Raw genomic sequence first — 72,089 nt, 5'->3', positions numbered from 1 at the left:
TCTTTTTCCAGTACAGAATCCACTAATATTACCCCATTTCGTATGTAGCTATTATTTTTGTTCTTGCTACAACAGTGGATTAACTTACACTTGTCTGTATTGAAGCTCATTCTCCATTTAGCTGCCCATGCTTCTAGTTTAACTAAGTAATTCTGAAAAGCCTCGGCATCCCCCTCCATATTTATAACCTTACACAATTTGGTATCATCTGCAAAAATTGACACCATGCTCGCTAGACCTACTGTTAGGTCATTAATGAAAATGTTGAACAATAGTGGTCCAAGTACAGACCCTTGTGGCACACCACTTAGCACTTCAGTCTAATTTAAAAATTATCCATTAACCACAACGCGCTGCTCCCTATTATCTAACCAATTTCTGACCCAAGTGCATATTGTGCTCCCTAGCCCTATTTATTGTAGCTTATAGATGAGTCGCATGTGTGGTACAGTGTCGAAAGCTTAGGCAAAATCTAAAAAGATTACATCCACATCCTTACCCTGATCAAGGTTCATACTTACTGTTTCATAAAAGCTAAGTAAGTTGGTTTGACATAATCTGTCCTTGACAAATCCATGTTAATTCCTTTTAATGATCTTATTGGCTTCAAGGAACTTCTGAAAACTGTCCCTTAGAATACCTTCCAATACTTTCCCCACTATAGATGTAAGACTAACTGGTCTATAATTACCCGGATCAGCTCTACTTCCCTTTTTGAATATTGGCACTACTTCTGCTATACGCCAGTCTTTTATACCTGATATAACTGAATCTTTGAAGATCAAATATAGCGGTCTTGCTAGTTCAGAGTGAAGCTCCATATGAACCCTTGAGTGAATTCCATCAGGACCAGGTGACTTATTAATCTTTAAATTTTGTAATCAGTCACAGACTACATCCTCACTTAAATACTGTAAGTTCTTAGCAGTGGGACATTATCCGATGAAAAAAAAAATCATTTAGTTTGCCCACTATGTCATTATCATTTTCGATTAAGACTACCAACTTGTCATTTAAAGGGCCTACACTCTCTTTCTTTAATCTCTTGCTGTTGATATATTTAAAAAAATATATTTTGGGATTCGCTTTGCTTTCCTTTGTTACTAGTTTTTCAGTTTCTACTTTAACCACTCTTATTTATTTTTTGCATATTTTGTTGCAATCCTTATAGTGCTGAAATGACTCCGGATTCCCGTCAGATTTGTATTTTTGGAATGCTCACCTTTTTTGCCAATTAGTTCCTTTATCTTTTTGTTAAGGCACATTGGTTTGGGATTTTTAATCCCTTTTTTGCTGCTCATGGGAATAGATTTGCGAGTGTTTTTAACTAGCAGTGATTTAAATACATCCCATTTCTCTGTAGTATTTTTTTTCCTTGAAGCAAAATGTCCCATTCAATGTCCCTTAAAGCTTCCCTCATCATGTCAAAATTGGCTTTGCTAAAGTTTAGTCCTAGTTGAGCCGGTATAGGACTGCTTATGAAAACGGATATTGAATGTGACCATATTGTGGTCACTATTTCCTATAGGCTTTCCTACTATAATATTTGATACCAATTCCCCATTGTTTGTTAATACCAGGTCTAAGATTGCATTGTACCTAGTTGGTTCCTCGATTAATTGAAAAAAGTAGTTATCATTTAGTGTTTTTAGAAACCTATTACCCCTAGCAGTATCACATGAATTGTTTTTCCAATTTATCTCTGAATAGTTAAAATCTCCCATCACTACTATATCTCCTACTCCTGCTGCTCTTTCAATTTGCTTCAGTAACAAATCCTCATCAGACACATTAATACCAGATGGCCTGTAGCATAACCCCAATACTATTTTTTTTATTCCTTAACCCCCTCATGCAATTTCTACCCATAACGTCTCAACAGTTTTTACAGTCCCCTCTTGAATATCATCCCATATATCAGGTTTTAAAAATGGCTTTATGTAAAGACATACACCTCCACCCCATTTATTTAATCTGTCTCTCCAGCATATAACCCTCTAGATTGACTGTCTAATCATGAGATTCTTCCCACCAAGATTCAGTAATGCCTATAATATACTGTTTGCTTGTTGCAAGGATTTCTAGTTCACCTTTTTACCTGTAAGGCTTCTAGTATTTACATACATACAATTAAGATAAGCATTTCCCCTTGTGCTAGGGACATCATTCTCTTTATGCAGCAATGATGACCCGTAATCATCGTTAGTTAGTGTTTTGGTAAAACCTTTTTAATACCCATGTTGATACCCTTGCTGGCTGCTCTTTCCATCCCACCTACTCCTACTCCTCTGACTGTGTACACACCTGTGATCTATCGAATTCACACATGGGCATGTCTAGTCATAATCACTATGCAGCCAAACTTGTGACCCATTCATGGGATGGATAAGCAAGGACACATCTGTAAGTACAAATGACTATGTCATCTAGAAACAATGTAGCATATGGCTTATGTGGTTTTCTGTACTTAACCATAACCCTATTGAATATGGCAGGTGCATCATGCAGTCCAAAAGGCAATTTCTTATATTTGAAAAAGCCATTGGGTGTAAACGGTATAGGATATTTATCGAACTGGGAGAATTTATTCAAATATCTAAAGTCCTTGGAAAAGCATATTGTCCCATTGTTTTTTGGGACTATTACAATAGGGCTATTCCATTCACTGGTGGATTATTCCACAATACTTAGTTGAATAATGTTTTCAACTTCTTGCTTTTCCACAACCTCGGGTATACAGTATAGCAATTGCTTAACTACTTCCCCAGGAGGTGTAACTATATCATGTCCTATAAGAGTGGTACACCCAGAATTAGGAGAAAATATGTCCATGTTTTCAGCCACCATTTCTACCACCTTAGAGCCAGTGCTAAGGATGACTCAATAGGTACCTCAGAGTCCTCTGTTTTAATGGTTAGCATTGAAGGTACAGGAACTTTCTCATGCCAAGTCTTTAGTAAGTTAACATGATAAATTTGTTTTTCACACTTTTTACCCAGCTGGGTTACTTGCCCCACCTCTACTTTGACCTCATATGGTACCTACCAGTGTGCATAGAGTTTACTTCCATGGTAGGTACAAGGACCAACACATTGTCCCCTGTGTTGAAAGAATGGGCTATTGTCAGTAACAATGCAAGTAAATGTGATTGGATGCTTTTTCAGCATCCAAGAATAAAAGATCTGATGGGATCTTAGCAGAGCTAATATGATGGCTTAAGTCAATGTTGTGTCTCATTTTGTCTGTGTTCTGTTGGTAGGGAATAAATCCCACCTAGTCAGGGACAATCACAGTACTCAGTTATCCAGTCAATTTGTTAAAAGTTTGCAAACTGAATGAGGTCAATATTCAGCAGTGAAATTAGCATGAAATTGGTACAAAGGAAAGGGTCTTTGCCTGATTTTGGCAGGGCTATTAATTGGAAGGTGGCCAAATCAGAATGAAACTGCTCACCATGCAAAATTTGTTAAAGAGCTGAACCAAATAAGGAGACAACTGTTTATTTAGCATTTTGTACTAGGCCATTAGTAACCTGTCTGAGCCCTGTGCCTTAGAGGGTTTCTGAGATTTACAGTAAGTGCCATTTTTAGTTTCTCCTCCAAAATATCAACATTCAAATAACAGAGAGTAGCTGAATCTACCAGCAGAGCACAGAACTTCAAATAATGTTGACTCTCCCTAATATGGGCGGCAGGATCAGAAGGAGATTCCAAATGATATAATGCATTATAATAGTGATAAAACACATTATTCATTTGTTTACAGTCATAGTTCATGTGTCTTTTAGCATCAGTAAGGGAATAAATGGCCTTGGAAGGTCATTTGGCTCGAAGTTGGTTAATCAAGAGTGTGTGAGCTTTATTACTTTAAAAAAAAAAGTTTTGTTCAATAAATTCAGTCATGAGGTACTGCAACTCAGCCCATTTCTGGGATAATTGGGCAATCACTTTCTTGGAGAGCATTTGTTTGTGTTCTTTGCCTAAGTTCCTTATTCAGTATGGATTGTATCAGTGATGCGATCACATACTGAACTTTTTATGTCCAGTGTGCACGTGTAGGAGCCGTAATGCGCGTGTGCACAGAGTGAGAAGTGATTGCATGTCACTTATGCAAACGCATCTGCCTGAGTGAAAGGCAGATGCATTTGAGGGGTGGTTGGGGGCAGCATTGTGGGGGTGTCGACTTGGCATTGCGGTGGCATGCCAACAGAAATGGGCAGGTTCAAGGCAGAAGTTTGAAATCACACTCAGCCACTTCAACCCAATAAATGGCCGCTCTGCCCCTGCCTTTGAAGCCATGCTGCGGAGGCATCCACAATTCAAGGATGAAATTGAATTGTGATTGCATCACTACCGGGCATTTGCATGCTGGGCAGCCTTGCACTGCGCTGGGTGGCCCCCAGCATGCGATCGAAAGCAGTTGCAGTTTTTCTAAAATAGCAAAACTGCAACTGAAGCTGAATAAGGTCCCAAACTAACAACACTTGCAATCAGAGAGGCAATGTGATAATCTAGTTCCTTCATATGGCAAGAATCCTACTGAATGATAAGCCCTTGGATATCCACCTTATGGGCCTCCCAGAGCATAGACATACAGTACTACACTACCCTTAGGATTTAATAATAAAATAATACAAAAGTTTACACTTAACCAAATCATGGAATTTGGGAAACTTAAGTCTTATTCAGTTGCCAAGAAGACCAACCCACATTCACCTCTAACAGCCCAAAGGCAATCTCTAGAATGCAATGGTTGGACAAGGTGTCTGGGAGGATAGAGGAGTGGCACTCAGTCTGTAACAGGGATGCACAACATAAAATCAAACATATTACAGAAAACAGACTAGCCTTAGCCAAATGTTTATGAAGGGCAGAAAACCCCATTACAGGTCCTATGTATGAATCCTGCACCAATTGGTCCAAATGTGGTAAGAGGATGGTATTAAAGATTTTATCTACCAAAGTCTTCTCCTGGCAAATGTGATAAAGCTCATGAAAGCAGTTGTGGAAGATTGGCTAACATCTGGGGGCACATATTTTAGCCATGGTGATCTCATCATAACGCTTCAACATGAGATATATGCTTTTATCATCACAATTGGCATTCAAAATCTGGAATGGAAGGCAACCCTAAATGAGATTGGCCACCCCATTATGCTTGTAAGAGTGGTATGAATAACATACAGTAGCTAAGCTTAGATGACATAAATGGGTGAGAACCATATTTTAAAGGAATTTTCCACAAACATGTCATGTCCTTACCTAGTATTTTAAGGGCCAAGAAAAAATGGGAGCATTTCCGGGCAGTATTTAAGTCCTTGTTTTAAATTGAGACACACATTTAAAGAGCATAATGGCTACTGACAGACAGCTAATTAAAAAAATGAAACCATGGACTCTTCTGTAATGGAAGGGAAGAGTGTTGGTTAATAGGAGGCAGAGATTGTAATGAGGAACAGAAAGTGACTGAGGATGCACTGAGTGACTGAGAGCTCAAACTTGGTATTAAAAACAAGAAGCCATGTTTTAAAGTTAAAAGCAAATAATTCCAAAATTGGAGGTAATGTGTCTTGGAGATTATCAACATACTGTACCCTGAGCAAATAGAAAAAACACATACTGGATAGGAAATGTAGAAAAAAATTACATAGAGTAGTGGGGAAGTACAAAAGAGAAAAAGAAAAACATCAGTTAAGCATTATATAGACTTAATGGGTAACAATAACCCTAAATGGAATATCTTCAGATCAAACATTGAGTAAATACAAAGGGTTGCCATAAACAAAGGTACAGTAGAATAGCTATGAACACTAATAGTATGTCTAAAAATGACATATTGAGAAATAAGCAACAGGCAAAAAGAATTCATGAATCACAGCCTTCAGAAGATGGTATATCTAAGTACAGTATATATTAATATAATACATCAAAAACATCAATTGCAAGGAGAATATTGAACAACATTAAAACAGAACCAGGCACCCATCAGGGAGGAGAGAAGGTACCAGGTCCACCATGGTGTATAGACAATGACGATGAAAGCAGATGAAGCTTGCAAGACATAAAATCATCAACAGAACTGACCCTTTGAAAGTATCCATTAACATCCACAGACAGTTAAAATGGAAACCCCATCTGTACTTGCAGCCATTCTTCTGTAGTAATGAATTGATTTCACACAGATCGCAACATTTGATTATGGTGGAAGATCAAGCTCCTGAAAAAGCTGAATCAGAGAAACATAGATCTTCCAGCCATAGAGATTAAGTTTTCAGCCTTAAATGATAAGAGTTTAAGATATAATGCCACTGAGGGTCTGTATCACAATCTCAGTCAATGAGAGGACCAAGAAATGAAGAGTGTCTTAAGATTTGGCTCTATGGACTCCCTATTCAATATGAGTTGCAGATTTTGCTAAAAAGCCAAATCAGGAACTGCTTCTATAGCATGCTGGAGGCCGCCCAGCATGCTAATTGGTGGTCAGCTATGCAATCGCAAAAAATTGCAATCACACCCTTGAGGCAAGAATTAATGATGACCCCCTGCATTCACAGCTATGATGTGTATGCAGGCAGCCCTCTGACATTTTCGTCATTGGAGCAGCTGCATGTGATGTCATGAAGCTGCCCTGAAAATGATCCAGCCATGCTTGCATTGGCCATACCACTCCCCCACAATGCTGCCCCCTGATGCTCGCAACTGTCAATCATCAAAAATCATTTGCCAAAAATCAAATCCTCTGTTTTGTCCCCGAGAAATTCCAACACACTGTTAAGAGTACAGATGGAGCCTCCGTAATCTTTGCCTGCCTAGTCGCAGGCATGCAGTCCCGGCGTGACTTGGCAATCCGTCCGCCTAGTCACGCCGGGAGAGCACAGATATGCTCCCATTCAGAGTGTCTTTGTATGGGCGCGCGGACAGAGACGCTCTCCATTCAAGTGTATGGGACGTGTCTCCATCCAGGCGTGCACGCCAGTCCAGATGGAGACGCTCACTGTGACTAGATGCACCCAGGCCTAGTCACAGAAGAAGCAAAGACAACAGAGGCTACATCTGTACATGTAACATGTGGTACCCATCCGAAAGTCATGATATTTATCCATGCAATATTCAAGGGCTGAAGTACATGCATGTAGTGCAACAATTTAAAATTTTAGTTCTTCAATGGTCTTCTAGAGTAAAGTAGTGAAGGGATTCTTAAGATCTATTTTTATGACCTTAGGATATTATCCTTAATGCAAGGAGTGGTATATTTATCCATCTCTAGTAGAGACGTGAGAGGGAAGGGGGAGAGATGGGTGACTACTTATCCAGGCAACTGAAGTGTTAAGCAATTTGTTGCATCACATTTTGGTTTAGTCTCTAAGCCTAATTCACTGTGTATCGCTATTGAGCCTGAGATAGCAATTTTTACAAATCTGCTCTTGCTAAATATTTGAAGCACCTCCTAGAAAGGATAAAAGACGCCCACTGATGCATTCGCAACTCTGCATATGCATTAGCAGAAAATGGTCAGTTGCCACCCACAAATGGCCTCTTCCTGCCAATCTCCTTGTGATCGCCCATGAGAATGGATATTCACACAATCCCATTGCTGACCTGCGAACTCCTTTGCAGCCTTCCCTCCCACCTGTGCATTGTGGTGCGTATGCATGCGCAGTTTGGATGTGATCGCCCGCTGTGTGAAAACACAGCAGTGATCAGGTTTGAATTACCCCACAGGTACACAATCCTGTCCCTAATGAGTTCATTTGCTAATGCATCAGAATCACATTTCTTTGTTAGTAGATATAATCTGGCAGCCTATGACTGGATACTTTCAGAGGAGCTCTGCACAGTGTTAAAAGCATGTCTATCTATTATAAAAATTTTCACTGGTATGCATATCTAATCAATATTTTTTAGAAGTGTGTCTGGAACCTCTTGAGTCTGCTTCCAAATATACAAATGTATCTGCTAAATCAACAGCTTTAGCACCAGCTACAGTAGGTTGAGTAGTGTATATGTGGCCTATACCTCTTTTTATTTGTCTGAGAGCTCGTCACAGCAGTATGCATACCATTACTTATTCAACTTAAGCCATGCATATTCAAAAATCAGCAGATCTACTCTAAAGTACAGTATGTGTCAGAAATCTTCTGACCTCACAGCAGACTTCTGACATCAAATAAAGTGGTCTGTGTGCAAATCACCACAGGATTCTGGGGAGCTGCAGAAGTTTGTCTTTTCTAGCTGCTGTCAAGCTGAACAAAGGGCCTGATTCAGACCTGATCGCTGTTATGCGATTATCAAATGACTGCGCATGCATATGCACTGCAATGCACATGTGCATCGGCAAAGAGTGACAGGATGGTGCGAAACTTTTGATCACACGGGCGTCCGCAAGGTGATTGACAGGAAGTGGATGTTTGTGGGTGGTAACTGATCATTTTATGAGAGTGTCCAGAAAAATGCAGGCGTGCCCAAGCATTTTCAGGGTGGGTGTGTGACATAGAGTTCCAGACCCAAACAGGCTGTTTGTATCATACTGTAGGAGTAAGTCTTGGGCTATGCACAGACTGGAATAATCATTCGATGGTGAGTGAACTGCGATCGGATTTGCAGCTGTCTGGTGGCAACTATCTGATCATAGACCTCTGCAAATTTGCAGGACAGTGATTAAGTCTGAGTTAGGCCCAATAGCTGCAGAGGCATTTCCTGTATTATGAACACTTCCTGTATAGCTAGTGAACAACAATGATGCAAGTTCCACCAATGCCTCCAGCATTTCCTCATGAGAAAATTACCCAGATTGAAAACCATAGGCCTTTAGGGTGCAGTAAGTAAAGATTGAAAATCCACTTAATTTCTTTAGAAAATATTGAGATATAGTCCTCTCCTCTTCAGGATATGGACACATGCTTGATATGTATGAATTTAAACATTTTAAGTGTTGGAAATGTGTGTGCATCTTTGTCAGTGAGAAGAGAACTGTCCGCACAAGATGTTATTTAATATTAAAAGGCAAAACTTGCTTCGTGGTTTATTGGAGCAAGTGAATGTACAACCATACTCACTGTTACACGGATTAGATCAGTGCTGGAGTGGATCCTGTAGTGGTGCAGAAGTGTAGAGCTGTCAGTCACACTAACCAATTACTTTCTTCTCACAAGGCATTTGTGCAGTGCTATGGAACAGCAGTTAAATCAGTTATGGGTCTGCTTAGCTAAAAGGATCTATCTATCCTCCTTCATGAATCTTATACATAGCAGCAAGATAGAACCACACATGCACAGTTACACTATCACTGGCCATCTTTGTTAGGGAATAAAGTTTTAGAGGAGCCATTTTGTTGGAGACTTTGCAATAATGCACTTCACTTCTAACATTAAGAAGATATTTTCAACCTTTTAAAAATATTTGTTTTAGTGAATACAACTTATAATAAACAGAACATTCGAAGGTACATATACCAAGAATATAAACAATAGAATAAAATCTTACTTTTGTTTGAATAAAATATCTAATCTTAAAAAAACACAGTCAAATGTACAAAGCATATGTACAATTTCACAGAGACATGTTATAGGATTTCTCCGGTTTACATTCCATTTTTAGTGTGTTTCTTTGGAAAAGGGCATCCTTATAAAATATGTAGAGTGTATTTATTTTCTTCAGACGCTTGCATGAAACAGAGAGTATTCTCCAGTGTGTTGGAGTAAAGTACATCCCCCTCCTCTCCCTATGTCATAGCTTCTTATGTACTGTAGGTTTGATACTTTTGCATGTTGCTTTTCCTCCATTTGCTGAAGCATATAAAGGGAGCAATTCCATATGGTCACTACCTCTTGCTTCAGTTGGAGGCATGTAAAATGGAACTGTTCCTGCAGCCACTGCAATGTTCTATGTGTGGTTGCTGAATGAATGCTGAAAATGTCCAGGCATTTTTTGGACCACAGACAGCATCTCCTGTACGCCCCTGTCTTTTAAAAAAAATATCTGAACCACCAAGTTTATCATGTGGACAAAACAATGGACATGTTCATATTAACCAGTTGTAATGCTCTTACAATGTAAAATGCATTTTTTAAAATGACAAATCATGAGGAGAGTATTAGCGGGATAAGCCATCTTGCTATGACATCCCCAAGATTTTCTAACAGATTGATACTGGTATGCTAATCTACTAGGGCATTATAGATGCTGTAATTTTTTAGCATTACTGCCTCACAGCTCTGGGGTCATGGGTTTGATTCCCACCATGGCCCTAACTGTGTGGGATTGGAAAATGGGCCAAGTGGTTCTTATCTATAGATTGTAAGCTTGCAAGCAGGACTTTCCTACCTCTATGTCTGTTTGTTTTTACCCAGTTTTGATCTATTACTGTTGTACTAATTGTAAAGCGCAACGGAATATGCAGCGCTATATAAGAAACTGTTAATAAATAATAAATAAAGAAATAAATTATCTACCATAAAATTCTAAGCTAATCCTTCTTTCTTTCTTTTACAGCAACTCAGAAGAGAAATGGAGATGAAAGAAGACTGTTCGATCATTACTGTCCCCAATGCCTCCCTTGATTAACATTTTCAGTATTAAAGAATAAGATTAAATTAATTTATGAATCAATCCTTCCTTCCTTCTGATCTAGTTCATAATTAATGTAAACATTCTTGATTACTTTCTGTGGAATTGTACAGTTTATTAAAATTCCATCCTGTCTGCCACTGTAGTACCACTCTGTTTCTTAAATGTGCCATGTTTGAATTCGAACTGCTATGTGCTTGTGCTGCTCTCTGCTGTATCCTAGCTTAGTCAGGCAGCTAGCTCGGTGCAACCTTTTGGCCTAAACTGGATGAAACCAATATTGTGAGCTGTGAGGTGTCCAAAAGTGAGTGGAAATGACTGGAAATAAATGGTATTGAGGCTAATAATGCTGTAGGAACAAAATAGACCTGAGATATGTAATTTTAAGTTTTTATCATTTTTTAAAAAAAATCCAAAACCTGTGGGAGTGGTTTTGGCAAAACCAAAACACAAAGCCAATACAGATCCAAAACCAGAACACGGGGGTTGGCGCACTTCTCTAGAAATAATATTACTCAGGGGAGACCACTAAGATTGACAGTGGTTGAACAATTGAAAACACCTAAAATCACACAGTGAAGTTCATTGTGGTCAACCATACCAGGTTTCTACTTGGCAGACACATTTACTATAGATGCTTATGAGGGTGTAGTACGGCTGACCGACGGTCTCCTGACTGCCGGTCAGCTTACCGACGCTGGGATCCCGGCAGCATACCGATGCCGGGATCCCGGCGGGGAGGGGTAAGTGCAGCAATCCCCTTGCGGGCTCGCTGCGCTCGCCACGCTGCGGGCTCGGTGGCGACCTGCGGTCGCCACGGGTTCTATTCCCACTCTGTGGGTGTCGTGGACACCCACGAGTGGAAATAGTCCCTGTTGGTCGGCATGCCGACCATCGGGACAGTGACCCGTCGGGCTGGTGGTGGAGGTCATGTTACTGTCGGTCAGCTGACCGGCGGTCACATGAATACCACCCGCTTATGAGTGTCTGGCCATGTACTTTTAGTGCTATCATATGATCACTCTGCAGTTATATCAGATCAGCTGCTATGGATTATTTTAATAATAGGTGTATTTACAGTTATTTAAATACTGCCACAGTGTGTATAATTGCTATTTGAAAAAATTGTTTTGAGCTATCAAAGTGTATTATTTTATGTGCAGCTTGGCCTTTAGTGAATCTTCTAGTTTTCAAATCTCATATAAGATTAGCAAAAAAACATGATTTTTTCCACTCAAATCTTTGACTTTTTTTATTATTTGTGAAACCTCTCAGATACTTTATTGTATATTTTCAGAATTATGATGATTCATAATTCAAAAAAGATATCTTAGTCACCCAACCCATTGTGTTGTGTATTACATGACTAAGATATGAATTATTCAAAAATAGTGGACTGAATATTTATTAACATTAAATCATGTGGTCAAGACACTAAAGATTATTAAGTTAACTTGTGACAAATATATTAACATCAGTTATTTAATTAAATTAAAACACTGTCAGTGGTTTGTTGCCATTGCATATGACAATATTGAATTAGAATCATCCATAGTAATATTAAGTTTAAATGCCAAGATACTGTTCCCACATGTTTTCACATGCTAAATGAAAGGCATGTTAGACCAGCTGATGTATATTTTGTGCCAAAAATTCGTTGTCTAGCTTGTAGGGTAAATGTTGCCAAGAAATTATAACATACTCCTGCATTAATAATTTGTAGAAGAGACAGAAGAATCCAAAATATGTTACACTTGTATTAGCATCCAACAAAATGTGGCCTCATATATTTCTTCTTGCCATATGTCAACACTACATTACATAATTTTTGTTTTTCTGGTAAATGTAGTTATTATGAAGATTTCAAGAAAGCTTTAATTGGTGGTCCATGACCAATTCAAATTATTTATGGTCAATGTGATAGGCAAAACCAGTGCTGGTGGCGGGCAATCATAATATGGCTGATGTGTCACAGGCCCTAGGGTGGTACAATCTTCCTTGAATGTTATTTGTGTAGTTTTTATTTAGATATTTTGTATTAATGCAGCAATCCAATTGCTTCATTTTATATTTTTTTAACGTTTTTATAATGTCATATCCTGTTACTATTTAGGTCTTATACTTGGTAAGGATTGCATGTTTTATATTTTGCAGCATCTCTTCATAGCCTCTTAAATACTGGGCTGGATATACCATGGCCTTGAGGTTAATTTTGAATACTTGCCCCCAAGTTAATACATATATACTGTATATACACTGCTCAAAAAAATAAAGGGAACACTTAAACAACACAATGTAACTCCAAGTCAATCACACTTCTGAGAAATCAAACTGTCCACTTAGGAAGCAACATTGATTGACAATCAATTTCCCATGCTGTTGTGCAAATGGAATAGACAACAGGTGGAAATTATAGGTAATTAGCAAGACACCCCCAATAAAGGAGTTGTTCTGCAGGTGGTGACCACAGACCACTTCTCAGCTCCTATGCTTTCTGGCTGATGTTTTGCTCACTTTTGAAAGCTGGCAGTGCTTTCACTCAAGTGGTAGCATGAGACGGAGTCTACAACCCACACAAGTGGCTCAGGTAGTGTAGCTCATCCAGGATGGCACATCAATGCGAGCTGTGGCAAGAAGGTTTGCTGTGTCTGTCAGCGTAGTGTCCAGAGCATGGAGGCACTACCAGGAGACAGGCCAGTACATCAGGAGACATGGAGGAGGCCATATGAGGGCAACAACCCAGCAGCAGGACCAGTACCTCCGCCTTTGTGCAAGGAGGAAAAGGAGGAGCACTGCCAGAGCCCTGCAAAATGACCTCCAGCAAGCCACAAATGTGCATGTGTCTACTCAAATGATCATAAACAGACTCCATGAGGGTGGTATGAGGGCCCGACGTCCACAGGTGGGGATTGTGCTTACAGCCCAACACCGTGCAGGATGTTTGGCATTTGCCAGAGAACATCAAGATTGGCAAATTCGCCACTGGCGCCCTGTGCTCTTCACAGATGAAAGCAGGTTCTCACTGAGCACATGTGACAGACGTGACAGAGTCTGGAGACGTCAAGGAGAACGTTCTGCTGCCTGCAACATCCTCCAGCATGACTGGTTTGGCAGTGGGTCAGTAATGGTGTGGGGTGGCATTTCTTTGGGAGGCCGTACAGCCCTCCATGTGCTTGCCAGAGGTAGCCTGACTGCCATTAGGTACCGAGATGAGATCCTCAGACCCCTTGGGAGACCATATGCTGGTGCGGTTGGTCCTGGGTTCCTCCTAATGCAAGACAATGCTAGACCTCATGTGGCTGGAGTGTGCCAGCAATTCCTGAAAGACGAAGGCATTGATGCTATGGACTGGCCCGCCCATTCCCCAGACCTGAATCCAATTGAGCACATCTGGGACATCATGTCTCGCTCCATCCACCAATGCCATGTTGCACCACAGACTGTCCAGGAGTTGGCGGATGCTTTAGTCCAGGTCTGGGAGGAGATCCCTCAGGAGACCATCCGCCACCTCATCAGGAGCATGCCCAGGCATTGTAGGGAGGTCATACAGGCACGTGGAAGCCACACACACTACTGAGCCTCATTTTGACTTGTTTTAAGGACATTACATCAAAGTTGGATCAGCCTGTAGTGTGTTTTTCCACTTTAATTTTGAGTGTGACTCCAAATCCAGACCTCCATGGGTTAATAAATTTGATTTCCATTGATAATTTTTGTGTGATTTTGTTGTCAGCACATTCAACTATGCAAAGAACAAAGTATTTAATAAGAATATTTCATTCAGTCAGATCTAGGATGTGTTGTTTAAGTGTTCCCTTTATTTTTTTGAGCAGTGTATATATATATATATATATATATATATATTTATTTATTTTTTTCAATATAATTTTTATTATTGTTTAAAGATAAAGGTGTATACAATACAAAGGATGTATCGTCAAATAAACATAATGCAAGAGTCCAAATGTATAGAGATAATCCATATGTTGATACATTCAGTATACAGTGTAAAAAGTCAGTAGGAAACAACAAGTACAATGCGAATTAGGCTACAACTAAGGATTCAAACATGTTAGTGCTTCCAAAACAATAACGATATCCAATAGAAAAGCAGTAAAAGAGAAAAAAAAAAAAGGTGACAGGGGAGGGAAGGGAAGGGGAAGGGGAATATCTGATCCTAAATATCAAAAAGAAATCTGATATGAAGTATAACAACATATACTTAATTATATAGTGAACCAATGTTAATGTGGTATTAGGAAATAGCAATGATGCGTAATAAATGCCATTCCGTATTTTCATACACCTTCATAATCCGATCTTGAGTAGGCAAATCTAGAGATTGTATAAAAGGAGACCATTTAGCATAAAATTTTTCAACATGTTTACCCATATCGGGAAAAGTATTGTTTCTATCAAAATAAAGGAGTTGTAGTAGCTTTAGTTTAAGTTCTTGTAAAGAAGGAGAAGAAGAGGAAATCCAATGTATAAGAATGATTTTCTTTGCAAGTGTCACAATGGTCACCAACAACGGTATATGGGGGAAAGTTCTCTATTCGGGAGCCAATTTTTGAAATTTGCACATAAGCAGGCTAAAGGATCAGGGAAAACATGTGTAGAAAATAAGGAGTTTAGATAGACAATTACTTTATTCCAGAAGCGCTTTATTTTACCGCATTCCCAAAAACAATGGAAAAAATTAGCGTGTGAGCAATGACATTTAAAACAGGCATCTAGTGTGTTTGGTATCATATGTTGTCTTTGTGCAGGAGAAATGTAAGCTCTATTTATAGTTCTCCAGTGCACTTCCTGGAGATAGGAGGATTTCAAAAATTTTAGAGTCTTATAGCAATGTTCGGTGAGTATCAAGGAGGAATCAATGTCAGGGACATCACTTTGCCAGGTTAACGCCAGTGATTGCCATGGTTTCGTATTAGAGATAGGCAAAAGAATAGTATAGAGAAGTTTAATACAATAGGGGATAGTATTTAGCAGGCGTAAAAGGGAATTAATAGGATCAGTAGAGTTTAGATGCCTAGTATTAGAGTCTAAAGAAAGAACAACGTGTCGTGTTTGTAAGTACATGAAAAAATTATAAGTGTGTAAAGAGAATTGTTTCTGGAGAGCGGAGAAAGTCAGTATTTGTCCTCCAGGATCAAAGACATGTGAGGTGAGAGATAGACCTTTGTCTTTCCACGTGAGGAAAATTGGATTAGAAAGTGAAGGATAAAATGAGGGATTGCCCCAAAGTGTATTGTATGGAGAAGAAGACGGATTTCTCGCCAATTTTTTATTAATAGTTAGCCAAGCTGAATAAGTGTCATGAAATAATATATGATGTAAAATAGTCGTGGGAATGTCGGATTTCTTAGAGTGAAGAAGAGCGCTGGGAGAGTAAGGACTAAAGAGAGCTGTGTCTAAAGAAATTGAAGTGTAAGAGGATTTAGTGAGTAACCAATCTGAAATATATCTAAAATGAGTAGCTAAAGTATATAATTTTAGATTTGGGAGGGACATACCTCCATGAGATCGATGAGTCTGCAGTTTGTGGAAAGCAATTCTAGGGCGTTTATTTTGCCATAAAAATTTTGAGGTAAGCTGGTCAAAGCGTTTCAAGTCAGAGATAGAAAGACTGATTGGAAACATTTGTAGTAAATAAAAGATTTTAGGAAAGATAATGCATTTAACTACCGCTATCCTTCCAAGAATAGATAGTGGTAAGTTTAGCCAAGAATCATAAAGTGAGGATATTTTAGCAAGAGTCGGTGTATAGTTGAGTTTATATAAAGAGGAAAGATCAGAAGGAATGCGTAGGCCTAAGTATTTAATATCTGTTTTGATTAAGGATAAGGAGAGAGGGTTAGAGGGAAGCTGCGTGACAATACCGGGGTCTTTAATTGTTAAGATTTCTGACTTAGAAGTGTTTATCTTAAATCCTGCTTGGGCACCAAAATTAGATATCAAAGAAAATAGAGAGGGTAGCGAGGTAGAAGGGTTAGACAAGAAGAGTAATAGGTCGTCTGCATAAAGGGCAAGTTTTAATGGGATATTTCCGACTAGAATACCTTGAATGCTAGGGGAGTTCCTGATAGAGATTGCTAAAGGCTCGATAGCTATAGCGAAAAGTAAAGGAGAAAGGGGGCAACCCTGACGGGTACCCCGAGAAACCGTAAAAGGAGCAGATAAATGACCGTTACAGTAGAGCTGAGAGACCGGATAGGAATATAAGGTTTGTATAATAGAGATAAAGGATGAGGGATAACCAAAAAGTTGCATAGATTTAAAAAGATGGGACCAAGTCAAAAGATCAAACGCCTTTTCTGCATCTAAGGCTAGTATGATATTGTGTGTCAGTGTGGGGAATGTTTTCAAATGTTGAATTACAGAAAGTACTTTACATACGTTTGTCACAGAATGACGGCCCCAAATAAAACCAGATTGGTCTGGGTGAATTATGTGAGGAAGGGAAATTTTAGACGGTCAGCTATGATTTTTGTAAAAATTTTATAATCTAAATTTAATAGAGAGATTGGGTGGTAGGAACTTGGGAGAGAGGAATCCCATCCCGGTTTTAAGAGAACTTTTATTATAGCACTGTTAAAGTATAAGGGAAGAGACTTGGAAAGAATTATTGAGTTATACAATGCCAAAAGGTGCTTGTCAATTTTGTCTAGTAATAATTTATAAAATTCACTAGAAAAACCATCAGGTCCAGGAGCTTTATTAGGTTTCAGGTGATTAATAGTGGAGCGAACTTCTTCTAATGTAATGGGGGTATCTAGAGAGTCAAGAAAATCGGGAGGTATTTGAGGCAGCTGAGGAAAAGACCAGGGTTGAAGAGTCTCGTCAGGGGGGGACAAACAGTCAGAATACAAAGTTTCATAAAATGACTTCATGATAGTTGCAATGTTTTGAGGGTCATTAGTTAAGGAACCGTCAGGGAGTTTTAAAGGATGTACTATCATAGGAGGAGAGGTACCTTTCAGAATATTAGTAAGAACCTTACCTACTTTATTTCCAAATTCATGAAAACGAAAGTCAACTCTGAATTTATATTTATCCCCCATCAAGGAGAGAAATTCATTAAACTGAAGTTTTAACGTTAAATATGTAGATTTAGTGGACGGTGAGGGGCGGGTTTTGAAAGCTTGAAAAGCTGCAGAGAGAGCATGTTGTATCTCTAAATAAGATTGAGCATATTTTTTCTTCAAAGCCGTGGAATATGAAATAATGTTACCACGAAGTACTGATTTAGCTGTTTGCCAAGATAGAGGGGGGTCTATTTCCGAATGTTGTTCATTTGAAAAATAAAAGGAGTCCCATGCCGCCTGTAGGGAGTCACAAAATTTCGTAGAGTTAGAAAGATGAGAGGGAAATCTCCATTGAGGGGTCGAAGTGTGATTAGGTTGTAAAATGAAAGAAAACCAAATCAATGCGTGATCAGAGATAAAAATGGGTTCGATGGCTGCATCCGTTACTGTTGGGAAGAGATGTTGAGAAATAAACACATAATCAATTCTAGAGAATGTATCGTGAGCAGAGGAGTGGCAAGAAAATTCTCTTTCTATTGGGTGAAGTGCACGCCATATATCAATTAACTGCAAATTTTCAGAGAAATTAGGTATTCCAAGTTTAGGAAGGTGTTGAGGTGTCCTAGAAGTATAGGAGCGGTCTAAGTAAGTAGAGGAGATTAAATTAAAATCACCACAAACAATAAGATTATCATTGGAATATGGAGTCAGTTTAACTAGTAACATCTGAAAGAAAGATTTTTTATAAATGTTAGGGGCGTAAATATTGCAAAGGATAAAGACACGTGAATTAATGGAAAGTTTAGCGAGTAAAAAACAGCCATTAGGCTCTATATCAGAAAATAGCACATTAATGTTGAGGTTATGTTTTGCTAATAGGACAACCCCCCTAGACTAAGAATTGTATGGAGCTGCCGCTATAAGGGACCACTGTGACATCTGCAATTTTATGGATTCTTGTTGTGTCAGATGAGTTTCCTGTATGAAAGCAATATTAATATTTGTCTTGGATAAGTACATAGGAATTTTACGGCGTTTAGCCAGGGAGTTGACACCACCAACATTTAGTGTACCAATTTTCAGGTCAACCATTCGAAAATCGGAGATGGCTAAAAAGGAGTAACATTGTGATAGTAGCATGGATCAGAAATAGGAAATAGGAAATGGGGATAGGGGAGGGAGGGACATAGGGAAAATGCAAATACACATGATGAAATGTGATAATTGTTTGACAAGCAAACAAACTTCCGGACAAAAAATAAAGAATGAGAACAGAAGTTAAACTCTGCATAACTTCTAATCTGGTACAGTACCCCAGATAACTTCCCGACAGTGGTATCTGGGTAAAATTGAACCCTATAATATATCGGAACTAAGCCAACAAATGCAAAGAGAATAATGTGGGATATTAAGTAATACACTGCCTTTAAAGAGAAACATCTCCATGATTAAATGTTTGTTATAAGAACAAACGAGAAACAGTATAACATGAAAGCCCATAATGGCAATGCCTCCCTTTTTTATATAATATTCAGGTGGATAAAACATATATAATACTACCTAGGACGGATTCCATTATGATGAGTATTATCAGAAAATAAGACCATACTTAAACATATCCTATTTAAGGGAACCAAATAAAGAGTTAAGAATAACAATTATAATAAGGGCTCTTGGGTGGAACTTAAGAATAAAGTGTCTGTGTTGGAGCTGACATCAGTAATGTCAGTGTGGTCATCCGTGGACACCTCACGAAGGCATGACGCTGCATCCTCTGGAATGGTAAAATCCAAGTGCTTGTCTCCATCATAGATCCGAAGTTTAGCCGGGTAGAGTAAAGAGAATTTGCGTTTGGCGGATACTAATTTCATACAAATGGGGTTGAAAGCCTTTCGAGCTCTTGTCAGCTCAGCAGAAAAGTCTTGAAATATGAGCAGTCGTTTGTTTTCCCACTGAAGGGACCGAATCTTCCTAGACGCAGTCCATATGGCGACTTTGTGAAGATAGTTGAGGCACCTGAACAAAGTGACCCGTGGACGTCCGTCAGGGGAGCGAGGAGGAGGCCCTACACGGTGCACATGTTCAATTGCCAGATCCTTGCAGGCGTCAATAATACCAAGAAGGGTAGGTAAAGTAGATCGTACAAACTGAGTGAGATCATCACCTTTCACCGATTCCGGTAGGCCGACCAGCCTGATATTATTTCTTCTAGACCTATTTTCTGCGTCGTCTAGCTTCATCCAAAGCTGGTAATTTTCTTTTTCAAGACGTTTAATACAACCCTGTACATCAGCCATATCATGACAAAGACCGCCAATTCTGTTCTCATTAACGGAGACTTTATGTGAGAGATGTTGTAATTGAAGTGAAATATCCGACACTGCCTTAGACAATAATGGAGACATAGCTTGCGTTATGGCTTCCGTCAGATCAGCATACGTTATTGGCGAATCAGGAGATCGGTCAGTCAGTGGAGTACAGGAAAGAGACTGCAATGCTATTAATTTTTTAGGAGCTGGAGAAGAAGGGGGAGTAGTAATGCCTGGAGCCATGGTAGAATTAGCTCTCCTTTTTTCCTGTCGAACAGGGAGGGAGGACGCTGGGGCTTTAGCTGTAGAGTTGGGGGACAGGAATCAGTCCATCAGTAACAGTAGGGTAGGAAGAAAAAAGGAGATCTGAGAGCCTTTGAGATAACACTGTACCCAATGCAGGGAGTATTGTGGATATGCTGGGTGACGCGTTGAGAGGGCCTTTTGTTAAAGGGTAAACGTTAGTGTAACACAGTGAGTTGGCTGTGTATAGCCTATAGCAAAATCTGTACCTTATGCCTGCAAAGTCCCTGGGAGTGACTTATCTCACCGTCTGACCGTTGGCGGGACTGGGCTCTCTGAGGCGATGAATCGTGGGTGGCTTCTATGATGTTCTCACCCGGCCTAGTGAATGCGGCTCACAGTAGCAGGCATCGGCGGCTTCCAAGGCTCTGATTACCCGATGCGCCAGCTGGCGGGACCCACCCGGCTGGAATGCTGCAGCTTAAGGTGCGCGACCTCTCCCGAGCAGCTGCCGTGACGCGCTGACCGGCGGGGACGTCCAGCATACAACAGCGGCTCGGCGTGATTGGCTGACGCCAGGGGTACCTCACGGGACGTTACAGCTAAGGGCTTATAAGGGTGGCTGACTCGTGGAGACTGTAAAACAGTCGTTATAATGATACTGTTGTCGGGTGTTAACGGAGCTCTGCTGTGGCGTGTGTTCACAGCATGAGACTGGAACCGGAAGTGATATATATATTTATTTTTATTTATTTATTTATTTATTATTATTATTATTTTTTGGGATGGTGGATTTGTAATCATTAGGTTGCCCACTTATATAGGGGTATAATCTGATTCTGCTATAGTTATGCTGCCTGTGATTATATATCTGACAGTATTTATCTATATAGCGTATGTATATTAAGCCTATGTATCATGCCTGTTCTTTATGTTGTACCAGTATGGCCCATTGTCTAGTGATATTTGTCTCTTTTTTAAGTATGCGGCTATGATCATGACTGTATATGAATCTGTATTGGTGTAGTAGTTGCTATGGTTACGGGCACAGGATGTTGACGTTGCTTTGGCTGACATCAGCTGGTGGCGCCTACAGACTCGGGCGAATATCCCATTCTCCGGAAGCGTTCTCCGGAAGCGGCAGCACGTGGATAACAAACACTGGGTATTTAGGTAAGTAACTTTGTATGTATGTATTTGACCTGATGAAAATGCCATATTAAAGGCAATGAAACATTGTCTGCATGACCTGAAGTCTGCCTGAGTTATTACCGTCGCCAGGAGTGCCGCACCTCCCGTTGTCTATGATCTGTATTTAGTGTGGGCACCCGGCGCAGTACAGCATTGTACAAAAGGAGAGACAGACCTGCTGCTGTATATATATATATATATATATATATATATAAAACAAAAAATCAACCCTAATATCTTGCGCTATACCTCTAGTCTCAAACCAAAAGAAATACCCTCTGTCAGATAAGGTAATAAAAGTAGATTACAAATAGAAATGGATTCTCGTGGGAGCCAATATGCCTTTTGTATGACAATAATTAAAAGTTTTTATTGTACAGAAACAAACGATATTTATCCTAAGCGTTCGTTATTGACACAACCTTCTAAAAATTCATATAAAACAATATTACAATCTTATACATAAATTACAGTTGGATGTGAGGATTTTACAGCCAGGTGATCACAGTCAGAACTCGAAATGGATGTATCTCCAACCAGATGTTTGTGATAAGGACTTTGTTAACCAGACGTTGCAAAACCCAACGCGTTTCGTCCGTTAGGACTTCATCAGGGGTTTGGAATCTGGATAGTTACAAATGGAAATATATAAATCATATAGTCTTCATTAATAAGACATATTATTATCCAGGTAAGTATTCCATTGAAATCTATTGTGGATTAACATACATACCAGTTCTTATAGTAGGAGTGATTACCATTGATTAGAAAGGTTTAGAATATCCAATGATTACATCCAATCACATATTCAATTCGATAAATATAATATCTGAAACATTATCGTTATAATAATCAATAAACATTATCCTTATACAAATGATAAAAGGAAGAGGGAGGGAGAGTCAAAAGAAGAGAAAAGGGAGGGAAAGTCGAAAGAATATTATGAATGTCAATATAAATCAAATAGCTCCGTATTTATCCACATAATCAACATCAATTCAGCTGATGGAAATGATACAAAGGGCAGGGTCTACAAGTATCAGAAACCACCAATAGTTATAGAACACTCCAATTAAAGTCCACATAAAACTTCAAATTCACAATATACACACAATTATATCCACATTACAACTCATTGTACAATACATACCTAGATAGACTTCAAAAAAATATATATAAATTTGGTTGAAATTAGATGATGTTACGTTCCCTAAAAGGGATAAAGATAAAATAGTTTTTTGTCACTCAAATGATTGTTAATAGGAAATGTTCCTGTAACATCCTGTTTACCATTAAAATAACATAGATGCTACCAACAAATCAGAGAAGATATAACAACTTCCTCAATTGATTATAAGAAACCATGCTGATGTCAGTATTTAATGTAAGGTATTTAAGGTGATTCAAATAGAAGAACTTTTTTATCCAAAACTAATTAATAAATGATGTCTTTAATCTAACATGCAATGGGGAGTGGTATATTCAATCAATCATTAGAGAGCCAATTAAGTTCACAGCTGTAATTTATAACCAGCAAGAAGAACTTTTTAACATCTGAAATACTAATCTTAACATCATATGGTATTTAATATTTGCACTAAATTAGTCTGGTTCTTACCTATTTTCAATCAAGAATGGTGGAACCTTATAGTCTACCTCTGTTTATACATGTCACCAAACAGAGAACTTAGGAAAATTTCAAATCCTGAACGAAACTATTCCCTGTGGACAAGTAAATCTAAATCAGTATATTACAATCATACTAAAATTAAGTAGTTACTCTTAAATTAAGGAATCCATTCATCTAATAAATTTTCAAAAAGACCATCCAATAACTAAGTTCCAAATATACAATTATAATACTCAAACTTACTTTTTACAGGAACAAGTGCAACCTCACTGAATCCCAACTACAGAATGAGAGGCAATATAAGGACATCCCTTTATAGCTCCCTTGATATTACATCACTTCCTGCTGGCTGATTAATTAATTTATTATTAGTTAGTGATGTGTTAGGACCTCATAGTACTATGTGGAATGCCATTCTTACTGGTTACCTAACAGATCCCCTAAATGATGTCTTTAATCTAACATGCAATGGGGAGTGGTATATTCAATCAATCATTAGAGAGCCAATTAAGTTCACAGCTGTAATTAATAACCAGCAAGAAGAACTTTTTAACATCTGAAATACTTAACCTCATATGGTATTCAATGATTGCACTAAATTAGTCTGGTTTTTACCTATTTTCAATCAAGAATGGTGGAACCTTATAGTCTACCTCTGTTTATACATGTCACCAAAAAGAGGACTTAGGAAAAATTTCAAATCCTGAATGATACTATTCCCTGTGGACAAGTAAAACTAAATTAGTATATTACAATCATATTAAAATTAAGTAGTTACTCTTCAATTAAGGAATCCATTCATCTAATACATTTTCAAAAAGACCATCCAATAACTAAGTTCCAAAAATACCAATATAGTACTCAAACTTACTTTTTACAGGAACAAGTGCAACCTCATTGAATACCAACTACAGAATGAGAGGCAATATAGGGGCATCCCTTTATAGCTCCCTTGATATTACATCACTTCCTGCTGGCTGATTAATTAATTTATTATTAGTTAGTAATGTGTTAAGACCTCATGGTACTATGTGGAATGCCATTCTTACTGGTTAACTAACATCAATTCTGCTTCCTGACATTATAAAAAATAAGAGGGGACAAAATCTGAACGCTACATGCGTTCCACTCTCACGTGCGTGTCAACGCACCGCACTTCCGGTTCCGGCGGAAGTACGCACCGCGTGCGTGTCACAGTCACGCACTTCCGGCGGATGTACATCACATGCGAGTCAACGATCGCTGTTTGCGTGCCATGGTCCCGTAGTTCGATGGAGATGTGTCAGCGGATGTTAAATTTTGTGGTTAGCTTTAGGGATTCTTTCTGTGATGAATAAAGATTAAACAAAAATTCTTTATAAGGTCTACTATTAAAGAGTTCTTTGGTCATTAAAGTCAAACTCTTTTTTCACAGTTAGAATTGTAACATTAATATTGAATTCTAAATAGTAATAAAGTGCTGTTATCTCATCAATTAAATAAAGGTATTAATAGTGCTATTTATTAAATAAGTGTTAATCAATATAAGTGACCAATTTGTGATAAATAATATTAATTATAAACTATTTGATAAAAAAATATACTTAAAGTGACTTATTGCAATAATAACTAATAGTATTGATACGACATGTTTCAAATTTAAAGTTTAGTGTTTAATTGTCTGGTTCAAATTACACCGACAATATTAATATAACCAACATCAACATGATTTCCCATTTACAGAAAGATTCACCACATATTACATTTCATAAGAGTTATATATTGATAGACCATGAACATACTATATATACTTAAATCATCCCTAAGTTGTATATTCCTTTTATCAAACTTAAACTAAAAAAAAAAAAAAAAAAACTATAAACATAGGGGGAGGGGGGGGGGGACTGTAAGATGGCCGGACTAATAATAGGAATGGTTAAATACTATTCACTTCTCTTTTATTATGAAGACTATTATAGGAAAGACACAATATCAATATCTTCGTTTAAGCCACCAGGAGTGAGAGTGTTCAAAGAGTAGATCCAAAATGTCTCCTGTTTGGATAAAGTTAGATCTCTACTTTTTCCTCTAGGATCTGATGGAATGTATTCAAGAATGGTAAAGGAGAAATTCTCCTTAGTCACAACTGAATTGTGTTTATCCATAAAGTGTCTGGGGAGACTATGGGACGTCAGTTTGTTTTTCACGTTCCTCATATGTTCTTGTACTCTGATTTTAATCATTCTCTTAGTTTTGCCTATATACGATAGGCCACAGCTGCAAGTGATCCGATAGATAACATATTCAGTGTTACAGTTCACAAGGTGTCCTAATTTGTACCATTTCCCTGTTTCCATTTTAATATTAATGGATTTACGTTCCATAAATTTACAACAGATACACTTTGAACATGGATAACAACCCTTTGTAGGTATAATGGAGTCTGGACAGCTTCTGTGTTGTACTAAGTCAGATAGTCTACTTGGTGCTATTATACTTTTCAGATTGGTGGATTTCTGGAAGACCAGATTAGGTTTATTTGGAAGCGTAGGGCCCAAAATTGGGTCCTTCAAAAGTAAACCCCAATGGCGTTCCAGAATTTTTCTAATTGAATGATTTTCACGGTTAAATTGTGTAATAAAAGGTCTTAACTGTTGTCTTGCTGGTTCAATCTTATCCTTAGGAAGTAACATCTTATCTCTTTCTTGTAGAGATGCTTTTATTTTGGCCTTAGAGACCATATCAACAGTATAGCCCCTTTCTTCAAATCTCTTTTGTATGACTGCTGCCTGATCCCAGTAGTCTTCAATGCTGGTACAATTACGTCTTAAACGGAGAAATTGAGCGTATGGCACATTGTTTTTCCATGCTGGAAAATGACAACTAGTTTGCGGGATGTAACTATTGGTGTCCACTTCCTTAAAAAACGTTTTTGTACTAATCTTTTCACCTACTGTTCCCATTAAGGTGAGATCAAGATAGTCTATCTTCTGCGAATCAGTTTGATAGGTGAATTTTAAATTCAGATCGTTGATCTGAATGGAAGCCATAAAGTCATCAATACTAGCTCTATCTCCTTTCCATATGAAAAGAAGATCGTCTATGTATCTGCGATAGAAAACAATGTTTTCACAATATTCAGAACCATAAACAAATGTATCTTCCCATTCCTTCATAAAAAGGTTAGCGTACGATGGGGCAAACTTAGTCCCCATCGCTGTACCTTGTTTTTGTAAATAGAATTTGTTGTTAAATTCAAAAAAGTTGTGGTTTAGAATAAATGTTATGCCTTCCAGCAGAAATGACACATCCTTTTTGGATAATTCGGGATCATTAGATAGAACTGCTCTAATTGACTCTATACCCTTAGAATGCGGGATAGAAGAATATAGCGCTTGGACGTCCAGAGTGAGCCAATAATAATCCTTTATCCAAATAAAGGAATTTAGTTCCTGGAGGACACTTGTAGAATCTTTAAGGTATGAGTCCATTTTAGTTACATAAGGTTGAAGTCGAATATCAATATAGTGCGACAAATTAGAAGTTAGAGAATTCACTCCTGCCACTATAGGTCTTCCTGGTGGATTTGTATTACTTTTATGTATCTTTGGTATGTGATAAAAGTTCGGCACTATTGGATGTTTCACGTCCAAATAATCGAACTCATCCTTGCAGATCAAATTGTCCCTCAACGCTCTCATTAACAGACAGGTCAATTCCTCTTGGTAAGTTTTAGTAGGATTGCCAGGTAATTCAATATATGTATGCCCATCTAGTAGTATACTAGAAGCCTCATTCAAATAGGCTTCTCTTGTCTGAAGGACCAAAGCTCCTCCTTTATCGGCCCCTTTAATCACTATGCTCTTATCTTTTTTAAGGGACTTCAAGGCTCCTTTCTCTTGAGGGTTCAGATTATTTCCATATTTAGAACTTTTTGATTTCATTTTTCTAAAGTCCTCCTTTACAGACTCATAAAATATGTCCAAATTACTACTTTTAGATTCTACAGGGTAAAACTTAGAAGGTAATTTTACCAATGGAGGTTTCTCTTTATTGGAACTTTCAATTGGGGGATTTTTAAGAAAATGTCTATGGATGGTCAATTTCCGAATATACTTATTAAGGTCTATAAATAAATTAAATTTATTTACATGTGAATCCGGCGCAAATTTTAAACCCTTCTCTAATAAGGAGCTTTCCGCTGTTGATAACTGTCTCTTTGCGATATTGACAACCCCAGATGGGACTTCTCTTGATGGAACAGTGCTCTTCGTTTTTTCGGGCTTCTCTCTGCCCCCTCTACGTCCTCGTTTCCTCCATTGTGTCCTCTCTTCACACCCTGTGGAGAATCTAATCTTGTGTGAAGTTCCTCTTTTTGTTGTTGTATGCGAGGAAATCTGTGTCCTCGTCGTTCTTCTAAAAAATGGCCTCTCTGTTGCCTAACTGGAGTAGGGGATCTGTCAGTATTATATCTACCCCTATACGAATAGTTCCCTTGATCAGATCTATCACGAAAAGAAACCAATCGATTCCTTTGTCCACCCTGTTGTGAGGGGTATCTATTCCTATAGCCCCTCCATTCTTCTCTCCGATTGTGATGGGGGGATTGATAGTTCCTTCTGGATCTATTATAAGATTGTTGGCCTCCATAGTTCCCACGATACTGTCTATAGTCACCCTGGTATCTCTTATCATACCGTGAGTGATTCATCAATGGTGCCTGAGTTCTCTCTTCCATCCTCCCTTCATTAATGGGTAAATGATGTATCTGGCCAGATATGTAATCATTTCTATCTCGCAAAAATTTCTTCTGTTTACGTGATATAATTTCTTCTTCAGTACTATCTAGTTTGTGGTGCAGATCCACCACATCCCGTTTGAACTCCTCACTATCATCAAATTTATTGGCTTCTAATTCAATTTTCTTGATTTCTTCCTCAATACGACCTAATTCCCTCTTCCTTTCAGAAATAATCAAACCAATGAGTTTATTGGAACAATCATCTAAGATCGAATTCCAATTGGTGATAAAGCTTTCATTTCCTCCTCCTATCGTAGGGGTCTTATGTAGCCTTAGGCCTCTTGGGATCCTTCCTACTTCAAGATATTTCTCCAATGTAACTATATCATACCAATTATTAAGTTCTTTTACTGCTAACTTTTCTACCAGATTAAGGTAGCCATAATAATCATCCTCATCTGCTTGAAACACCTGTTCTTCCTCATCAAAAATATTTTTAGCTTTTAACTGTCTTTTTGATCTATCGCTAAAAATCGGCATTTTTGGTAAAAGCTGCAATCTTAGGGTTAACTGACAGAGACAATACTACAAAACAAAAAATCAACCCTAATATCTTGCGCTATACCTCTAGTCTCAAACCAACAAGAAATACCCTCTGTCAGATAAGGTATTAAAAGTAGATTACAAATAGAAATGGATTCTCGTGGGAGCCAATATGCCTTTTGTATGACAATAATTAAAAGTTTTTATTGTACAGAAACAAACGATATTTATCCTAAGCGTTCGTTATTGACACAACCTTCTAAAAATTCATATAAAACAATATTACAATCTTATACATAAATTACAGTTGGATGTGAGGATTTTACAGCCAGGTGATCACAGTCAGAACTCGAAATGGATGTATCTCCAACCAGATGTTTGTGATAAGGACTTTGTTAACCAGACGTTGCAAAACCCAACGCGTTTCGTCCGTTAGGACTTCATCAGGGGTTTGGAATCTGGATCGTTACAAATGGAAATATATAAATCATATAGTCTTCATTAATAAGACATATTATTATCCAGGTAAGTATTCCATTGAAATCTATTGTGGATTAACATACATACCAGTTCTTATAGTAGGAGTGATTACCATTGATTAGAAAGGTTTAGAATATCCAATGATTACATCCAATCACATATTCAATTCGATAAATATAATATCTGAAACATTATCGTTATAATAATCAATAAACATTATCCTTATACAAATGATAAAAGGAAGAGGGAGGGAGAGTCAAAAGAAGAGAAAAGGGAGGGAAAGTCGAAAGAATATTATGAATGTCAATATAAATCAAATAGCTCCGTATTTATCCACATAATCAACATCAATTCAGCTGATGGAAATGATACAAAGGGCAGGGTCTACAAGTATCAGAAACCACCAATAGTTATAGAACACTCCAATTAAAGTCCACATAAAACTTCAAATTCACAATATACACACAATTATATCCACATTACAACTCATTGTACAATACATACCTAGATAGACTTCAAAAAAATATATATAAATTTGGTTGAAATTAGATGATGTTACGTTCCCTAAAAGGGATAAAGATAAAATAGTTTTTTGTCACTCAAATGATTGTTAATAGGAAATGTTCCTGTAACATCCTGTTTACCATTAAAATAACATAGATGCTACCAACAAATCAGAGAAGATATAACAACTTCCTCAATTGATTATAAGAAACCATGCTGATGTCAGTATTTAATGTAAGGTATTTAAGGTGATTCAAATAGAAGAACTTTTTTATCCAAAACTAATTAATAAATGATGTCTTTAATCTAACATGCAATGGGGAGTGGTATATTCAATCAATCATTAGAGAGCCAATTAAGTTCACAGCTGTAATTTATAACCAGCAAGAAGAACTTTTTAACATCTGAAATACTAATCTTAACATCATATGGTATTTAATATTTGCACTAAATTAGTCTGGTTCTTACCTATTTTCAATCAAGAATGGTGGAACCTTATAGTCTACCTCTGTTTATACATGTCACCAAACAGAGAACTTAGGAAAATTTCAAATCCTGAACGAAACTATTCCCTGTGGACAAGTAAATCTAAATCAGTATATTACAATCATACTAAAATTAAGTAGTTACTCTTAAATTAAGGAATCCATTCATCTAATAAATTTTCAAAAAGACCATCCAATAACTAAGTTCCAAATATACAATTATAATACTCAAACTTACTTTTTACAGGAACAAGTGCAACCTCACTGAATCCCAACTACAGAATGAGAGGCAATATAAGGACATCCCTTTATAGCTCCCTTGATATTACATCACTTCCTGCTGGCTGATTAATTAATTTATTATTAGTTAGTGATGTGTTAGGACCTCATAGTACTATGTGGAATGCCATTCTTACTGGTTACCTAACAGATCCCCTAAATGATGTCTTTAATCTAACATGCAATGGGGAGTGGTATATTCAATCAAGCATTAGAGAGCCAATTAAGTTCACAGCTGTAATTAATAACCAGCAAGAAGAACTTTTTAACATCTGAAATACTTAACCTCATATGGTATTCAATGATTGCACTAAATTAGTCTGGTTTTTACCTATTTTCAATCAAGAATGGTGGAACCTTATAGTCTACCTCTGTTTATACATGTCACCAAAAAGAGGACTTAGGAAAAATTTCAAATCCTGAATGATACTATTCCCTGTGGACAAGTAAAACTAAATTAGTATATTACAATCATATTAAAATTAAGTAGTTACTCTTCAATTAAGGAATCCATTCATCTAATACATTTTCAAAAAGACCATCCAATAACTAAGTTCCAAAAATACCAATATAGTACTCAAACTTACTTTTTACAGGAACAAGTGCAACCTCATTGAATACCAACTACAGAATGAGAGGCAATATAGGGGCATCCCTTTATAGCTCCCTTGATATTACATCACTTCCTGCTGGCTGATTAATTAATTTATTATTAGTTAGTAATGTGTTAAGACCTCATGGTACTATGTGGAATGCCATTCTTACTGGTTAACTAACATCAATTCTGCTTCCTGACATTATAAAAAATAAGAGGGGACAAAATCTGAACGCTACATGCGTTCCACTCTCACGTGCGTGTCAACGCACCGCACTTCCGGTTCCGGCGGAAGTACGCACCGCGTGCGTGTCACAGTCACGCACTTCCGGCGGATGTACATCACATGCGAGTCAACGATCGCTGTTTGCGTGCCATGGTCCCGTAGTTCGATGGAGATGTGTCAGCGGATGTTAAATTTTGTGGTTAGCTTTAGGGATTCTTTCTGTGATGAATAAAGATTAAACAAAAATTCTTTATAAGGTCTACTATTAAAGAGTTCTTTGGTCATTAAAGTCAAACTCTTTTTTCACAGTTAGAATTGTAACATTAATATTGAATTCTAAATAGTAATAAAGTGCTGTTATCTCATCAATTAAATAAAGGTATTAATAGTGCTATTTATTAAATAAGTGTTAATCAATATAAGTGACCAATTTGTGATAAATAATATTAATTATAAACTATTTGATAAAAAAATATACTTAAAGTGACTTATTGCAATAATAACTAATAGTATTGATACGACATGTTTCAAATTTAAAGTTTAGTGTTTAATTGTCTGGTTCAAATTACACCGACAATATTAATATAACCAACATCAACATGATTTCCCATTTACAGAAAGATTCACCACATATTACATTTCATAAGAGTTATATATTGATAGACCATGAACATACTATATATACTTAAATCATCCCTAAGTTGTATATTCCTTTTATCAAACTTAAACTAAAAAAAAAAAAAAAAAAACTATAAACATAGGGGGAGGGGGGGGGGGACTGTAAGATGGCCGGACTAATAATAGGAATGGTTAAATACTATTCACTTCTCTTTTATTATGAAGACTATTATAGGAAAGACACAATATCAATATCTTCGTTTAAGCCACCAGGAGTGAGAGTGTTCAAAGAGTAGATCCAAAATGTCTCCTGTTTGGATAAAGTTAGATCTCTACTTTTTCCTCTAGGATCTGATGGAATGTATTCAAGAATGGTAAAGGAGAAATTCTCCTTAGTCACAACTGAATTGTGTTTATCCATAAAGTGTCTGGGGAGACTATGGGACGTCAGTTTGTTTTTCACGTTCCTCATATGTTCTTGTACTCTGATTTTAATCATTCTCTTAGTTTTGCCTATATACGATAGGCCACAGCTGCAAGTGATCCGATAGATAACATATTCAGTGTTACAGTTCACAAGGTGTCCTAATTTGTACCATTTCCCTGTTTCCATTTTAATATTAATGGATTTACGTTCCATAAATTTACAACAGATACACTTTGAACATGGATAACAACCCTTTGTAGGTATAATGGAGTCTGGACAGCTTCTGTGTTGTACTAAGTCAGATAGTCTACTTGGTGCTATTATACTTTTCAGATTGGTGGATTTCTGGAAGACCAGATTAGGTTTATTTGGAAGCGTAGGGCCCAAAATTGGGTCCTTCAAAAGTAAACCCCAATGGCGTTCCAGAATTTTTCTAATTGAATGATTTTCACGGTTAAATTGTGTAATAAAAGGTCTTAACTGTTGTCTTGCTGGTTCAATCTTATCCTTAGGAAGTAACATCTTATCTCTTTCTTGTAGAGATGCTTTTATTTTGGCCTTAGAGACCATATCAACAGTATAGCCCCTTTCTTCAAATCTCTTTTGTATGACTGCTGCCTGATCCCAGTAGTCTTCAATGCTGGTACAATTACGTCTTAAACGGAGAAATTGAGCGTATGGCACATTGTTTTTCCATGCTGGAAAATGACAACTAGTTTGCGGGATGTAACTATTGGTGTCCACTTCCTTAAAAAACGTTTTTGTACTAATCTTTTCACCTACTGTTCCCATTAAGGTGAGATCAAGATAGTCTATCTTCTGCGAATCAGTTTGATAGGTGAATTTTAAATTCAGATCGTTGATCTGAATGGAAGCCATAAAGTCATCAATACTAGCTCTATCTCCTTTCCATATGAAAAGAAGATCGTCTATGTATCTGCGATAGAAAACAATGTTTTCACAATATTCAGAACCATAAACAAATGTATCTTCCCATTCCTTCATAAAAAGGTTAGCGTACGATGGGGCAAACTTAGTCCCCATCGCTGTACCTTGTTTTTGTAAATAGAATTTGTTGTTAAATTCAAAAAAGTTGTGGTTTAGAATAAATGTTATGCCTTCCAGCAGAAATGACACATCCTTTTTGGATAATTCGGGATCATTAGATAGAACTGCTCTAATTGACTCTATACCCTTAGAATGCGGGATAGAAGAATATAGCGCTTGGACGTCCAGAGTGAGCCAATAATAATCCTTTATCCAAATAAAGGAATTTAGTTCCTGGAGGACACTTGTAGAATCTTTAAGGTATGAGTCCATTTTAGTTACATAAGGTTGAAGTCGAATATCAATATAGTGCGACAAATTAGAAGTTAGAGAATTCACTCCTGCCACTATAGGTCTTCCTGGTGGATTTGTATTACTTTTATGTATCTTTGGTATGTGATAAAAGTTCGGCACTATTGGATGTTTCACGTCCAAATAATCGAACTCATCCTTGCAGATCAAATTGTCCCTCAACGCTCTCATTAACAGACAGGTCAATTCCTCTTGGTAAGTTTTAGTAGGATTGCCAGGTAATTCAATATATGTATGCCCATCTAGTAGTATACTAGAAGCCTCATTCAAATAGGCTTCTCTTGTCTGAAGGACCAAAGCTCCTCCTTTATCGGCCCCTTTAATCACTATGCTCTTATCTTTTTTAAGGGACTTCAAGGCTCCTTTCTCTTGAGGGTTCAGATTATTTCCATATTTAGAACTTTTTGATTTCATTTTTCTAAAGTCCTCCTTTACAGACTCATAAAATATGTCCAAATTACTACTTTTAGATTCTACAGGGTAAAACTTAGAAGGTAATTTTACCAATGGAGGTTTCTCTTTATTGGAACTTTCAATTGGGGGATTTTTAAGAAAATGTCTATGGATGGTCAATTTCCGAATATACTTATTAAGGTCTATAAATAAATTAAATTTATTTACATGTGAATCCGGCGCAAATTTTAAACCCTTCTCTAATAAGGAGCTTTCCGCTGTTGATAACTGTCTCTTTGCGATATTGACAACCCCAGATGGGACTTCTCTTGATGGAACAGTGCTCTTCGTTTTTTCGGGCTTCTCTCTGCCCCCTCTACGTCCTCGTTTCCTCCATTGTGTCCTCTCTTCACACCCTGTGGAGAATCTAATCTTGTGTGAAGTTCCTCTTTTTGTTGTTGTATGCGAGGAAATCTGTGTCCTCGTCGTTCTTCTAAAAAATGGCCTCTCTGTTGCCTAACTGGAGTAGGGGATCTGTCAGTATTATATCTACCCCTATACGAATAGTTCCCTTGATCAGATCTATCACGAAAAGAAACCAATCGATTCCTTTGTCCACCCTGTTGTGAGGGGTATCTATTCCTATAGCCCCTCCATTCTTCTCTCCGATTGTGATGGGGGGATTGATAGTTCCTTCTGGATCTATTATAAGATTGTTGGCCTCCATAGTTCCCACGATACTGTCTATAGTCACCCTGGTATCTCTTATCATACCGTGAGTGATTCATCAATGGTGCCTGAGTTCTCTCTTCCATCCTCCCTTCATTAATGGGTAAATGATGTATCTGGCCAGATATGTAATCATTTCTATCTCGCAAAAATTTCTTCTGTTTACGTGATATAATTTCTTCTTCAGTACTATCTAGTTTGTGGTGCAGATCCACCACATCCCGTTTGAACTCCTCACTATCATCAAATTTATTGGCTTCTAATTCAATTTTCTTGATTTCTTCCTCAATACGACCTAATTCCCTCTTCCTTTCAGAAATAATCAAACCAATGAGTTTATTGGAACAATCATCTAAGATCGAATTCCAATTGGTGATAAAGCTTTCATTTCCTCCTCCTATCGTAGGGGTCTTATGTAGCCTTAGGCCTCTTGGGATCCTTCCTACTTCAAGATATTTCTCCAATGTAACTATATCATACCAATTATTAAGTTCTTTTACTGCTAACTTTTCTACCAGATTAAGGTAGCCATAATAATCATCCTCATCTGCTTGAAACACCTGTTCTTCCTCATCAAAAATATTTTTAGCTTTTAACTGTCTTTTTGATCTATCGCTAAAAATCGGCATTTTTGGTAAAAGCTGCAATCTTAGGGTTAACTGACAGAGACAATACTACAAAACAAAAAATCAACCCTAATATCTTGCGCTATACCTCTAGTCTCAAACCAACAAGAAATACCCTCTGTCAGATAAGGTATTAAAAGTAGATTACAAATAGAAATGGATTCTCGTGGGAGCCAATATGCCTTTTGTATGACAATAATTAAAAGTTTTTATTGTACAGAAACAAACGATATTTATCCTAAGCGTTCGTTATTGACACAACCTTCTAAAAATTCATATAAAACAATATTACAATCTTATACATAAATTACAGTTGGATGTGAGGATTTTACAGCCAGGTGATCACAGTCAGAACTCGAAATGGATGTATCTCCAACCAGATGTTTGTGATAAGGACTTTGTTAACCAGACGTTGCAAAACCCAACGCGTTTCGTCCGTTAGGACTTCATCAGGGGTTTGGAATCTGGATCGTTACAAATGGAAATATATAAATCATATAGTCTTCATTAATAAGACATATTATTATCCAGGTAAGTATTCCATTGAAATCTATTGTGGATTAACATACATACCAGTTCTTATAGTAGGAGTGATTACCATTGATTAGAAAGGTTTAGAATATCCAATGATTACATCCAATCACATATTCAATTCGATAAATATAATATCTGAAACATTATCGTTATAATAATCAATAAACATTATCCTTATACAAATGATAAAAGGAAGAGGGAGGGAGAGTCAAAAGAAGAGAAAAGGGAGGGAAAGTCGAAAGAATATTATGAATGTCAATATAAATCAAATAGCTCCGTATTTATCCACATAATCAACATCAATTCAGCTGATGGAAATGATACAAAGGGCAGGGTCTACAAGTATCAGAAACCACCAATAGTTATAGAACACTCCAATTAAAGTCCACATAAAACTTCAAATTCACAATATACACACAATTATATCCACATTACAACTCATTGTACAATACATACCTAGATAGACTTCAAAAAAATATATATAAATTTGGTTGAAATTAGATGATGTTACGTTCCCTAAAAGGGATAAAGATAAAATAGTTTTTTGTCACACAAATGATTGTTAATAGGAAATGTTCCTGTAACATCCTGTTTACCATTAAAATAACATAGATGCTACCAACAAATCAGAGAAGATATAACAACTTCCTCAATTGATTATAAGAAACCATGCTGATGTCAGTATTTAATGTAAGGTATTTAAGGTGATTCAAATAGAAGAACTTTTTTATCCAAAACTAATTAATAAATGATGTCTTTAATCTAACATGCAATGGGGAGTGGTATATTCAATCAATCATTAGAGAGCCAATTAAGTTCACAGCTGTAATTTATAACCAGCAAGAAGAACTTTTTAACATCTGAAATACTAATCTTAACATCATATGGTATTTAATATTTGCACTAAATTAGTCTGGTTCTTACCTATTTTCAATCAAGAATGGTGGAACCTTATAGTCTACCTCTGTTTATACATGTCACCAAACAGAGAACTTAGGAAAATTTCAAATCCTGAACGAAACTATTCCCTGTGGACAAGTAAATCTAAATCAGTATATTACAATCATACTAAAATTAAGTAGTTACTCTTAAATTAAGGAATCCATTCATCTAATAAATTTTCAAAAAGACCATCCAATAACTAAGTTCCAAATATACAATTATAATACTCAAACTTACTTTTTACAGGAACAAGTGCAACCTCACTGAATCCCAACTACAGAATGAGAGGCAATATAAGGACATCCCTTTATAGCTCCCTTGATATTACATCACTTCCTGCTGGCTGATTAATTAATTTATTATTAGTTAGTGATGTGTTAGGACCTCATAGTACTATGTGGAATGCCATTCTTACTGGTTACCTAACAGATCCCCTAAATGATGTCTTTAATCTAACATGCAATGGGGAGTGGTATATTCAATCAATCATTAGAGAGCCAATTAAGTTCACAGCTGTAATTAATAACCAGCAAGAAGAACTTTTTAACATCTGAAATACTTAACCTCATATGGTATTCAATGATTGCACTAAATTAGTCTGGTTTTTACCTATTTTCAATCAAGAATGGTGGAACCTTATAGTCTACCTCTGTTTATACATGTCACCAAAAAGAGGACTTAGGAAAAATTTCAAATCCTGAATGATACTATTCCCTGTGGACAAGTAAAACTAAATTAGTATATTACAATCATATTAAAATTAAGTAGTTACTCTTCAATTAAGGAATCCATTCATCTAATACATTTTCAAAAAGACCATCCAATAACTAAGTTCCAAAAATACCAATATAGTACTCAAACTTACTTTTTACAGGAACAAGTGCAACCTCATTGAATACCAACTACAGAATGAGAGGCAATATAGGGGCATCCCTTTATAGCTCCCTTGATATTACATCACTTCCTGCTGGCTGATTAATTAATTTATTATTAGTTAGTAATGTGTTAAGACCTCATGGTACTATGTGGAATGCCATTCTTACTGGTTAACTAACATCAATTCTGCTTCCTGACATTATAAAAAATAAGAGGGGACAAAATCTGAACGCTACATGCGTTCCACTCTCACGTGCGTGTCAACGCACCGCACTTCCGGTTCCGGCGGAAGTACGCACCGCGTGCGTGTCACAGTCACGCACTTCCGGCGGATGTACATCACATGCGAGTCACGATCGCTGTTTGCGTGCCATGGTCCCGTAGTTCGATGGAGATGTGTCAGCGGATGTTAAATTTTGTGGTTAGCTTTAGGGATTCTTTCTGTGATGAATAAAGATTAAACAAAAATTCTTTATAAGGTCTACTATTAAAGAGTTCTTTGGTCATTAAAGTCAAACTCTTTTTTCACAGTTAGAATTGTAACATTAATATTGAATTCTAAATAGTAATAAAGTGCTGTTATCTCATCAATTAAATAAAGGTATTAATAGTGCTATTTATTAAATAAGTGTTAATCAATATAAGTGACCAATTTGTGATAAATAATATTAATTATAAACTATTTGATAAAAAAATATACTTAAAGTGACTTATTGCAATAATAACTAATAGTATTGATACGACATGTTTCAAATTTAAAGTTTAGTGTTTAATTGTCTGGTTCAAATTACACCGACAATATTAATATAACCAACATCAACATGATTTCCCATTTACAGAAAGATTCACCACATATTACATTTCATAAGAGTTATATATTGATAGACCATGAACATACTATATATACTTAAATCATCCCTAAGTTGTATATTCCTTTTATCAAACTTAAACTAAAAAAAAAAAAAAACTATAAACATAGGGGGAGGGGGGGGGGGACTGTAAGATGGCCGGACTAATAATAGGAATGGTTAAATACTATTCACTTCTCTTTTATTATGAAGACTATTATAGGAAAGACACAATATCAATATCTTCGTTTAAGCCACCAGGAGTGAGAGTGTTCAAAGAGTAGATCCAAAATGTCTCCTGTTTGGATAAAGTTAGATCTCTACTTTTTCCTCTAGGATCTGATGGAATGTATTCAAGAATGGTAAAGGAGAAATTCTCCTTAGTCACAACTGAATTGTGTTTATCCATAAAGTGTCTGGGGAGACTATGGGACGTCAGTTTGTTTTTCACGTTCCTCATATGTTCTTGTACTCTGATTTTAATCATTCTCTTAGTTTTGCCTATATACGATAGGCCACAGCTGCAAGTGATCCGATAGATAACATATTCAGTGTTACAGTTCACAAGGTGTCCTAATTTGTACCATTTCCCTGTTTCCATTTTAATATTAATGGATTTACGTTCCATAAATTTACAACAGATACACTTTGAACATGGATAACAACCCTTTGTAGGTATAATGGAGTCTGGACAGCTTCTGTGTTGTACTAAGTCAGATAGTCTACTTGGTGCTATTATACTTTTCAGATTGGTGGATTTCTGGAAGACCAGATTAGGTTTATTTGGAAGCGTAGGGCCCAAAATTGGGTCCTTCAAAAGTAAACCCCAATGGCGTTCCAGAATTTTTCTAATTGAATGATTTTCACGGTTAAATTGTGTAATAAAAGGTCTTAACTGTTGTCTTGCTGGTTCAATCTTATCCTTAGGAAGTAACATCTTATCTCTTTCTTGTAGAGATGCTTTTATTTTGGCCTTAGAGACCATATCAACAGTATAGCCCCTTTCTTCAAATCTCTTTTGTATGACTGCTGCCTGATCCCAGTAGTCTTCAATGCTGGTACAATTACGTCTTAAACGGAGAAATTGAGCGTATGGCACATTGTTTTTCCATGCTGGAAAATGACAACTAGTTTGCGGGATGTAACTATTGGTGTCCACTTCCTTAAAAAACGTTTTTGTACTAATCTTTTCACCTACTGTTCCCATTAAGGTGAGATCAAGATAGTCTATCTTCTGCGAATCAGTTTGATAGGTGAATTTTAAATTCAGATCGTTGATCTGAATGGAAGCCATAAAGTCATCAATACTAGCTCTATCTCCTTTCCATATGAAAAGAAGATCGTCTATGTATCTGCGATAGAAAACAATGTTTTCACAATATTCAGAACCATAAACAAATGTATCTTCCCATTCCTTCATAAAAAGGTTAGCGTACGATGGGGCAAACTTAGTCCCCATCGCTGTACCTTGTTTTTGTAAATAGAATTTGTTGTTAAATTCAAAAAAGTTGTGGTTTAGAATAAATGTTATGCCTTCCAGCAGAAATGACACATCCTTTTTGGATAATTCGGGATCATTAGATAGAACTGCTCTAATTGACTCTATACCCTTAGAATGCGGGATAGAAGAATATAGCGCTTGGACGTCCAGAGTGAGCCAATAATAATCCTTTATCCAAATAAAGGAATTTAGTTCCTGGAGGACACTTGTAGAATCTTTAAGGTATGAGTCCATTTTAGTTACATAAGGTTGAAGTCGAATATCAATATAGTGCGACAAATTAGAAGTTAGAGAATTCACTCCTGCCACTATAGGTCTTCCTGGTGGATTTGTATTACTTTTATGTATCTTTGGTATGTGATAAAAGTTCGGCACTATTGGATGTTTCACGTCCAAATAATCGAACTCATCCTTGCAGATCAAATTGTCCCTCAACGCTCTCATTAACAGACAGGTCAATTCCTCTTGGTAAGTTTTAGTAGGATTGCCAGGTAATTCAATATATGTATGCCCATCTAGTAGTATACTAGAAGCCTCATTCAAATAGGCTTCTCTTGTCTGAAGGACCAAAGCTCCTCCTTTATCGGCCCCTTTAATCACTATGCTCTTATCTTTTTTAAGGGACTTCAAGGCTCCTTTCTCTTGAGGGTTCAGATTATTTCCATATTTAGAACTTTTTGATTTCATTTTTCTAAAGTCCTCCTTTACAGACTCATAAAATATGTCCAAATTACTACTTTTAGATTCTACAGGGTAAAACTTAGAAGGTAATTTTACCAATGGAGGTTTCTCTTTATTGGAACTTTCAATTGGGGGATTTTTAAGAAAATGTCTATGGATGGTCAATTTCCGAATATACTTATTAAGGTCTATAAATAAATTAAATTTATTTACATGTGAATCCGGCGCAAATTTTAAACCCTTCTCTAATAAGGAGCTTTCCGCTGTTGATAACTGTCTCTTTGCGATATTGACAACCCCAGATGGGACTTCTCTTGATGGAACAGTGCTCTTCGTTTTTTCGGGCTTCTCTCTGCCCCCTCTACGTCCTCGTTTCCTCCATTGTGTCCTCTCTTCACACCCTGTGGAGAATCTAATCTTGTGTGAAGTTCCTCTTTTTGTTGTTGTATGCGAGGAAATCTGTGTCCTCGTCGTTCTTCTAAAAAATGGCCTCTCTGTTGCCTAACTGGAGTAGGGGATCTGTCAGTATTATATCTACCCCTATACGAATAGTTCCCTTGATCAGATCTATCACGAAAAGAAACCAATCGATTCCTTTGTCCACCCTGTTGTGAGGGGTATCTATTCCTATAGCCCTTCCATTCTTCTCTCCGATTGTGATGGGGGGATTGATAGTTCCTTCTGGATCTATTATAAGATTGTTGGCCTCCATAGTTCCCACGATACTGTCTATAGTCACCCTGGTATCTCTTATCATACCGTGAGTGATTCATCAATGGTGCCTGAGTTCTCTCTTCCATCCTCCCTTCATTAATGGGTAAATGATGTATCTGGCCAGATATGTAATCATTTCTATCTCGCAAAAATTTCTTCTGTTTACGTGATATAATTTCTTCTTCAGTACTATCTAGTTTGTGGTGCAGATCCACCACATCCCGTTTGAACTCCTCACTATCATCAAATTTATTGGCTTCTAATTCAATTTTCTTGATTTCTTCCTCAATACGACCTAATTCCCTCTTCCTTTCAGAAATAATCAAACCAATGAGTTTATTGGAACAATCATCTAAGATCGAATTCCAATTGGTGATAAAGCTTTCATTTCCTCCTCCTATCGTAGGGGTCTTATGTAGCCTTAGGCCTCTTGGGATCCTTCCTACTTCAAGATATTTCTCCAATGTAACTATATCATACCAATTATTAAGTTCTTTTACTGCTAACTTTTCTACCAGATTAAGGTAGCCATAATAATCATCCTCATCTGCTTGAAACACCTGTTCTTCCTCATCAAAAATATTTTTAGCTTTTAACTGTCTTTTTGATCTATCGCTAAAAATCGGCATTTTTGGTAAAAGCTGCAATCTTAGGGTTAACTGACAGAGACAATACTACAAAACAAAAAATCAACCCTAATATCTTGCGCTATACCTCTAGTCTCAAACCAACAAGAAATACCCTCTGTCAGATAAGGTATTAAAAGTAGATTACAAATAGAAATGGATTCTCGTGGGAGCCAATATGCCTTTTGTATGACAATAATTAAAAGTTTTTATTGTACAGAAACAAACTATATTTATCCTAAGCGTTCGTTATTGACACAACCTTCTAAAAATTCATATAAAACAATATTACAATCTTATACATAAATTACAGTTGGATGTGAGGATTTTACAGCCAGGTGATCACAGTCAGAACTCGAAATGGATGTATCTCCAACCAGATGTTTGTGATAAGGACTTTGTTAACCAGACGTTGCAAAACCCAACGCGTTTCGTCCGTTAGGACTTCATCAGGGGTTTGGAATCTGGATAGTTACAAATGGAAATATATAAATCATATAGTCTTCATTAATAAGACATATTATTATCCAGGTAAGTATTCCATTGAAATCTATTGTGGATTAACATACATACCAGTTCTTATAGTAGGAGTGATTACCATTGATTAGAAAGGTTTAGAATATCCAATGATTACATCCAATCACATATTCAATTCGATAAATATAATATCTGAAACATTATCGTTATAATAATCAATAAACATTATCCTTATACAAATGATAAAAGGAAGAGGGAGGGAGAGTCAAAAGAAGAGAAAAGGGAGGGAAAGTCGAAAGAATATTATGAATGTCAATATAAATCAAATAGCTCCGTATTTATCCACATAATCAACATCAATTCAGCTGATGGAAATGATACAAAGGGCAGGGTCTACAAGTATCAGAAACCACCAATAGTTATAGAACACTCCAATTAAAGTCCACATAAAACTTCAAATTCACAATATACACACAATTATATCCACATTACAACTCATTGTACAATACATACCTAGATAGACTTCAAAAAAATATATATAAATTTGGTTGAAATTAGATGATGTTACGTTCCCTAAAAGGGATAAAGATAAAATAGTTTTTTGTCACTCAAATGATTGTTAATAGGAAATGTTCCTGTAACATCCTGTTTACCATTAAAATAACATAGATGCTACCAACAAATCAGAGAAGATATAACAACTTCCTCAATTGATTATAAGAAACCATGCTGATGTCAGTATTTAATGTAAGGTATTTAAGGTGATTCAAATAGAAGAACTTTTTTATCCAAAACTAATTAATAAATGATGTCTTTAATCTAACATGCAATGGGGAGTGGTATATTCAATCAATCATTAGAGAGCCAATTAAGTTCACAGCTGTAATTTATAACCAGCAAGAAGAACTTTTTAACATCTGAAATACTAATCTTAACATCATATGGTATTTAATATTTGCACTAAATTAGTCTGGTTCTTACCTATTTTCAATCAAGAATGGTGGAACCTTATAGTCTACCTCTGTTTATACATGTCACCAAACAGAGAACTTAGGAAAATTTCAAATCCTGAACGAAACTATTCCCTGTGGACAAGTAAATCTAAATCAGTATATTACAATCATACTAAAATTAAGTAGTTACTCTTAAATTAAGGAATCCATTCATCTAATAAATTTTCAAAAAGACCATCCAATAACTAAGTTCCAAATATACAATTATAATACTCAAACTTACTTTTTACAGGAACAAGTGCAACCTCACTGAATCCCAACTACAGAATGAGAGGCAATATAAGGACATCCCTTTATAGCTCCCTTGATATTACATCACTTCCTGCTGGCTGATTAATTAATTTATTATTAGTTAGTGATGTGTTAGGACCTCATAGTACTATGTGGAATGCCATTCTTACTGGTTACCTAACAGATCCCCTAAATGATGTCTTTAATCTAACATGCAATGGGGAGTGGTATATTCAATCAATCATTAGAGAGCCAATTAAGTTCACAGCTGTAATTAATAACCAGCAAGAAGAACTTTTTAACATCTGAAATACTTAACCTCATATGGTATTCAATGATTGCACTAAATTAGTCTGGTTTTTACCTATTTTCAATCAAGAATGGTGGAACCTTATAGTCTACCTCTGTTTATACATGTCACCAAAAAGAGGACTTAGGAAAAATTTCAAATCCTGAATGATACTATTCCCTGTGGACAAGTAAAACTAAATTAGTATATTACAATCATATTAAAATTAAGTAGTTACTCTTCAATTAAGGAATCCATTCATCTAATACATTTTCAAAAAGACCATCCAATAACTAAGTTCCAAAAATACCAATATAGTACTCAAACTTACTTTTTACAGGAACAAGTGCAACCTCATTGAATACCAACTACAGAATGAGAGGCAATATAGGGGCATCCCTTTATAGCTCCCTTGATATTACATCACTTCCTGCTGGCTGATTAATTAATTTATTATTAGTTAGTAATGTGTTAAGACCTCATGGTACTATGTGGAATGCCATTCTTACTGGTTAACTAACATCAATTCTGCTTCCTGACATTATAAAAAATAAGAGGGGACAAAATCTGAACGCTACATGCGTTCCACTCTCACGTGCGTGTCAACGCACCGCACTTCCGGTTCCGGCGGAAGTACGCACCGCGTGCGTGTCACAGTCACGCACTTCCGGCGGATGTACATCACATGCGAGTCAACGATCGCTGTTTGCGTGCCATGGTCCCGTAGTTCGATGGAGATGTGTCAGCGGATGTTAAATTTTGTGGTTAGCTTTAGGGATTCTTTCTGTGATGAATAAAGATTAAACAAAAATTCTTTATAAGGTCTACTATTAAAGAGTTCTTTGGTCATTAAAGTCAAACTCTTTTTTCACAGTTAGAATTGTAACATTAATATTGAATTCTAAATAGTAATAAAGTGCTGTTATCTCATCAATTAAATAAAGGTATTAATAGTGCTATTTATTAAATAAGTGTTAATCAATATAAGTGACCAATTTGTGATAAATAATATTAATTATAAACTATTTGATAAAAAAATATACTTAAAGTGACTTATTGCAATAATAACTAATAGTATTGATACGACATGTTTCAAATTTAAAGTTTAGTGTTTAATTGTCTGGTTCAAATTACACCGACAATATTAATATAACCAACATCAACATGATTTCCCATTTACAGAAAGATTCACCACATATTACATTTCATAAGAGTTATATATTGATAGACCATGAACATACTATATATACTTAAATCATCCCTAAGTTGTATATTCCTTTTATCAAACTTAAACTAAAAAAAAAAAAAAACTATAAACATAGGGGGAGGGGGGGGGGACTGTAAGATGGCCGGACTAATAATAGGAATGGTTAAATACTATTCACTTCTCTTTTATTATGAAGACTATTATAGGAAAGACACAATATCAATATCTTCGTTTAAGCCACCAGGAGTGAGAGTGTTCAAAGAGTAGATCCAAAATGTCTCCTGTTTGGATAAAGTTAGATCTCTACTTTTTCCTCTAGGATCTGATGGAATGTATTCAAGAATGGTAAAGGAGAAATTCTCCTTAGTCACAACTGAATTGTGTTTATCCATAAAGTGTCTGGGGAGACTATGGGACGTCAGTTTGTTTTTCACGTTCCTCATATGTTCTTGTACTCTGATTTTAATCATTCTCTTAGTTTTGCCTATATACGATAGGCCACAGCTGCAAGTGATCCGATAGATAACATATTCAGTGTTACAGTTCACAAGGTGTCCTAATTTGTACCATTTCCCTGTTTCCATTTTAATATTAATGGATTTACGTTCCATAAATTTACAACAGATACACTTTGAACATGGATAACAACCCTTTGTAGGTATAATGGAGTCTGGACAGCTTCTGTGTTGTACTAAGTCAGATAGTCTACTTGGTGCTATTATACTTTTCAGATTGGTGGATTTCTGGAAGACCAGATTAGGTTTATTTGGAAGCGTAGGGCCCAAAATTGGGTCCTTCAAAAGTAAACCCCAATGGCGTTCCAGAATTTTTCTAATTGAATGATTTTCACGGTTAAATTGTGTAATAAAAGGTCTTAACTGTTGTCTTGCTGGTTCAATCTTATCCTTAGGAAGTAACATCTTATCTCTTTCTTGTAGAGATGCTTTTATTTTGGCCTTAGAGACCATATCAACAGTATAGCCCCTTTCTTCAAATCTCTTTTGTATGACTGCTGCCTGATCCCAGTAGTCTTCAATGCTGGTACAATTACGTCTTAAACGGAGAAATTGAGCGTATGGCACATTGTTTTTCCATGCTGGAAAATGACAACTAGTTTGCGGGATGTAACTATTGGTGTCCACTTCCTTAAAAAACGTTTTTGTACTAATCTTTTCACCTACTGTTCCCATTAAGGTGAGATCAAGATAGTCTATCTTCTGCGAATCAGTTTGATAGGTGAATTTTAAATTCAGATCGTTGATCTGAATGGAAGCCATAAAGTCATCAATACTAGCTCTATCTCCTTTCCATATGAAAAGAAGATCGTCTATGTATCTGCGATAGAAAACAATGTTTTCACAATATTCAGAACCATAAACAAATGTATCTTCCCATTCCTTCATAAAAAGGTTAGCGTACGATGGGGCAAACTTAGTCCCCATCGCTGTACCTTGTTTTTGTAAATAGAATTTGTTGTTAAATTCAAAAAAGTTGTGGTTTAGAATAAATGTTATGCCTTCCAGCAGAAATGACACATCCTTTTTGGATAATTCGGGATCATTAGATAGAACTGCTCTAATTGACTCTATACCCTTAGAATGCGGGATAGAAGAATATAGCGCTTGGACGTCCAGAGTGAGCCAATAATAATCCTTTATCCAAATAAAGGAATTTAGTTCCTGGAGGACACTTGTAGAATCTTTAAGGTATGAGTCCATTTTAGTTACATAAGGTTGAAGTCGAATATCAATATAGTGCGACAAATTAGAAGTTAGAGAATTCACTCCTGCCACTATAGGTCTTCCTGGTGGATTTGTATTACTTTTATGTATCTTTGGTATGTGATAAAAGTTCGGCACTATTGGATGTTTCACGTCCAAATAATCGAACTCATCCTTGCAGATCAAATTGTCCCTCAACGCTCTCATTAACAGACAGGTCAATTCCTCTTGGTAAGTTTTAGTAGGATTGCCAGGTAATTCAATATATGTATGCCCATCTAGTAGTATACTAGAAGCCTCATTCAAATAGGCTTCTCTTGTCTGAAGGACCAAAGCTCCTCCTTTATCGGCCCCTTTAATCACTATGCTCTTATCTTTTTTAAGGGACTTCAAGGCTCCTTTCTCTTGAGGGTTCAGATTATTTCCATATTTAGAACTTTTTGATTTCATTTTTCTAAAGTCCTCCTTTACAGACTCATAAAATATGTCCAAATTACTACTTTTAGATTCTACAGGGTAAAACTTAGAAGGTAATTTTACCAATGGAGGTTTCTCTTTATTGGAACTTTCAATTGGGGGATTTTTAAGAAAATGTCTATGGATGGTCAATTTCCGAATATACTTATTAAGGTCTATAAATAAATTAAATTTATTTACATGTGAATCCGGCGCAAATTTTAAACCCTTCTCTAATAAGGAGCTTTCCGCTGTTGATAACTGTCTCTTTGCGATATTGACAACCCCAGATGGGACTTCTCTTGATGGAACAGTGCTCTTCGTTTTTTCGGGCTTCTCTCTGCCCCCTCTACGTCCTCGTTTCCTCCATTGTGTCCTCTCTTCACACCCTGTGGAGAATCTAATCTTGTGTGAAGTTCCTCTTTTTGTTGTTGTATGCGAGGAAATCTGTGTCCTCGTCGTTCTTCTAAAAAATGGCCTCTCTGTTGCCTAACTGGAGTAGGGGATCTGTCAGTATTATATCTACCCCTATACGAATAGTTCCCTTGATCAGATCTATCACGAAAAGAAACCAATCGATTCCTTTGTCCACCCTGTTGTGAGGGGTATCTATTCCTATAGCCCCTCCATTCTTCTCTCCGATTGTGATGGGGGGATTGATAGTTCCTTCTGGATCTATTATAAGATTGTTGGCCTCCATAGTTCCCACGATACTGTCTATAGTCACCCTGGTATCTCTTATCATACCGTGAGTGATTCATCAATGGTGCCTGAGTTCTCTCTTCCATCCTCCCTTCATTAATGGGTAAATGATGTATCTGGCCAGATATGTAATCATTTCTATCTCGCAAAAATTTCTTCTGTTTACGTGATATAATTTCTTCTTCAGTACTATCTAGTTTGTGGTGCAGATCCACCACATCCCGTTTGAACTCCTCACTATCATCAAATTTATTGGCTTCTAATTCAATTTTCTTGATTTCTTCCTCAATACGACCTAATTCCCTCTTCCTTTCAGAAATAATCAAACCAATGAGTTTATTGGAACAATCATCTAAGATCGAATTCCAATTGGTGATAAAGCTTTCATTTCCTCCTCCTATCGTAGGGGTCTTATGTAGCCTTAGGCCTCTTGGGATCCTTCCTACTTCAAGATATTTCTCCAATGTAACTATATCATACCAATTATTAAGTTCTTTTACTGCTAACTTTTCTACCAGATTAAGGTAGCCATAATAATCATCCTCATCTGCTTGAAACACCTGTTCTTCCTCATCAAAAATATTTTTAGCTTTTAACTGTCTTTTTGATCTATCGCTAAAAATCGGCATTTTTGGTAAAAGCTGCAATCTTAGGGTTAACTGACAGAGACAATACTACAAAACAAAAAATCAACCCTAATATCTTGCGCTATACCTCTAGTCTCAAACCAACAAGAAATACCCTCTGTCAGATAAGGTATTAAAAGTAGATTACAAATAGAAATGGATTCTCGTGGGAGCCAATATGCCTTTTGTATGACAATAATTAAAAGTTTTTATTGTACAGAAACAAACGATATTTATCCTAAGCGTTCGTTATTGACACAACCTTCTAAAAATTCATATAAAACAATATTACAATCTTATACATAAATTACAGTTGGATGTGAGGATTTTACAGCCAGGTGATCACAGTCAGAACTCGAAATGGATGTATCTCCAACCAGATGTTTGTGATAAGGACTTTGTTAACCAGACGTTGCAAAACCCAACGCGTTTCGTCCGTTAGGACTTCATCAGGGGTTTGGAATCTGGATCGTTACAAATGGAAATATATAAATCATATAGTCTTCATTAATAAGACATATTATTATCCAGGTAAGTATTCCATTGAAATCTATTGTGGATTAACATACATACCAGTTCTTATAGTAGGAGTGATTACCATTGATTAGAAAGGTTTAGAATATCCAATGATTACATCCAATCACATATTCAATTCGATAAATATAATATCTGAAACATTATCGTTATAATAATCAATAAACATTATCCTTATACAAATGATAAAAGGAAGAGGGAGGGAGAGTCAAAAGAAGAGAAAAGGGAGGGAAAGTCGAAAGAATATTATGAATGTCAATATAAATCAAATAGCTCCGTATTTATCCACATAATCAACATCAATTCAGCTGATGGAAATGATACAAAGGGCAGGGTCTACAAGTATCAGAAACCACCAATAGTTATAGAACACTCCAATTAAAGTCCACATAAAACTTCAAATTCACAATATACACACAATTATATCCACATTACAACTCATTGTACAATACATACCTAGATAGACTTCAAAAAAATATATATAAATTTGGTTGAAATTAGATGATGTTACGTTCCCTAAAAGGGATAAAGATAAAATAGTTTTTTGTCACTCAAATGATTGTTAATAGGAAATGTTCCTGTAACATCCTGTTTACCATTAAAATAACATAGATGCTACCAACAAATCAGAGAAGATATAACAACTTCCTCAATTGATTATAAGAAACCATGCTGATGTCAGTATTTAATGTAAGGTATTTAAGGTGATTCAAATAGAAGAACTTTTTTATCCAAAACTAATTAATAAATGATGTCTTTAATCTAACATGCAATGGGGAGTGGTATATTCAATCAATCATTAGAGAGCCAATTAAGTTCACAGCTGTAATTTATAACCAGCAAGAAGAACTTTTTAACATCTGAAATACTAATCTTAACATCATATGGTATTTAATATTTGCACTAAATTAGTCTGGTTCTTACCTATTTTCAATCAAGAATGGTGGAACCTTATAGTCTACCTCTGTTTATACATGTCACCAAACAGAGAACTTAGGAAAATTTCAAATCCTGAACGAAACTATTCCCTGTGGACAAGTAAATCTAAATCAGTATATTACAATCATACTAAAATTAAGTAGTTACTCTTAAATTAAGGAATCCATTCATCTAATAAATTTTCAAAAAGACCATCCAATAACTAAGTTCCAAATATACAATTATAATACTCAAACTTACTTTTTACAGGAACAAGTGCAACCTCACTGAATCCCAACTACAGAATGAGAGGCAATATAAGGACATCCCTTTATAGCTCCCTTGATATTACATCACTTCCTGCTGGCTGATTAATTAATTTATTATTAGTTAGTGATGTGTTAGGACCTCATAGTACTATGTGGAATGCCATTCTTACTGGTTACCTAACAGATCCCCTAAATGATGTCTTTAATCTAACATGCAATGGGGAGTGGTATATTCAATCAATCATTAGAGAGCCAATTAAGTTCACAGCTGTAATTAATAACCAGCAAGAAGAACTTTTTAACATCTGAAATACTTAACCTCATATGGTATTCAATGATTGCACTAAATTAGTCTGGTTTTTACCTATTTTCAATCAAGAATGGTGGAACCTTATAGTCTACCTCTGTTTATACATGTCACCAAAAAGAGGACTTAGGAAAAATTTCAAATCCTGAATGATACTATTCCCTGTGGACAAGTAAAACTAAATTAGTATATTACAATCATATTAAAATTAAGTAGTTACTCTTCAATTAAGGAATCCATTCATCTAATACATTTTCAAAAAGACCATCCAATAACTAAGTTCCAAAAATACCAATATAGTACTCAAACTTACTTTTTACAGGAACAAGTGCAACCTCATTGAATACCAACTACAGAATGAGAGGCAATATAGGGGCATCCCTTTATAGCTCCCTTGATATTACATCACTTCCTGCTGGCTGATTAATTAATTTATTATTAGTTAGTAATGTGTTAAGACCTCATGGTACTATGTGGAATGCCATTCTTACTGGTTAACTAACATCAATTCTGCTTCCTGACATTATAAAAAATAAGAGGGGACAAAATCTGAACGCTACATGCGTTCCACTCTCACGTGCGTGTCAACGCACCGCACTTCCGGTGGAAGTACGCACCGCGTGCGTGTCACAGTCACGCACTTCCGGCGGATGTACATCACATGCGAGTCACGATCGCTGTTTGCGTGCCATGGTCCCGTAGTTCGATGGAGATGTGTCAGCGGATGTTAAATTTTGTGGTTAGCTTTAGGGATTCTTTCTGTGATGAATAAAGATTAAACAAAAATTCTTTATAAGGTCTACTATTAAAGAGTTCTTTGGTCATTAAAGTCAAACTCTTTTTTCACAGTTAGAATTGTAACATTAATATTGAATTCTAAATAGTAATAAAGTGCTGTTATCTCATCAATTAAATAAAGGTATTAATAGTGCTATTTATTAAATAAGTGTTAATCAATATAAGTGACCAATTTGTGATAAATAATATTAATTATAAACTATTTGATAAAAAAATATACTTAAAGTGACTTATTGCAATAATAACTAATAGTATTGATACGACATGTTTCAAATTTAAAGTTTAGTGTTTAATTGTCTGGTTCAAATTACACCGACAATATTAATATAACCAACATCAACATGATTTCCCATTTACAGAAAGATTCACCACATATTACATTTCATAAGAGTTATATATTGATAGACCATGAACATACTATATATACTTAAATCATCCCTAAGTTGTATATTCCTTTTATCAAACTTAAACTAAAAAAAAAAAAAAAAAAACTATAAACATAGGGGGAGGGGGGGGGGGACTGTAAGATGGCCGGACTAATAATAGGAATGGTTAAATACTATTCACTTCTCTTTTATTATGAAGACTATTATAGGAAAGACACAATATCAATATCTTCGTTTAAGCCACCAGGAGTGAGAGTGTTCAAAGAGTAGATCCAAAATGTCTCCTGTTTGGATAAAGTTAGATCTCTACTTTTTCCTCTAGGATCTGATGGAATGTATTCAAGAATGGTAAAGGAGAAATTCTCCTTAGTCACAACTGAATTGTGTTTATCCATAAAGTGTCTGGGGAGACTATGGGACGTCAGTTTGTTTTTCACGTTCCTCATATGTTCTTGTACTCTGATTTTAATCATTCTCTTAGTTTTGCCTATATACAATAGGCCACAGCTGCAAGTGATCCGATAGATAACATATTCAGTGTTACAGTTCACAAGGTGTCCTAATTTGTACCATTTCCCTGTTTCCATTTTAATATTAATGGATTTACGTTCCATAAATTTACAACAGATACACTTTGAACATGGATAACAACCCTTTGTAGGTATAATGGAGTCTGGACAGCTTCTGTGTTGTACTAAGTCAGATAGTCTACTTGGTGCTATTATACTTTTCAGATTGGTGGATTTCTGGAAGACCAGATTAGGTTTATTTGGAAGCGTAGGGCCCAAAATTGGGTCCTTCAAAAGTAAACCCCAATGGCGTTCCAGAATTTTTCTAATTGAATGATTTTCACGGTTAAATTGTGTAATAAAAGGTCTTAACTGTTGTCTTGCTGGTTCAATCTTATCCTTAGGAAGTAACATCTTATCTCTTTCTTGTAGAGATGCTTTTATTTTGGCCTTAGAGACCATATCAACAGTATAGCCCCTTTCTTCAAATCTCTTTTGTATGACTGCTGCCATTCTGCACACTGCAACCCAGTATGCAGCAATTCAGTATGCTGTACTCCAGTGCATATACAGAAAAGCAGTCTGATACTACACAGTGTGAGCTGAGCTGTCAGTTATAAAAAATATATATATATTGTTGCATAATTTGTACTGTTCTGCACACTGCACCACTGTATGCAATGTACCCCAGTGTGCATGTGTAAAAGTGGTCTGATGCCACACAGTGTGGACCAAGCTACCAGTTAAAACAGATGTGTCCACATGTCCACATACACCTTTTCTATTTTGCTCAATTTGGCACAACATGGCTAAGCTTTGTTCTATGAGTAGCAAGTAGATGGATTTACATTTTTTTTGCCATAATAGAGTATATATAGAGTAGCTTTTTAAAAAAGCAAATTAAGAAAAATCACAAAGTATGGCTATATCTCTGAGTCTATGGTGTGTCAAGCCATCCCATGCATGGTACGATACACATCTGTATATATACAGTAGTTCAGTGTAGAAGTTGCACTCACAAGCATATAATATCCACATCAGCTGGGGTGCCAGAATCCAGGGAGTTGTCCATTATTATAGTCATATTAAGAGAAGATGCACTCACCAGACTTCTTCTCAGTGAAAAATAAAGTTTTAATCCAACCTCATATCAATGATGACAGCATAATCAGGGTCAACGTTTTTGGTCCCCAATATATATCCACAATATAGGCAGCACATCCAATCTTAATAAAGAGTAATTACCCAGTGCTTCTCCTAGCTCTCCATGGCGGGATCCACATACAATGCATATTCAGGGAGCTCATGGGATTTAGGTGCAGAAATAATTCAAATCACAGGAGCTTCTTTCAATGTTTCAAGGTTTTATTAACCTTGTCATCAGGATAACACAAATGAATAACACACTGACCTTATAACCATCACTGCCCGCATGTACCACCAACCACCAGGTCCCGTGGACGATGACCACAAATGACGTCATCACACTTCTCCTGCAGGTAGGGCTGCAATTACCATTAAAACCCTTTCAGTAAAAACAATACAAATAAATTCAACAAAAGACTGTTACAAATAGTATACAAACAATCAGAGCATAAATATCAGTACGTAAATATCAGCAGAGCGTCAATAGCAGCAACTTGTTTTTAAATTACAGTACATTGTTACATTGTGCATAATCACAGAAATGCCACACTACATGTTACTAATCCAGAAAAAGCAACAATAATTCATACAGCCCGGGACTAAATACTTGCCCATTAAGAATTTCAAACTCATATGAATAATTTGATTTCATTTAGAGCCTCATAAATACAATGTCTCATAGAAAGCAGCACAAGCCCAGGTTTTCATTCAAACCCATAGGAGACACCATCCCCAGTCTGAATATCCACCTATATTTACATTGCAATAATTTTAAACCACAATTACCACCCCGTCTGGAATCAGGAATGGATAGACCACGTTCCCGATTCCAAACGGTGCGGCAATCATGCTATATATATATATATGTTTGTATCATTTGTTTGTACTGTTCTGCACACTGCACCCCAGTTTGGTATTCCCCAGTGCAGCTTTGCTCCAGGACAATTACATCTTGCACCACTTTTCATTTCTGCCATGGTTGTGTGGTAATGTTTATTAGATGTGCTATAAAATGGCATTTTTTGATAGTGCTCTGATGCTTAGAAACCAGTCACATTGTTGCAGCCTTTGACCTAAAGTGAATGAGACTAACATTGTGAGCTGCGAGGTGGTCAAAACTAGAGATGAGCAGGATCAGTTCTCAGAGAACTGAATCCCCTGAACATTTCATTCCGAGCCTGGATCCGAGTCCGGCTTGGGACTTCCTGCCAGACCCGAAAACCAGAATGAGGCAAAATGTCATTATCCCACTGTCAGATTCTTGTGGGTTTTGGATTCCATATAAACAGCCGTGCATCACCGTCATTTTCACTCCGGACTTGTAGAGTGAAGGAGACAGACCTCTGTCTCTCTGTGGGTGGTGGCGTCAGGTGAGGTTAGTGTGTGCTCTGTAGCAGTGCTGCTGCAGTCACTGTGGTGTACCTGTGCTATGTTATGGGTGCTGTCCTGGCTTTCCTGCCTGTCACTGGTGTTTCATGTGCTGTATGGGTGCTGCCGCTGTACATGGGTGTAGCTGTCCTCCTGTATGCTGTTAAATATAGAGGTGCTGCTGTTAAAATTACATAATACTGGCCCTGTAGGCTGTAAAGATTTAAGGGTGCAGTTGTTAAAAAGTAAAAACACACTACTCCTATATGCTGTAAAATATAGGGGCGCTGCTGTTAAAATAACATTACACTGGCCCTGTAGGCTGTAAAGATTCAAGAGTGCAGTTGTTAAAAATTAAAAGCACACTGCTCCTGTATGCTGTAAAATATAGGGGTGCTGCTCTTAATATAACATTACACTAGCCCTGTATGCTGTACTAATTCTAGGATGCAGTGAAAATCAATGTACACTGGCCCTGTCTTGTATGCTGTAATAATTGTGGGGTGCAGTGAAAATCAATGTACACTAGCCCTGTCTTGTATACTGTAAAAATGCAGGGGTGCAGTGAAAATCAATGTACACTGGCCCTGTATTGTATGCTGTAATAATTCTAGGGTGCAGTGAAAATAAATGTTCACTGACCCTGTCTTGTATGCTGCAATAATTCTAGGGTGCAGTGAAAATCAATCTATACTGGCCCTGTCTTGATGCTGTAAAAATCCAGGGGTGCAGTGAAAATCAATGTACACTGGCCCTGTATTGTATGCTGTAATAATTCTAGGGTGCAGTGAAAATAAATGTTCACTGGACCTGTCTTGTATGCTGTAATAATTCTAGGGTGCAGTGAAAATCAATGTACACTGGCCGTGTCTTGTATGCTGTAAAAATACAGGGGTGCAGTAAAAATACATGTACACTGTCCCTGTATGCTGTAAAAATTCAGGGGTGCTGTTGTTAAAATAAAAGTACACAAGTCCTGTATGCTGTAAAAATACTGGGGTGCAGTGAAAATAAATGTACACTGGCCTTGTCTTGTATGCTGTAAAATTACAGGGGTGTTGTGAAAATACAGGGGTGCTGGCACTGTCCACGGTTGTAATGTCTAGGCCTGACCTTCACAACACTGTATGGGAAGAGGAGGCTCCTACCACCATTTGCACACCCCCTGCAAATGCTGGGAAGAGCACCGCCAGTACAGTTGCTGATATTGAGATTGAGGATGTCACTGTAGAAGTACACCAGGATGAGGAGGATATTGGTGTAGCAGGCGCTGCAAAGGAAGTTGACAATAAGGATTCATATGGTGATGTGGTTTGTTTGAACAGGGCACCAGTGGAGACAGTGGTTGCCCATGGGATGAAAAATCTCAATGTCATGCCTGGACAAAATAACAAAAAAGCCACCTCGTCGGTGTGGAATTATTTCTCCACAAATCTGGACAACAGGTGTCAAGCCATCTGTTGCCTTTGTCAATCCATAATAAGTAGGGGTAAGGACGTTAACCACCTAGAAAAATCCTTGCTTATACGTCACCTGCAGCACATTCACCATAAGTCATTTTCAAGTTCAGATATTTTAGGTAATAGCATAAGCAGTCCACTGACATCTAATTAATGTGGTTTGTTTAAATAGTATTTCTCTGAGGATGTAAACACCGAAGGGGGGGAATCTGAGGATGAGGATGATATTTTGCCACTGTAGAGCCAGTTTGTGAAAGGAGAGATTAATTGCTTCCGTTTTGGTGGGGGCCCAAACAAACCAATCATTTCAGCTGTGTAGCAGACCCTGTTGCTGAAATGATTGATTTTCTTTGCTACATCATTCCAGGGTTACTGCCCTATATGGGGTGTTGCCCATCTGCTATATAAATCCAGGGGTGATGTTGCCTGACTGCTGTGCTGTGTAATTCTCCAGGTGTGCTGCTTATGCTGTATAAGTCCAGGTGTGTTGCTGTACTTGATCCTAGGTTTAAATGAAAACCTAGAGCAGATATGAAACAAGCTTCAACATCACAAAGATTTGTGAAAACTAGCTACAAAGGTGGAAATGGAAATTGCCGAAGTGTTTTTAAATAATGTGGGGAGAGACCACATTTGTGGCCAAAGTCAGTGTGACTCAGAAGAGACTGAATCATAATCCAACGCAACAGCCGGAGAGGTAAAAGTGAGATTTTTTGCTGGAGCATTACAGAGAGGTTCTTCTCAATTATTTTATGTTAAGGACTCACTCAAATGAATGGCTCCAATTAATCAACATCAATTTTGATTTTTTTTATTGATGTTCCACATTTTGGGATTATTTATTTAGAAGATGCGCATTTGTTGTACAGGGATCTTCTTTTCCTAAGGGCTGCGTGGGGTTATCGCAATACCTCGCATTGTTAGAAGAACAGAGTTTCAGTGATCTTGCATTGCATCAGCTTTCCATTGCACTGCAGCACTAGATGGGCCAGGAGCTCCTGTGAGGCACAAATAGTTACTGAATAAGGCCCAGTATGGAGTCTCATGGTTGCTTATAGCCAGGAAGATGTCTGGCTTAACAGGCTGAGGCATGCTGTGGGCATAGAAGTTAGCATTGCTTCCTCCCACAGTCCTACTTATAGTATGAAATGAGTTTCGACTGTAGAGTGGTAAGCTCCACTAGGGCAGGGCTCAATAACAAATAAAATTCACTCCACAGTAGTGCTTAATATTATACTGAACCCACCCAACCTCAACTTTCCCCATCCAGGGCTGCTGTGGGGCTCAGGAAAGGCTGCTAAAACATCTAAGGGGCTGCTTCATTTAAAAATAAGAAAGGAATAAAATAAACAAGACACAGGTGATTTTCAAAATTCTGTGATTTTAGCTGCTTTTATGGGGTTTTTTTCCCAAATATCCTCCAGATCCAAAACCAAAACCCGAAAAGGTTGTTTTCGCGAAACCAATCCAGAACCAAAACATGACCGGGGATCCAGATCCAAAACCAAAACACGAAACCCAAAACTCACAAAATGTGTCTGCCGAACATCTTTAGTCAAAACAGACTGGAAATGAGTAGGAATTAATGTTATTGAAGTTACAGTAGTAATACTCTAGGAAGAAAAAAAGGACAAATTAAATTATTATTAGCTTTTTTGCAATTGTTGGAAAAAATCCAAAACCTACACCAGTCATGGCTGAAATCCAGAACTGAATCCAAAGCCAAAACTGGATGACGAAATAGAACCAAAACCAAAAAAAGCAAAAATGGTTCTGTGCAGAACTGTAGTTTAAATACTCCAGTAAATGGATATAAGTTGCATTAATTTGTTACTCCATCATCACTATAAAGAGCAGCATAAAAATTGACATTTCAACAAGAAAGTGGATAAAGACAGTTCTGTGAAAAATAGATACATTCAATATAAATCACACTGCTTAAAGTACAGTATGTATTAAATAAAGATCATATTTGGAGCAGATTTACAAAGTTAAATACTGTACATGGGAAATAAATGAGGAGAGTGATTGAGAAAGCACTCCCGAATCAATTACAATAGATAAGATCAATGCAGGAAAAAACTGTTACCAACAAAACTGAATAGTGTTTGAGTAACATTGTTATAGTGTGGAATAGGATAGGTGAGGCAATATTAAAGTTCATCTCCCAGTATAATTGCTATCAGGGGCTCTACAAAAGGAACATTATGTTTTTCAATAATGGCATTAAGACTTTAAAATCCAAGATGAGTAGAATATATAAGTAGGGATACTGTTTACATATTCATTTATGTAATTGGAAGGACAAAATCCTAAGGGACAAATACAGTAAAGTCCTTATCATACAAAATGTCTGGTCCAAAACAATATATGGAAGATAGTGGAGGGAAGGTACAATTCAGAAAACTTAATAGTGATACCTACAGCAAGTCCCAAGCAAGACACTCCTGGATCAGGCATAAGGTTAACTGGGTGACATACTGTACAGGGAGTATATTCACAGATGCTGGTCAATGCAAAGTTTCCTTAATGTGTTTCATTGATTTTGCATTTTCCTAATATGGCGGCTCTAGATTGCAAGTGACCACACAGTCAGTGTGAGCCAGACTCACCTTACTCATTGTAATTAGTGTGAACATTGATTAAAACAATAAAGTACCAAGACTTAAGTAAAAGATGTATAAATGAAGAAAAATAAAATAATGAATACAAAATCCTTTACATTTAACCTTCTATTAGAAAGGTGTATACACTTATTGGATCTCATTTAGGGGTCTATTTACCAAGCCTTGCATAGTGATAAAGTGAACGGAGACAAACTATAAGCCAATCAGCTCCTATCTGTCATGTTTCAAACCCAGCCTGTGACATTGCAGTTACACACTGATTGGCTGGTACTTTATCTCCATCCACTTTATCTCCTTCCAAGGCTTAGTAAATAGACCCCTATGTTCTCATTGTTAATATGTGAGAAGCAGCACAACTACTACTAATGATAAACATAATGTAGTTTTTACAGATTTTTAAAATTATTAAATCCTACTGGGTTCACAATAACTTTCAAACAAGTGTTGCATCAACAGTCCTGATATAGCTAAAATATTACTGCGTACAGAAAATATATAAATTAATTACCTATAATTTACATACAGTGGACATAAAGAAATAAAATCTAATTGATAAGCTTGATTAGAAATAATAACTGGTATAAAAAGAAACAGGATGGGAACAATATGCAGTATATAACCATATTTAAGACTACAGCAGTATAGGATCTGGTATCCATTCTCTAATTTGTATACATAAATATCGGTTTACCATCTGAGAAATCAAAACAGAGGGATTAAGACAAAAAACAGATATGGACTATGATTGGGAAACTGGTCCCTAAATCCAGCAAGGTACTGTATGTTCAGCAAAGACATAATTAGTACTCTGTATGCATCTATAGTGTATTAACTGTATATTGTTTTTTTTTTAATTACCAGCATAGAGACCTGCAAATGAACCTTTATGTGCATGTCAAGCTGCTGGGGTAATTATTCAAGTAAGAAGATGACAAGTGAGGGGGAGGCTTGCAGATTTACATATGTATACATATTTATATTCAATTTAGACTACTAGCAAGTTATTCAATAAACAGATTAGGGTAAAATAATGGTGTCTTTTACATTTCAAGTTTGCCCTTGTATCCAAAATGATGCTCACTTGGAGAGCATCACACCTCTGGATCTTAGTGACAGCATGCTAATCCCTGACCTCAGGAATGCTTGTGTTTTCAAACAGAATCCTAGCTAATAAGCATGGAGACAGAAAATAGCAAGTGCCCAAAAACAAGGAGAGGCACCTAAACCAACATATAAACTTTGTACAATTCTTGAGCATATATCTTATATTGGGAATTGCCTCAGACCTATGGTGTCTCCCTGAAAACAGTTAAGTTTTATGTGAGACATTCTGTTATTTCCCATTTTTGTTTATGACAAACTTTTTTTTCTAAGACTAGCCTAGTATGTCATTTTTAGAAATTGTTTTTGTATATGCTTTAAGCATTGTATTGTTCTCATGGTAAAAATTAACTTTAATGATTTAACTGTGTGATTCTTATTGAATCCATTTTGCCTGCGAATTCAGCTAATCCATGCTACATATCTGTACTACATGCTATTATTTGGGTAATGTTAGCTGGGACTGACTTAAGGTCTATATATTGTTGTGTAGGGAGAACTTAAGCTTTTCTATTTTTGGTGAGCCATTCATGAACCAACCTTAGTGATGGCAAACAATTTGGAACTAATCAAAAGTTTGCACAGAACTGGGGAGTATAACCTTTTTAGCAGACCAAGTGTTTTTTTTTAATTAATTCTGTGTTACACTAACTTCACATATGCTCAAGTGACTACTGACAGTGACACTATATATTAGGTGAACAAAAAGGAAATAATGATTATTTGATAAATCCAGATTAATTCTTTAAAACAGAATTAATTAAAATGATCCCTATCCCAGGGTATCAGACATGCGCTAGACCTGTCATCTGCATACAGTTGGGATTTCTATAGTATGTAGTATAATGTCTAGAAAGAGTGTGTGTCAACAATTATGTGAGTGTTTATTCAACATGTTCTTCCTCTGTTTATTAAATATATATCCTATTGGTCTGGTGGGGATGCGGTCAAGATCCCAACGGACGGAATCTCGGCAGTTGGAATAATGACACCGGAATCCCGATCGGCACAATCCCGACATATTCACCCTCCGTGGGTGTCCACGACATCCATAGAGGGAGAATAAATTAGTGTGCCAAGCATAGCGAGGCACCGTGCATGCAGCGTGGCGAGCACAGCGTGCCCGCAAGAGGCTGTGTTCCGCTCGCCCCCCCTGTCGGGTTTGTGCTGGTCAGGATTCCAGAGTCAGTATTCTGACCGCCGGGATCCCGTCCAGTGGGAATTCGTACTGATCCCGTCTGGTGGTCCTCCCTAAATAATAAAGATTGCAACTGCAATGTAATACAAAAATTCTATAGTTTGTGATACAAGTGATGAAACTCTTTATAGAATAACATTTTTCACTATCAACTGCTTGAATTTTGAACATTGAATATTGAATATTGAACATTTGAATATTGGTAAGCAAATAAGTAATACACTTATTTTCATTGCTCTTAAAACATCCCTATGATCAAAGCAGTAACCAGTTTCATAATGTTTTGGATTAGTATATTATTGCTTCAAAAAGCTGGGTATTAATAAACTCTTGAGGTGTGCATTTTTTTCTTAAATGATCTTTGGCATAGCTGGAATGATAGCAAATACATTGGGTCTTGTTTCAAAATAGTAAAATTGTTATGGATTAAAGTATTTTCTTAATCTGATGGGAAGCTACATTATAGTTTTAAGTGTTTTTTGCATGGTTAGAAATGTGGTTGCTCATGTTTAATTAATTACATATTATTTTTATTTTAATTAAGTGGTATCTTTTTATGTTAGATATTTTTTGCGACTCAACCATTTTATTATATGCCTAAGCATTGTCATTTTTTTGTTTTTGGGGACCCTCCATAGGGTGATTGCAGCCATCGTTATCAGCTGAAACAGATCATTATTTCTGCTCATCATTTGAGGATATTATTTTCAAGTTTTCTTTCTGGGAGATCCTGATATATTTTTTTCTTTCAAAAAAAGGTTTCATAAACCCAGACACTTAAACAACAGCAAATCACAGCAAAAAAACAAACAAGATTCTGAAATAAAAAAGGGTGCATGAGGAAATAAACTTTTGCACAAAAATAAAACCATGAAAAATAAATGGTGAATGTACAGTCTTGTGCAACACATACTGTATCTCTTTTAACAGTCATCAAAATATCTATCTTGGTCAAACTGTGACAACAGTACCTTTTCCCACTTAACATTGCAACTTGGTCCCTTTCATGTCTTTTGTACATGCTTTTAAAGCATTACTTTTTGGAGTCCGGGCTTCTTTTGTTCACATTCCCCCTCTGTCCCTTCCTTCTTTCTAACACAGGTCAGTATTATGCAGAACTCTTAATATGGTTAACTGGTGAGCATGTCCCAACTCCTGAACTCTGTAGCTCATTCAGTATGATTGTTGCCCTTTCTCTGACTTCTCTCACAAGTCTTCTTGTTTGCACAGAATGTTTCAGGGAACATTTTCTAAGCAGCATCTGTCATCATGTATGATCTACTTCCTCACCATTGAAACAGCAGAGCCCAATGTGACATCCAACTACATGATATTGCCATTTTCCCAATTTATCAATTTGTATTACTTTATCTCTAACTTTTTCTAACATGCTCCTTAACTTCATTTTCAGTTTTTATTCAGTTTCACATCTTTAACAATGATCCTTTAAATTAAAAATGTTGATCCAGAAAGTGTGGCAGTTACATTATAGATTCATTCTAGTAGAGGCCAATTGTAAGGAAATTGTGTCCTCACTGATTTAATAATCATATTTTATTTTAAATATTTTTGTTACATTAAAAAAATGAAATTTTATTTTTAAAATGTAAGTATTACTTGGTGAAGGTCCTCAACTTTTTGAAGGATAATGCATTACAGAATGTCATAATAATTAGAAATTTGTGACATTTTATGGTAGAAATCATTTTTGTGTTTTAGATTACAGAGAAAGAAATCATATACAGTATCTGCATTATGCAAGAGGGAAGCATTTTGGATTTACTATTTTGACAAACTCATCCTTTAAGAATTTAATCATACATTACATTGTAATATTTTGCCTTTTTTATAAAAAAGTGGTCTTTATAAAACTCCTAGGTCTGATTGATCTTAATTTTTTTGTATAGTACATCTTATCTAATAGTCAACTGTTTTATTTTAAAATTAATTTCTGGTGTTAGAGTACAGTATAGCAAAGACATAAAATACATCACAAACATCTATAAAATAAGTTGACGGAGAGGGAGGTAAGTAGAGAGTTAGACCACAGTTAGACCCTTTTAGAATGTATTGTCCACAATACCTGCCTAGGACGCTGATCCACAATTGTTCACAAGTTCAATTAGATATAGGTTGATTACCAGACTCTTTTTCCGGATGAAAGTCCCCTAGGTATCCGTATTGCAGTAGAAACCAGATGGCAGATGGGGATGGGTCCGGGTCTGTAAATCCCTTGTATCAGAATTGAGGCTGGTGGATGCAAAAGAGTCTAAATATCGCCAGGAGGTGGATGGGGGTGCTGATACTTGTGGTCCTTCAGGTAAAGCCCAATGCGTTTCACTGGTCTTATGGGTGCCAGCTTCCTGTGGTTCCTACATATATATATTTTTAGATATCAGCAACTGCTTGTGTTTTATTACTGAGGAATAAGCAAATTATGTCCTTCTTTTTATGAATGTGTAGAAATAAAACCCAAAATTTGTATTTTATACTGGTTTAGCTAATTTTCTTTGAATCTCAGCCGGCGCCAATACCCATCTTTTTCCTTGTTTATTCTTGTAAGGGAACTGACCTTCCCTGTACAGGCTGCCGTTGATAGCGCACTCTATTTGTATTTTTGTATTGGTTCATATCATCTCAAACCATACCTGGAACAGTTTAGCCATGTAGGAGATACCACGGGTCTCAGATCTTATGGTAATAGTGAACAGTATTGTGAAGTACACTGTAAATATATTCCATCAAAGTGACAAACCAGATATGAATAATGTCTATGGAAAGTGACTGTTTCTTCCAGGATATTGCCAGCTGGGTAATAATAGCATTACATATATAGCAGAGAAGTTTATCTGAATATTTATAAATCTGCTTAATAAAAATACAAGAGAATCTGAAGGAATTTTAATAGAGGTGACCTACAGGTATGTAATAAGAAATCAAATATTTTTCCAAAATTTCTAAAGAGATGGACACTTCCACCAAATGTGTGTAACGTTTACTCACTGGCTACATTGACTGAAGCATAAATAAGATGCCTGGAACCATATGCCATTAAGTTTATAATTTAGATGAGTTTTCCTTAATTGCTAGAGAAAATTCTGCGACATGTTGGTGAATGGCCAGCCACCCCTCACTGTCCAGAAAGGAGCCTGTGTCCCATTCCCAAATTTATTCAAAAGGGTTTGACCAGGTCTGAAGTACTGTATGTATCAGCACAGAGTTGTACACCAGAGATGTAGAATATGTCTATCAGGACCATATGCACAGAGAAGCTCAATTGAAGTGAGATGTCTCATTTGGATGCCATAATCTGAGATTGAAATTACCTTTTCATTTTAATACAAATTTGAAGAGAGTGAGGGAATATTCTATTTGGAAATCAGGGACTGAAGTAGAGGTATAGACCACCCTAAATGCACAAAAATTCAGATTGAGCCTGGTTAGATCTTGGAAGGAAAGCCAACTGGAAATTCCAGAATTAATAAAATATATTATTCCCTATGGATTGAAGCTAATTTAATGAAACAGGAAACAGGTGTTTCATTTATAAATTATTGATATTTAGTTAGAGTCAAATTTCTCTGTTTTATAAAGATTTACTTTTTATTTACTTTACACTCAAAATTATTTGGTATTAAGTAATTAAAAAAAAATCTAATAGGTTAAATATTTCTTGTTATATGTATATTAATCATTATGTTATTTAATTGCCTTTTCAGACCATGCCAATTAGCAGTCTATGTCTAGTATATAAACTATCCCCATTCCCAAAATGTTGGACTGTAGCATTGTCTACAGAATAGGGATACCATTTGAAACTTTAGAGTGTCTACCAAATATAGCTAACTTTGTATATAATTAAAGAGATGGTAACAAAGTTGTTTTTCTTAATTAAATAAAATAATTCAAATGATCTGTTAGAATTATCTTATTTTAGTACTGTGCCCTCCTACTTGGATAAAGAAAAAACTGTTTAAGATATGATAACATACATTTCCCATTTAGTATTACGATAGTGATTATATATAAAAGCAATTCAATAATAATAAGTTTTGCTGTCTGATTACTTTTTCTTTTATACCCTTTTAGACATAAACCCTGGCAAATACACCTGGAATTCCCAACATTTGCAACATGGGTCTACCGCAGGTTCCAGCTCAGGGAACCCTTTCACGCTATGCTATAGACATGGGTATTTCCCTGTTTGTAAATTTTATACATAAGCTGTGTGTGCCCTGGCTTTTCCTGGCTTTCAGTGTTTTGTGATTTAAAGGGGACATGTTTATGGCTGACCTGTGTTTATTGCTGACCTGTGTGCTTGGAGAAGGGTGAAGACTGCATTACTGAAATCATGGCTAATGAGGTACACTTGTGTAGCCAGGAGTTACTGGTTTTCAGCATTTGATTGGTGTTTTACACAGAAAATGGGAGCTTGATGCAGTGTTATGCAGCACAGTATCATTTCAGGAGAAGAAGGGAGCAATTTATGGTGGAGAGGGACACTAAGCACCATCATTATTTGCTCTGGAGGATATCCCTGATAATGGCCAGTGTCTTGTCTATATTAAGGATTACATCTGTGTCATCTCATGCATTTGAGACTGCAAGCATGGTCAGGCTTTCTATGCAACTGGCATTTGTGGCGAGCCAGTGGACAGCACATTTCAGCATGTCACATGCCACCTTTTGCTACTTACTGGAACTTCTCAAACCCACTCTTACCAGATAAACCACCCACTAGAGTTGATGCATTTCACAGAGTAGGAGGCTAGCCATCATCTTGTGGGGGCATGCAACACCTGGGGAATATCAGACATTCCCCTGCTTGTTTGAAATTGTTACATAGTTACATAGTTACATAGTTGTTGAGGTTGAAAAAAGACAAATGTCCATCGAGTTCAACCTATATTAAAAAAAATGTATATTAATTAAATGTTGTATCCCTGGATATTTTTTATCTAATCTTTATAATAATCTTTAATATTTATCTAATCCATTTTTAAACTTATTGATTGAGTCCACCATTACTACCTTTTCTGTCAGAAAATTCCAAATCCTTACTGCTCTTACTGTGAAGAATCCTTTCCTCCGTTGAGTATGGAATTTTTTCTCTTCTAACCTCAGGGGGTGTCCTCGTGTCCTATGTAGTGTTTTTTTGGTAAACAAATTGTTTGATAAATCCTTGTATTGTCCCTTAATGTATTTATAAATACTAATAATGTCAGATCTCAGTCGCCTCTTTTCCAGTGTGAACATATCAAGCCTTTTAAGTCTTTCCTCATAGTCCAGTGCCTCTAACCCCTTAACCAGTTTAGTGGGTCACCTCTGAACCCTTTCAAGATCCAAGATATCTTTTTTATAGTATGTTGCCCAAAACTGTACAGAATATTCCAGGTGTGGCCACACCAATGATTTATACAGAGGCAGGATTACACTCTCATCCCTTGTCTCTATACCCTGTTTTATGCATGATAACACCTTATTAGCTTTTGCTGCTGCAATTTGACATTGCGTACTGCTACCAAGTTTATTATCGATGAGCACACCCAGATCTTTTTCAACTACCGTTATTCCTACATTTTTCCCATTTAGTTTATAGGCTGCCTGATTGTTCATAGTCCCAAAGTGCATAACTTTACATTACCTATATTGAACCTCATTCTCCATTTATCGGTCCAGTCCTCAAGTCTAGATAAATCATTCTGTAGAGATGCAACATCCTTGTCTGAATTAGTTAGTTTAGTATCATCTGCGAAAATTGACACTGCTTTCCAGTCCCTCTACTAGGTCATTAATGAATATGTTAAACAGCAATGGCCCAAGTACTGAGCCCTGCTGTATTCCACTGAGTACTGAAGCCCATTCAGAGTACATCCCATTAACCCCCACTCGCTGTTCCCTATTAAACAGCCAATTACTCACCCAAGTACAAATAGGATTTCCTACCCCAAGCTCTCTTAGTTTGAGAATTAGTCTCCTGTGTGGAACTTTGTCAAAGGCCTTAGAGAAGTCTAAAAAGATCACATCCACTGTTTGACCCTGATCAATATTATCGCTCACTTTCTTGTAGAAGCTTATCAAGTTAGTTTGACATGACCTGTCCTTCACAAATCCATGCTGATTCCTAGTAATAACCTTGGAGGTAGGTATCCAAGTACACTAGTATGCTATCCCTTAATATACCTTCTAGTATTTTCCCCACTATATAGTAGATGTCAAGCTAACTGGTCTATAGTTCCCAGTGAGTGTTTTAATACCCTTTTTAAGTATTGGGACTACCTCTGCTATATGCCAGTTCTTTGGTATTATTCCTGATCTAATTGACTCACTGAAGATCAAATATAGAGGTTTCGATATCTCTAAGTTGAGTTCCATAAGAATCCTGGGGTGGAGTCCATCTGACCCAGGGGATTTATTTATCTTAATTTTACTTAGTCTCTCCTGGACTACTCCATCATTTAACTAAGTACCAAGCAATGGGTCATTATTATTTTTTATGTTATGCTCTACTCTCGTCAACCTGTACTCTTTCGTGAATACTGATGAAAAGAATTTAAATAAATCCACTTTTTCCCTATCATCATTAATCAAGACATCAAACTTTCCCTTTAAGGGCCCAATATTCTCCCTTTTCAACATTTTACTGTTTATATTCTTAAAGAACTTTTGGGGGTTTGTTTTACTCTCCTTTGTGATTTGTTTTTCGTTTTCTATTTTAGCTGCTCTGATTGCTTTTTTTGCATTTTTTGTTACATTCCTTGTAGAACTGGAATGATTCCACCTTTCTGTCAGACTTAAATGCTTTGAAAGCATGCCTTTTTTATCCATTTGTTCCTTGACCTTCTTATTAGGCCACATCGGTTTGAATTTCCTACTTTTGTTTTTGTTGACTTTGGGAATATATAAATTAGTGTACTTTTTGAGCGCAGTTGTAAAAACGTCCCAAATTTCAGCAGTATTCTTATCATGAAATACAATTTCCCAATTGAACTCCTTCATTGCTTGTTTCAGCAATGTGAAATTTGCTATCCTATAGTTAAAAATCTTGGTTAAACCCTTATATTGTTGTTTTTGAAAGCTGATCTAGAATGTGATCATATTGTGATTGCTATTTCCTAGGATCTCCCCTACTTTAGTATTAGTTATTATTTCCTCATTATTTTTTAGTATTAGGTCCAGTATAGCCCCTTGCCTAGTTGGCTCCTCAATTACCTGGGACAAGTCATGATCTTTTAGCATGTTTAAGAACCTACAAATTCGGCTAGGTCTGGAGAGCTGACCAAACAGGCGCAATGCAGCTAAGGTGTTAAAGGCTTAGATAAATGTCACCACATTTAAAACAAAGAATACAATTTACAAGAGTTTTAAGCCCTTTCTACACACTCAGCGCACAATAAAAAATATATATATATACGTCCCTTTGTTTCCGTCCTTGGACGTTGATGATTCCTTCTTGCAAGTCTTCTGTATTCCGTGGACTCCAAAATGTAGAAATAAAAAACAAAAATAACAACAACCAATGTGTAGTATTATCTTGTTTGTGAATAGTCTCTATATCAATTGTCTCTATCTCGAGGTTTTAACTCCAGCGTACCAAAACTCACACAAAATAAAGTTAATATGTGCTCATAAAGGTATCTTTATCCTTTACTTTCAATCATCCAGTGTTCAATTCACCAAAGAATGTGAAGGTGGTGTGAGATATTTAAGTGAAAAATAGTCTGATTGGGAGCGTACCCTCAGACTCACACAAAAAATGCAAACTGCAAACACATCTAGGTTTCTTTGGGGTATAACGCACTGCGTACCCAAACTCACAATGCACGACGTAAGATGACTCTCATAAAGGTATCTTTCATGAATTGTGATCCGTCAGTCCTTTCTCCAACCAGATGTCTTGTGTGCTCAGTGTTAGCGTGAAAAAAAACAAAAAATACAATAGTGTGTGGTACGTTCTTATTGGTCAATATATGAACAAGAGCAATTTGGACCAACTCTTATCTACGCACCAAACATAACGTGCCCACAGTGTGCTGGGGCAATTGATGGTACCCACATCCACATAATTGCCCCCACAAACATCCCAGATGACAATTACAACAGAAAAGGCTGGCATATGATTATACTGCAGGCAGTTAGTGACCACAAATATTGGTAAGCCTCATTTTGTATTTAGAATGTGAGATTTATGCAGTGCACATGATGTGTATAGTTGAACAAGGCTACAAGGTCTATTCTTTTCAGTTTCACAGATATGTCTATGAACAGGCCAGTTCATGCACAGTATTCCCGTGTGTTGGCAAATTCAGATCTGTACAAAATTGCGAAGCAGAAGCAACATAGATGTCTGTTCCCCCATGAGGAACTAGGTAGGAACTTCACAGGCTTCAAACATCATAGAATTATCTGTTTAACTAACATTATTGCTATACATCTTATCATAGATATCATTTGGTTGATGGTGCTCCCAGAATTAGATACAAGTATCTACAGTAGATACACAAATTGCATAGAAGCAAAAACACAATAAATTCTTTGTAGGGCACTCCTTGTGTAATAATTATTGTAAGTTACAACATAACTTTTATTATGGTCATACCCTTAAAAATTATATGGCACTATATAAATTGAATAAAAAACATATTAAACATCCGTTTGTTTAGTTTCTAAAAAAATGGAGTATGGTTCCTCCCACCAAATATATTATTTATCAATGATTATTGGTAAAATATTAAATTACCCTTTAGACATAGACTCATTTAATCTGTCTTCATAACACACTCACATGTTCTTGTTGTCACCACCTACTGTATGTTAGTCAGGGCCTGACAAAAATAGATTCTATTGTGTAAATATCCCAGAATTGATATAAACATAGATGACCAAAGTGAAGGTTACACCATTACTTCTGCTGTTTGTTGATATACATAGAACTACAGAACCTGCTATTCCCAGAAGATCTCCCATATTCCCAGGAGGTGTCCCATCCAAGTACTAACCATGCCCAACACTGCTTAGCTTCCAAGATCCGATGAGATTAGGCATATCCAGTGAAATATGGCAGTAGAAAAGTGTACAACAAATAAGGGAGTTTCAGTTATCAATTTATTGGCAGAAGGAAGCATTAAGTGTGTACTTCTGCTTTCCAATGTTATAGGCTAGGTATCCCTGTTACTGTGAGCATTGCAGAGATATTAACCTGCAAATTGGAAGAGAGAGTAGAAAACTTTAAATACATAGATAGAGAAGAATCAGAAGTAGCAGCTGCACCTTCCCTTCTGCTGTTTATTGTCATGCACAATGGTGTCAAACAATAAATGAAAGAGTTCCAATGTCAGGTCCCTGATGGAAGGAAGTAACAGGAAGTAACAGGTACAGTATATTCTTATCCAATTGATTGGATGAGAAGTACACCTGGAATAGTGTTTAATTCGATAGAGCACAAAGGAGTCATGATTATTTAGAAAACGTGTGAGACTAAATTCGGGATTATCCAGTTTCTAGATACAGTATAGACTGTTTTAGTCATATACATTGCATAAGTTCATAACACATATGTATAAATATCATTATATGCCAGTTCATGAGGTCTGATTGGTAATTTCAGTGAATCAAATAAATGCAGATATACAGTTGTTATTGCTTAGCACATTTGTAATAAACAATTTACACTTGACAGGTAAACTTTTAATCCCAGACAATCAAAATGTTTATAAAAAATTCAGAATACATTAACAATCAGCAGGCTTGGTTCTCAGGGACCAAAACCCACCTGAACATTAAGATCTGAGGTGGGATCTGAGTTCAGTGCGGGACTTCTTGTCTTACTCGGATCCCAAAGCGAGGCCGAACATCATCTTCACACTGTCAGATCCTCTCAGGTTTTAGATTCTACATACTGTAAGTCCCTGGTGATCGGTGCCATCTTCACTCTGGCTGTGGAGAGTGTACTGGATGGACGTGTCCATCTCAGTACTGTGTTGTCTGGCATGGGGTTGGTGCTCTGGTTGCTGTATCTCAAAGGGGTGCTCTGTCTGCTGTATCTGAAAGAGGTGCTCTTTCTGTCTGTTGTATCTGAAAAGGGTGTCCTGTCTGCTGTATCTGAAAGGGGTGATCTCTCGGTCTGCTGTATCTGAAAGGGGTGATCTCTCTGTCTTTTGTATCTGAAAGAGGTGCTCTCTCTGCTATATCTGAAAAAGGAGTGCTCTCTCTGCTGTATCTGAAAGGGGTGCTCTCTCTGCTGTATATGAAAAAAGGGGCATTCTCTCTGTCTGCTGCATCTGAAATGGGTGCTCTCTCTGTGGTATCTGAAAGGGGTGATCTGTTCGTCCATCCAGGGGCTCCGCCCCAGTGTAAACTGAAAATAATAAAAGCTAAAAACCAAAAGCCTAAAATTATAATTATTATATATATATACATACATTTATTTGTGCTGTACCCCAGTGTACTATACAATTTTTATTTTATTTTCATAAGTACTGTTGCACTGCCAGTCAGACTGCAGTATATGATTGCGTACTTATACACTTATTGTGCAATGCTGTTGTGAAGGTCAACTGCAGCATTTGACTACCATTTCTGACTCATACACATATTGTGCAATGCTGTTGGTGAAGGTCAACTGCAGTGTTTGACTACCATTTCTGACTCATACACGTGTTGTGCAAAGCTGTTGGTGAAATTCAACCGGAGTGTTTGTCTACCATTTCTGACTCATACACATATTGTGCAACACTGTTGGTGAAGATCAATCAAAGTGTTTGACTACCATTTTTGATTCATACATGAATTGTGCAACGCTGTTGGTGAAGGTTCAACCGCAGTGTTCGACTACCATTTCTGACTCATACACGTATTGTGCGACACTGTTGGTGAGGCTAAACCACAGTGTGTAATAATATATATTTCTGACTCATTTATTCAACACTGTCAGTGAAGCTATACCACAGTGTGTAAAAATATATATTTCTGACTCATTTGTGTGACACTAACCACCGGTGTGATATAAAAAATAATAATACATATTTCTGACTAATTTGTGCATCACTGTCAGTGAAGCTAAACCGCAGTG

The 72,089-nt window shown here is 36.6% G+C and overlaps 1 long non-coding RNA gene across 6 annotated transcripts; it reads right to left on the bottom strand.

The window, feature by feature from the left end:
- Positions 1-21,694: 21,694 nt before the first annotated feature.
- On the bottom strand, positions 21,695-50,900 carry LOC134910003 (uncharacterized). Of its 6 annotated transcripts, XR_010176082.1 has the most exons (13): positions 50,739-50,900; positions 49,856-49,959; positions 43,761-43,865; positions 43,134-43,237; positions 37,039-37,143; positions 36,412-36,515; positions 30,312-30,416; positions 29,685-29,788; positions 23,585-23,689; positions 22,958-23,061; positions 22,490-22,549; positions 22,073-22,168; positions 21,698-21,963 (listed from the first exon to the last, which is right to left on the bottom strand). It is a non-coding gene; the product is annotated as an uncharacterized LOC134910003 (long non-coding RNA). The 6 variants fall into 6 exon arrangements; XR_010176085.1 differs by lacking the exons at positions 43,761-43,865; positions 49,856-49,959; positions 50,739-50,900 and adding an exon at positions 44,017-44,183 and having other exon boundaries at positions 21,696-21,963; XR_010176083.1 differs by lacking the exons at positions 21,698-21,963; positions 22,073-22,168; positions 22,490-22,549; positions 22,958-23,061; positions 23,585-23,689 and adding exons at positions 28,382-28,690; positions 28,800-28,895; positions 29,217-29,276 and having other exon boundaries at positions 50,739-50,899.
- Positions 50,901-72,089: the final 21,189 nt, after the last annotated feature.

The sequence above is a fragment of the Pseudophryne corroboree genome, chromosome 4 (genome assembly GCF_028390025.1).
Source record: "Pseudophryne corroboree isolate aPseCor3 chromosome 4, aPseCor3.hap2, whole genome shotgun sequence".
NCBI lineage: Eukaryota > Metazoa > Chordata > Amphibia > Anura > Myobatrachidae > Pseudophryne > Pseudophryne corroboree.
The sequence above is the reverse complement of the archived record's forward strand: the minus strand, read 5'-3'. Positions and strand labels throughout refer to the sequence as shown.